At 39.0% G+C, this 71,509-nt stretch overlaps 5 protein-coding genes across 7 annotated transcripts; 2 read left to right on the top strand and 3 right to left on the bottom strand.

Annotated features, from left to right (window-relative positions):
• Positions 1–4,699: 4,699 nt before the first annotated feature.
• On the bottom strand, positions 4,700–5,884 carry LOC112177985. The gene has a single exon (XM_024316213.1). The coding sequence runs from the start codon at positions 5,882–5,884 to the stop codon at positions 4,700–4,702; it is 1,185 nt and encodes a 394-aa protein (XP_024171981.1).
• Positions 5,885–32,384: 26,500 nt separating this feature from the next.
• LOC112177984 lies at positions 32,385–34,461 on the top strand. The gene is made up of 5 exons (XM_024316212.1): positions 32,385–32,721; positions 32,816–32,890; positions 33,137–33,207; positions 33,930–34,019; positions 34,246–34,461. The coding sequence occupies exons 1-5, from the start codon at positions 32,385–32,387 to the stop codon at positions 34,459–34,461; spliced, it is 789 nt and encodes a 262-aa protein (XP_024171980.1).
• A 5,784-nt stretch (positions 34,462–40,245) lies between these two features.
• On the top strand, positions 40,246–46,284 carry LOC112179518 (purple acid phosphatase 23). Of its 3 annotated transcripts, XR_002927783.2 has the most exons (10): positions 40,247–40,749; positions 40,856–41,047; positions 42,022–42,358; positions 42,781–42,998; positions 43,219–43,409; positions 44,723–45,004; positions 45,197–45,322; positions 45,714–45,767; positions 45,873–45,996; positions 46,125–46,284. XR_002927783.2 is itself a non-coding variant. In XM_024317952.2 (9 exons), the coding sequence occupies exons 1-9, from the start codon at positions 40,425–40,427 to the stop codon at positions 45,930–45,932; spliced, it is 1,785 nt and encodes a 594-aa protein (XP_024173720.1). In that variant the 5' UTR covers positions 40,247–40,424; the 3' UTR covers positions 45,933–46,062. The 3 variants fall into 3 exon arrangements, 2 of the variants coding, with proteins under 2 accessions (XP_040365907.1, XP_024173720.1); XM_024317952.2 differs by lacking the exon at positions 46,125–46,284 and having other exon boundaries at positions 45,873–46,062; XM_040509973.1 differs by lacking the exons at positions 44,723–45,004; positions 45,197–45,322; positions 45,714–45,767; positions 45,873–45,996; positions 46,125–46,284 and adding an exon at positions 44,547–44,623 and having other exon boundaries at positions 40,246–40,749.
• A 588-nt stretch (positions 46,285–46,872) lies between these two features.
• LOC112179520 (60S ribosomal protein L6-1) lies at positions 46,873–48,508 on the bottom strand. Its single transcript, XM_024317953.2, has 4 exons — positions 48,179–48,508; positions 47,987–48,093; positions 47,636–47,817; positions 46,873–47,262 (listed from the first exon to the last, which is right to left on the bottom strand). The coding sequence occupies exons 1-4, from the start codon at positions 48,433–48,435 to the stop codon at positions 47,107–47,109; spliced, it is 702 nt and encodes a 233-aa protein (XP_024173721.1). The 5' UTR covers positions 48,436–48,508; the 3' UTR covers positions 46,873–47,106.
• Positions 48,509–66,568: 18,060 nt separating this feature from the next.
• LOC112180583 (eukaryotic translation initiation factor 3 subunit B) lies at positions 66,569–67,167 on the bottom strand. The gene is made up of 2 exons (XM_024319133.2): positions 67,041–67,167; positions 66,569–66,909 (listed from the first exon to the last, which is right to left on the bottom strand). Exons 1-2 carry the CDS (start codon positions 67,125–67,127, stop codon positions 66,748–66,750), a joined length of 249 nt encoding a protein of 82 aa, XP_024174901.1. The 5' UTR covers positions 67,128–67,167; the 3' UTR covers positions 66,569–66,747.
• Between the last annotated feature and the right edge of the window lie 4,342 nt (positions 67,168–71,509).

The raw sequence follows: 71,509 nt of genomic DNA, 5'->3' as shown, positions 1-71,509 counted from the left end.
GGTTATGGATATTGTTGAACAAACTTCAATTGTACGTTGAAACTACTAGTCCATTTGTTGTTAAGCAAGCCATTGTTCCAATAATACAGGAGGTAGAACAAAATATCTCAAGCCCAGTTGCAAGTTCAGTTTCAACAAATTCTCCGGGTAATGTTAATGTCTATATTTCCACTGGTAATAGCTTTGAGATTCTTTTTCAAAGGCAGCAAGGCAAGAGCATTATTGCAGATGAGCAAGAGGCAGTTGGAGAGCGCAATGACACTATAGTTGACACTAATAATATAAATTCTACTTTGATAGAATTGCTCATGATGCTATGTTCTGTTGGGGTGATTTGAAAAATGAAAAACCCCTTGGTCATCATACATATGCTCAGGCTGAGATAAGTCCGTTGTGTTCCAGAATTGATGAGGATGAAGCAACTCTAGAAGATGAGAATCTTCTTAAGTCTCTCTCAAACACTCAAAATAAAAAATTGAAGGCCAAGAGAGATTCACGAGAACAAGATCCTTATCCTATCCGTAATCAAACGCCCGTTGTGAGTCTTGATCTTTGATTCAATTAGCTCTGCTTAATCTTACTTATGTTTGGTTGCCTTTTGATTTAATTGTTTTTTATAAATAGTCTTGCCTTCATGTTCCCCACCTTATGTGTTATCTTTTTTATTTAATAAATTATTTTGATTGTCAAAAAAAAAAAAAAAAAGGTAAAATCATTACTAGTGAATACCATTAATTATTGGCCTATTTTTCCTCGTGACACAAACTAGTGCATGCAAATACCTATGGTAATTTATAAATACGTATGCATACGAAACTGTAATGGGGCAATTAGATCTCAACAAAAACTTAAGCTGGTATAGATCAAAGTGGTCAACGCTTGACGAGTTGACGTCGCAATTAGATTTCTTAAATGCAATCCGGAAGTGGGTATTGAGTAACTATACATAGGGATAGACTCAAATGTGTAGAGATCGATTTCAAAAAATTAATATTGGAAATGAACCCTTGTTTTTGGGTCAGAATCAATCCATGTGTGTCTCTCTTTTAGTTTATCCAAAGTATCATCCAAATTCGATTTATATCAACAATCGTATCTACAACTTGGGAGACAAAGAAGAGGGAGTACAATACTGCAGCTTTGAACTTTTACTAGAGCACATCCAAGAAGCAATCTGGATATAATGTTGTGAAAATTGTTTCGCTTTGATTCCTTCCTCCTGGTTCCTTTATATATGCGAGAATAATTTTAGGGTTTTGCTGTATTTTAATTTACTTGAATTGTGATTCTATTTCATCTATATGCACGTAACCTAGGGTCGTCGAAGATACCTAGCTTGATGTATGTCATACCCTTATTTTTTAATTTTTTAATTTTCAATAAATTAATGTAGTATATTGAACCGGTTAACAGGTTACCCACTTAAATGTTAACATGTGCCATTTTTAAAAATAAAATTTAGGGTACTATATTAACAACACATTCTTTCTTGATATGTAATATTATTTAGAAACAAGTAATAAATAATGTCAAAATAATAAATTACACCTAGTAGAACTAAAATTATGACTCTTGACCATACTTATTGTAGTTATTATAATTGAGTGGTCAGAGATGTACTGAGTACTTACATATATTTTGCTCTAATATTAAGTTTACCATGTTCACAACACAAATGTTGTCAGAATTGTAAAATGATTGATAATCTTGTAAATGATATAGTTTTTGAAATAGTTACTACAAATAGAATAAAAGTTACCACTTTTACATAAATTGTTGTGGTTTGTGATAACATGTGTAGTTATTGTAGTAATCATTTCATTAATGATAAAAACATAAAGATTTACCACTCTGACAACAAATTTGTTGTCACGCTTGCTAAATTGTCCACAAACTAGTACATTAGTTTAAGTGGAGTAATTACTACAAATTAATAGAACAAAAATGACCATTTTTGCATGTGGATTGTGGTAAAATGCATACTCATTAAAGTATTCATCTCATTAATGATAAAAACATAAAGATAAAGATTGGAACTTCTATATATTTTACTGTTGAGGATGTTGATCGAGATTCCATTTTTGTGTGAGATGATCAATATATTTCTCACGTACGTAGTGCTGCTCCATTGGTATCGAGCAATTTTTGCCAAGATTGATATCGAGTAGAGGCAGAATTGCAGAAAACTGCCCTTTCCCAGGCTTACCTCTATTCCTATCCCAAACTGCTCGTATGATATTTGTGAGGCAACCTGTAATAACGAGAATTTGGTGAAAATTTGAATGGCGTGTTGTTGCACTTACACATATCCAGAATAAGTACTGCTTGATGATTAGACTCGAGAGATCGAAATGAGAGGAAGGAAGTATTTATTGTTGGCAATAATTAAATATCTGGTTTGGTACTAGGCTAATTAACTGTATTCCACTACTCAGTTGCTCGTAGAGTTGTAGTTCTATTCCTCAAGTTTTCTCTTGTTTGCAGTAATATATCACCTACATAAAGAAGAATATGTTTTTACATTTCACCATCTGTATGCAATTTCAGTGAATCTGATTATGAAGGAAACTTCATGAATAACCACTGACCAGAGAAAGAAATAATTGTAAAATTTTGAAGATTTACATACTTTTTACCATGTACAAAATTAAATCTTAGTTACATACAAAAGTATATGTCATTTCCTTTCTGTGCAGCTGTGCTGATCTACCAAAAAATGAAAAGAAGTCGCCGGCCGGTAGCAAAAGTCAATTGGTATTATGATAAGATAAACAGGATAACTCGACCTTAATATGGAGCAAAAGGAATTTAGTTAAATTGACTTCAATCTTTTTCTTTTCTTCCATTTTTAGGTTTCTCTTGCGACAAGCATAATATGTACGTTTATATGTGAATGTTTTCATGTAAACCAAATACTACGTCGATCAACGTATATAAGACGGGAAGTAATAGTTTTTTAATGCATCCAATGATTAAATTGATAATGTATCCACAACCTAATGGAGATCGTTTTGGCATTATCTATATCATTTGTACTCCCTATGTGCTGGTTGAAATTCAATTTCAGTCTGTATTATCAATTTTTTTTTTTATCATGGTCTTGTTAAATCTTTTTTGGTCTTTGGTATTGCACACCAAATTTTATCTAAAACTTACACTTGAATTACACATGCGCAAATATACTGGAGTCGGGCAAATTGTTGGACTAGAAAATGGTGATGAAATAGTCGGTTTGCACAAAATGTGAGTTTCGTAGATATGAACACTGTTGTTTTTGGCTTAGTCATATCATTTTGGATATGATATATGTAATTTCATGGTACATATTGGAAGATAGCAAAATCCCTAGCAATTTGGTACTCACTAGAGCATCTCCAGTCCTTGTATTATCATTTTTAGATTTAGATTTCAACAACATTCTCAATTGAGACCAACTGCACACCGACACTATCGTATTCGGTTTAGTCGACGGTTTGGCTTGAGACCTTGAGTAGACTAAACGTACAACCGCAAAATAATTCATCTCTTCTCTCTCTCTCTCTTCCCAATATCTGGTAGCATTCTATCGTGAAATGAACAGTGAATAGCGATTATAGGATTACTGTCTATCTTTCCACGATTGGGCAATAGAACGCTAACTGAAAGATCGATCGGTTCCAACTTTGACGCTGGAAAATCGAACACCAACAAAATCGTTTCGGTTCGTGGTTGTACTAAAAATAATCGCCCCCAACTGAACCTATTCCAACCCTACTACAAAAGGAACATAGATTTTGGTGTTGATAAAAGCATCTCACATTCTAAAGGACGCAAATAATTAAAGAGAAGACTACATGCATGCTCTGCTATTCTAAGCTGTTTGCCCGTTCCAATGTCCTTCCAAAATAACACAACCCATCATTCTACCCTGCTCACCTTTCCTCACCATACCAATTATTCACTACCGGCTAGTGGCTCCCGGAATCAGCTACGGTTGCTCTAACAGTTTCTAAAGCAAAGCCACGCCCATCATCAGAATATTAGACAAACCCAGAAAGATTCAGAACCAACAACAAGTGGAATCCTCACTCAGCGATCATTGTTTCATTATTAAGCTCCAGACCTCATTCCTATAAAAAGAAATGACTTCTCCTATGACTAACCTCAGAATCAACAATAAAAAATTTGCTTTCAGAAAGCTTAAAGCAGCAAGTTTAGAACTTTTTGCTTCAATGACTAGAACAATTACCTAAACCCAATTCTCAGCAAGTAACAAAGAGTATAAAACTTACCCATCTGGCAATTTAATTATCACAAGGCACCAACACAATGAATTAATGATCAAACAAGTTACCCAGAGGGTGAAAGCATTTTCCAGTTCCACCAAGATTACAAAAAATGAAGAATCCCTCAAACACCAGAAACCTGCATTACACAGAAAAACAGAAACGCAAGAAAGAAAATTCCATGTAGAGGCAGAGATGAAGTAACAGAAACTGTTTAGCTTCATAGATGTGTGAAACTGGCAGAGGAGACCCAAATGGTGAAAAATCCATCTGAATCATGAAAGCATAAATGATCATAACGTCTACTGCATAGATGCATATACTTCAGATAAGTTCAAATAACAAAGACAAACTTGGGGCTACCATATTTATAACAATGTAATTTACTGCAGAATAACACACGAACAACATATGAAATCCGAGAGGCTTCAAGATCATACATCCTGCGCGTCCACTTTTCCATGGTATACATCCAACAATTGAGGTACTTGGTCAAGATAGCAAGTGACAAACTTATTTAAGAAGTAATTCTCTGGCTTCATAAAAACAGCAGTCAAACTCAACTTCTTCTCTTCTATCAATCCTTTCAACAACAAAGCTCTAACAACTGAACACCTTGGGATGATTCTCTTCTCCAAGCTGTACATAAAAACATAAGGAATCTTTGCAATTGTTTGTGACTGCCACCCCATCTTGTTCACTAAGAAATCCATTGTTCCCATTATTTTCTTCTCGGACTTGGTCATGCACAGTGGACACACCCTGAAGGCACACAGAATATCCTCATGAGACCAACCCCAGCTCCTATAGGCCGATTCACTTCTCTTCCATGTCTGCTTCCAATACATTGCATGCAAGGCTTGCACAAAGAACATCTTTTCAAGATCAAATCCAATTTCTTTGACCTCACTCACAAGTTCACTGAAAGCTTCAGGCTTTCTCATCACAATCTCAGCGTGATATGTCACCAAGGAAGCGATACACGAGTCGGGCATGCCCAATTCTTTGAGAAGCCCAATATTGGGTATCACATTCTTTGATAGGTTTGCCCCGAAAATCCATGAGTTGCGCTTCCAAATGTAGACGACCTTGGAATCAGAGAGCACCACGCTTTTGAGGAAGGTATAACAGGGTATAATGCTGTTTTCCAAGCTTGGGGTCAAAAGAATTGGTTTGTGGCTCAGCATTTTTGCAAGGTCGAGCCTTGAGATTCCTATGGAGCACAAAAACTCAAGCTTTGGCAAAAGGTTATTCTTCACATCGGCCACCAGAATAAGTGGGTATCTCCGCACAAGAGTTGAGATCTGGGTGTCTGAGAACTCATACTGTCTAAAAAGGGCTAAAACAGAGTCTGGTTTCACTAAAGATTGAAACTTTACCTTGTGGGACGCTACAACGGCGGCTTCTGGGGACAGCCTACATGAGTTAACCAGGTAAGAGACTGTAAAATCATCGGAGCTGCTGGTCAGTCTTTTTGTACAGAACCACTGATTTTGAAAATCAAAATGTGAAGCAGCTCCTGCAAATCCTTGGACTCGAAACCGGTTTCTGCACAAAAGACTAGAAAACATTGTGGATGCTGATCTGAGGCTCTTGCTGAAAACGTAGGAGAGAGCCATAACTGATTTCTAAGGGTGGAGAATAGGAGCCCAATTCTGCCGCACTAAGGTTGTGGTTCTCCGCACTGTTTATACACCGCCACGTTCTCTGTCCATTGCATTTGGGCCAAAAGTCTAATCTCTACCGTCCATTGCATCTGGGCCGCCGATTTGTATGTTACTGCGCCGTTGCCTTGCCGGTAGAAAGGGATGAGTTCTGTTGTGAATTTTAGCATTAATCAGGTCTTCCTGTTTTGAGTAGGAAAATTCAATTAATATGCATGTGCTTGGCACGTGAGTTTGTTAATTAGCAGCTAATTAAGTTAATTAGGGTTTCTTCTCACAAAAAAAAAAAAAAAAAAAAAAAAAAGGAAAGTCATTTAAGTTTAATCAATTAATCTAGAGCTCTTGACCATTTACTCAAATTGGGCCCAACAAATGCCCACTAACTCCACTAAAAAATTTGTGAGCCCACTTATTTATTTAAATGTAAAAAGACAAGTTTGCCCTATGAATAATTAAAATGTCAATGGAGATTTCGCCAAAATCCGGTCATTGACCGAAGGTTGTCGGAGGTCCCTCAAAAAGTCGTCGGATCTCTTACAAGTCACCAGAGACTTTTATTAGCCCCTAATAAAACCGAATAACTTTTATTGGGGGGGGGGGGGCAATAAAATCATACATTGGACTCTGATTACCGTTCACAGGTCATCAAAGATCTTCAAAGCGGTTGTTAGAAATTTTATAGGTCGTTGGAGATTTTATAGTTCACTGGAGAGGTCGCCATTGGGGGGCAATAAAGTCAGACGCTAGACTCCGATCACCGGTCACCGGTCGTCGGAGATCTTATAGGTCACTAGAGAGGTCACTGGAGACTTTTATTACCCCCAATTAAAACCCAATAATTTTTTATTGGGGGCAATAAATTAAAGTTTATTATGTATTATTGGGGGAGGGGGGGGGGGGGAGAATAAAACCGGACGTCAGACTTCAGTCACCGGTTCGGAGGTTGCTGAGACATTTTTACTCCCCAATAAAACTCAATAATTTTTATAAGGGGCAACACCATTTGAAATCAGAAATCAGAGCTCCACACTTCAAATGGAGTTCAAGGCTAGTATGGATGGAAAGAGCATCAGGAGAGCTTCAAAACACGGTAAATTTCAAGCCTAGCCGCCGCCGGAATCAGAAATTCCGATCAAAGCAGCGCCGCTGTGAAGTTCGGCCTTCGATCCGCCGCTTCTGGCCGGATTGGGTGGAAACCAGTCCGGTAGGGACGACGGCAAGGTAGAAGCGAGTCGGTCTGCGGTGGTGGTGTCGCCAGAAAACATCGAACGGCGGCAGAAAAGTCAGATCAGGTCAAGCGGGTCTGGGTCAGGTCTAGGGTTTTCTGGGGAGTGTTTCCGATTTTGGAAACTTTTCGAAATCTGATTTTTTTTTTAAGAATTTTCTATTTATAGGAATTTCCAAAAATAGTACAAAATTCCGCTGACTATAACTTCTTCATATGATCTCCGATTTTCACGTGCCATATGTCCACAAACTCCTATCGATGTGCTCTACGATTTTTTTGAAGGAAGTTTTCACAAAATCGTAACATATGAAAAGTCAACTTTTGAGCTCTCGAAATAAAGCGTTCCGAGCAAATAATCATCCGAAATAATTTCTATCTTACTATTAACATACGAACAAGGCACAAGAACAAGAATTTGTACCAACTAGGACTTTATTAACTTCCAGAAAATTACAAGAAATTAATAACGAAAATCCAGGTCATTAGAGCCAATTACAGTGATTCGAATGAAGGGAGGCAAACCTTGGACGTTCTTCCTAATTTCCTAGCTCCAACGTTTGGTCGAGATTTTGAAGCACGGCTAACCTCTAGGTGTAGGTGACTGGTTACTCATCTTTACTAGCTTTTGTCACTTGATGGTTCTTTGGTTTCATGGTCCTTGGTGTGGAACTTTCTGGAATGTTCCAGCTTTATAGTGTTTCTGGGAAGCATCTAGAATCTTCCAATCAGAGCTCCACACTTCAAATGGAGTTCAAGGCTAGTATGGATGGAAAGAGCATCAGGAGAGCTTCAAAGCAGCGCCGCTGTGAAATTCGGCCTTCGATCCGCCGCTTCTGGCCGGATTGGGTGGAAACCAATCCGGTAGGGATGATGGCGAGGTAGAAGCGAGTCAGTCTGCGGTGGTGGCGTCGCCATAAAACATTGAACGGTGGCAGAAAAGTCGGGTCGGGTCAAGTGGGTCTGGGTCAGGTCTAGGGTTTTCTGGGGAGTGTTTCCGATTTTGGAAACTTTTCGAAATCTGATTTTTTTTTTTTTGAATTTTCTATTTATAGGAATTTCCAAAAATAGTACAAAATTCCGCTGACTATAATTTCTTCATATGATCTCCGATTTTCACGTGCCATATGTCCACAAACTCCTATCGATGTGCTCTACGATTTTTTTGAAGGAAGTTTTCACAAAATTGTAACATATAAAAAGTCAACTTTTGAGCTCTCAAAATAAAGCGTTCCGAGCAAATAATCATCCGAAATAATTTCTATCTTACGATTAACATACGAACAAGGCACAAGAACAAGAATTTGTACCAACTAGGACTTTATTAACTTCCAGAAAATTACAAGAAATTAATAACGAAAATCCAGGTCATTAGAGCCAATTATAGTGATTCGAATGAAGGGAGGCAAACCTTGGACGTTCTTCCAAATTTCCCTGCTCCAACGTTTGGTCGAGATTTTGAAGCGCACGGCCAACCTCTAGGTGTAGGTGACTGGTTACTCATCTTCACTAGCTTTTGTCACTTGATGGTTCTTTGGTTTCATGGTCCTTGGTGTGGAACTTTCTGGAATGTTCCAGCTTTATAGTGTTTCTGGGAAGCTTCTAGAATCTTCCAATATTGTATTGTTCTCATTGTTCTTCCTAAAGACTTGGATTGGTTTGGTTCCCCAGCCTGTTGTATTACTTGTTATTTCATCTAATAAATTTTCAAGGTAGGACAAGGAGCTGGTCCTGACCTTGCTTTCTAGAGGAAAAAATAATAATTTATTTAATATTTAAATAATATTTTTTAAAAATACGTTGATAACTATTAAATATTACTGTATTACTATATATAAAACTTAAATTTTTTAATATTTTATGATATTAAAATTAAAACTTTGTATTTTTAAAATTCGATTATTGTATAATAATTATTGCTAAAATGAACTAGAAATATATGCTAATGGAGATTTGGGGCTGGTATGTTGACTTAATCCCCAATGGGTACGGGTACGGGGAATACCCAATTAATGTCTACTAACCGGGATTGGGGTGGAGACGGGGCTAGAGAATGACTTCGGAGACGATGATGGTATTTTGATCCCTAGCCCCTATCCTCCCCTTTGCCATCCCTAACCTTTGATATAAACTTGGAAGTTATGATTAACCAAAGAGACTCTCAACCAAATTGATAACTTGCAGAACCACAAGAAAAAGATAGAAAAAAAATTGTATACTTATGAACAACATCAACTCATTGAATACGAATTTAAATTTAAGAATCACAACATGACACCTGGTTACAACCTTGAAGTACTCCATATATGATAGGCCCCGATTTTCAAGCACAATTTAAACAATCACAATACTTCGGGCGTGAGATTTTTTTTTTCTTTTAAAACAAGTAAACAAGGATCCTCTGTACGCTCAATGTCAATAGAGACTCATTATTTAAAGTCACATATTTCATTGCACCAAGTTTAAAAATTAAGTTGAAATAACAATTCAATAAGTAAACTCACACACAAAACTCACTACGTACACAGCGGAAGACTAACAAGTACATAATGCAATCACTACACCAATTTTTCAATCAGACGACAGTTTTTCACTGTCGTCTGATTATATACTTTGCTGTTGTCTATCTCAATGCCGTCTGATACATGGATCAGACAATACCAAAAAACTGTCGTCTGATAAAGTTTACTACAACAGCGACTACTACCCAGTCTGTTGTTTGAATGCCAAGAAAAACAACAGCGGCTTATATACTTATTGTTGTCTGAATGCTGTGCCAGACAACAGGGGCTTATATGCTTGTTATTGTCTGAAGGCTTAATCAGACAACAGCGGCTTATATACTTACTATTGTCTGAAGGCTGTGCCAGACAACAGGGGCTTATATGCTTGCTGTTGTCTGAAGGCTTGGTCAGACAATATGTACTTGCAAATCTCATTGTCTATCCATTATTGATACTATAGATTTCTTAAAAAAACTGTTGTTTGTTGTTTTGCTGGACAATGACTTTCTCGTTCTTTTAGTCTTTATAGTATTGTAATTAGATGGCTCATACAACAGTTTTTGTTAGGCATTTTGTGATGATCAATTATTGCACAATATTTTTTAGCTGGATTGAATGGTCTGATATACATTCAAAATGACATCACATCCAAAACACATTCATTTATGTAAAAATCCGATACATTCATCCATATATCCAACAAAGTCATTACATCAACAGAACTAGTTCTCTAACAACATTTACTGAAATGTTGAAAGTAACCAAGTCTTGAAGAACACTTTGTGGTGATAATGAGGATGCCAGCAGAAGCTGCATCAACAACAGCCTAAAGTTGTCCTAGAATAGAAATTTTCCTTGCTGAGATGCTGCATATAATTAACAGAGAACAAAGGCTCAGGACCTGCTTTGATTTACTTTAGCTTTTTCACTGAGCATGTCTACTATTGTAGGAGTAAGTGAATCCACAGGTGCTCTCCATAACCTACATCCATAATTAGAAGTAAATATATGCAACTGATGACCTGGAAGCTGGAAATTAAGAATCTTCACTTTCAGATTATATGCAAAATGACTTCAAAAATGGAAATACCTTCAGTTGCAGGCTGGCAGTATTGCATAACAACCAGAGATGCTTTGAGCCTTTGATCAAAAGAGGATCCAGAAGTTGGCACATAAAAGTGAAAAATAGAAATTCAATGCTAGTACCTCCATTGTTACTAGCAATTGATAGATATGGAAGGGAAATGATCTTACATGTCAGTAAGGGCAGTTCTTATCATTCAAGGTGTAACACTCTTTGGTCATGTGCTATATTTTGCCACAGAAACCAAGTGTTTTTGATGATTAATGTAATACTCCTGATATAATAGAGAAAGCCATAAGCTTTAAGGTTGTTAGTTCTCCATTTTTAGATTCAATACAAAAGTATGAAAGCAAAGCAAAACAAGTTAGTAAAAATACCTTCACTTTGAACACTGCCTCCTGGACTATCAGGACATCACACATCTAAAATAACCTTTCCACCTTTTCCAAATTGCAGGGCCGAAGGCTAAAGATCAATGGAACATAGAGATAAGCCACACCCTTTAATTAGTAATAACTATTAATTCTTCTATCATTTGCAACAAAGTTTTTTCTTTTCTTTTTTTGCAAAACCAATTTCAAGTATGATGTTATCAATTTTGACATGTCTCATAACTAGTTACTAAGATCAGGGTCCGACAGCAACAAGTATTATAGATGCTGCATGAAAATAACAGAAAATAACCAAGATACATTGGCCAAGTTTTCCCAAATGCCTAAGCCACGACCTTTAAAGATCATTAATTCTTCAAATCCATATACTATACAAAAGTAAACACACCTTTAATGGCAGCACTGCTTATAATTGTAAACTTGTAACGTCTAGGAAGCTGATATCACACTGGCAACAGAAACATAGACATAGTAACCATAACAGTTCAGGATTATAATTATCTTTCATTGTCTACAATTAATAATTGCATTAGATTCTTATTAATAAAGAAAAAAGCCTTTGCCACAATCAACTTTTAGTTAGTCAAAGCGTTAAGGAATTAATATTATATATGGTCTCATTCCAGCAACTAAGACAACATCATAAACCAAAATGGCATCAAAATAAGAATGTCAAATATCCAAGTGCAAGAGCCACTTTTGTACTAATCTAATTGCAAACTGAACTTGCTAAAATGCCATCCCATAAACAACTCCAGTACACCTAATAATTTCATGATCAGGATACTTTGCATTAATTAGTAGATCAAGTCCAACCATATCCAACACTCTGCACCCATGAAAGGCCATTTACTCCTCTTCATTTACAAGTAAACAATAATTTCAACAAATGTAATAGCACGATTCCAATCTATTCAGAGAAGTTATTTCATTTATGGAGTTTAAGCTATTTGAAAGCTTGAACTGTTGACTTCTATACTTATAAGCAGTTTCTGAAATAACCTAAGGAAGCAATCATTTTAGTTACTGGCAATTAAAGCATTCAATCAATAGAGGCATTCAATCAATACAACCAAGTAAACAATAATAGTGAAAGATACCTTGAGCTCAACGATTTCATTGTGAACTTCACTAAATGAAATAGTTCTGTAGATATATTTTCTGCTTCAATTTCCGATTTCAAACTGACCCCGTTTGCTTGTACACCATCCTCTGAAGTGGCACTTGTTGCTGCTGCAGCAGCAGCAGCTTCTTCAGCAGTTCTCAATTCTGAGAGAGGCCGACTTCCAGCTAACTCCTTAAAACCATTGGCATCAGGAATACAAACAAAACAGTTGCAAAACCTTAGAATGAAACAACACATTCAAAGAGTAATCACCTGTTTAAATATCGATCCAGTTGTTGGTACAGATTCTCTAATATTCGTGAGTAGATTACAACAAGCTGGCCCCATGCTTGCTGCATAAATTCATAATCAATGTACATGTCCCAAAAAGGAAAGGACAAGTAATCTGTTCCAACATACGCCAATCCTTGCTCAAAAAGTCTGAAAGCCATAAAAGAGAAAAATTGAAGGAAAAAAAAGAAAGATCAGATGGGTACAAGTATTAATACAGGTGAGATAACACATCCATGAAAGGGAGACACCACAGAACTGACTCTAACACCATATGACACTTCTAAACGCTGCATTTACCTTCCTAATATAAACCATACTATGTCCGTCAAATGGAGCAGTGCTAGAGGCCATCTAAGCCCTTAACTGGACGAGATCTTCCCAGCAGCAATTTGCATAATGATGCACTTCAAAGTGTTAAAGTTAAAATAGAGCCAGAATTCATTGACCTCTAAATTACTAAGACGTGTGTCTTCATGGTAAGGGAGATAGAATGGGTATAGTGAAGCCAAAATATAGAATTAGATCCTTAGGGAGGGGAGAAAAAGAACAAGACAAAACAAAAAGCTACACCCGAACAGTAGCCTCAAAACGTAGGGATTGCACATCAGAAAACATTTCTAAAGTGCATTCCCACCAAACCTTTCCGTCATATATGTGAGGAACCATTGTTGCAATCATACTGAAGTGAGGTTAGAAAACAAGGATACTAGTTCTTTGCAACAGAGAAAACTATGCAATCATAAACTCCCAAAATGACTAACAATAAGAATGCATAAGGAATAGTTATTACCTTCTGATAGTGTCTGGATCTCCAAAAGTAGTTGTGGCAAATGTGCAGTAATGCAACCAAATGTCAACTGAATAGGTATAAGCTTGAACTGCTCGTTCATAAACCTCCACAACTTTATCAATAACACCAAAACGTGCCTCATGATCTGCATACTTTTTCCAATACCCATAACACAAAGGAAACTCTGCTAGAAAAGCATCATAAACTTTTCGAATTTTTAAGATGTTATCCTGCATATAAATTAGGGAGATTAATTAGTTCCATAGGAAACAGCTACAGATAAAACATAGATAGAATTCATACACTAAGTGATTAACGAATGCATAAGCCTGAACAAAGCCTACAAAACCTATTATATGAAACTTTAGACACCACGGAAAATCAAACCAGTCAGAAACTAAATGTTCCTTTGAAGGAGAATTCTCACTGAAGGAACCAGGAACTATTTTCACATTGAAATGGATAACATAATCATATTCTTTTTTATAGGGAGACAATTTATGAAATGGAAGAGAACTCAGAACATTTAGAAAGCAACTAGATGGTATCTTTAACGCGACAATAAACTATTGAAGAACCAAAACACACAGACAAGGTTGACTTGTTCGAACAAGAATCTGAGTGCCAATTTCTCGTAATTATTTTCTATTCAAAAGAGCAGGACTATATTGTTGGATGAACCTCCTTTTCCGCTCCCTGCCAAGGACAATTACTATTACTAATTTGATGTTTGGATTGCAAAATCCATATAAAGTTAACCTCTTAGTTCTCTAGAGATTTATAGATATAATAGCATATAAAACTATAGAGGTGAGTGAGATATCACCTCAAACTCTAACTCTCCACACTGTTTCCCTGAAATTATAGAAACAAAATTTCAGTCTTGAGAAACAAAATGAGAATCCATATTCCAAATACTTGTATAAGTACAGACATGTATGCACACTAAATGTTCAATGTCCTCAAATGTACATAAATGCAGACAGATAGATATATGAACAACAAAACAGATCCCAAATCTCTAACTATCCAAAGCCGAAGTAGGCATTTAAAGATCCCAAATTTACAGCAGAAAGATCCAATTCAGATCGAAATTATGCTAGGTTTTGAAGCAGATCACATACATCCACAAAAGGCAGCAATGCAAAGAAGAAGAAAAAATACCTCAGAACTTGGACTGTGAATAATTTCAAAGACTCCAATCGATACAGTGATTTGTCATATGAAGTTAAAACGATCTGAGTGTCTGGGTGATTATCCTTCTTCAAATTCTTCAGAGTAAGATGAAGGACTCAAAATCGGTCAAACCGATGGGACAATTGGGAGATAAATCTATCAAATTTCAAAGAAGAGATTCTTCAGCTTTCAACTGGGGCTGCTCTCATCTATATCTCTCTCTTTCTATCTCTCATTACGCTCTCAACTACCAAAACTGAAACAGACGGATGGATGGGTGGTAAAACAGATTTTGGCCTCACCTGCAAAATGTTGATCTTTAAATTGAATGGCTATTCGATGCACAAAGCTCCACTCTTTCCAAAGTCAATGCGAAATACAATAGAGGGCGAAAGGGTGTCAGTATCTAGCCTTCTGATTTATACAGCCAGAAACGAAAGTAAGGAAAGGGTCTTTACCCAATTTCTCACAAAGAGAAGCAATATGGCAAATTTCAAGCTTCAAATATTGAGAGTTTCCTCCTAGTTGAAGACCCAGGCATGCCTCCATCTCCAAAACGTTTTCCGTCTTCGAGTCCATCTTCGTCTTCGATATAAAATTCTAGGTCTCCCAGTTAAAAACCCCCAAATTACAAAACCCACATCAGAAATCTAGGGTTTGGAGATTTGCTTACATCGGGAATAGAGATCTTCAACCAGTTCGGTGGGCTTTTGTATTGACCCTTTCATCTGAAACATAAACTGATGGGGGCGGCGGTGGCGAGAGAAAGCTAGGGTTTTGCAGAAGGGGGGGGAGAGAAAGAGTAAGAGAAATTTGGGTTTCGATTTCTCAATCATCGTCTATATGGCGCTATATGTTTTCTTCTTCCCACTTTCTCTTATTTTTGTAAAGGCGAAGGAGAAAGATGGGCGCTGTGAGAATAGAGAGGTAGTTTTGTTGAGTGGAAGAGAGAGAAAGCTGACAGGGAGAGTGGGACAGATAGATGGCTGCTCGGGGAGATGAAGAGTGATTTTGAGAGAGGGAAGCGCGAGCTCGGGTTTTGGTCGAACGGTGGGAAGTGAAAATTGAAAATTTGGCCTAGTGTTAAAGTCAATGAAGAAGGGCGCTAGCATATATATATTGAATCCTAAAACTCAGACAACATCAATTCAAGTACATCGTCTGATGGAGAATGGAACAACAGACAACTAAAAACTGTTGTGTGAATTAACAATCAGACGACATCTATTTCAGCCATTGTCTGAATTAACAATCAGACGACATCTATTTCAACCATTGTGTTAATAGTAATTGCACAACAGAGAAGTAATAACTGTTGTCTGATTAAAACAATCAGACAACATCTTTTCTCAACCATTGTGTTAATCAATCTTGGACAATACCAATGTAATAACTGTTGTCTGAATTGATTGATTCAAACAACATCAAAAAATAATCATTGTCTGAATTACAATTGCACAACAGCAATGTAACAACTGTTGTCTGATTCAAAAACTCAGACGACATAATATTTCTTGCTACGACAGTTAAAATGTTTGCTGTCGTCTGATATGTGTTGTCTGATTCCAAAATTGGTGTAGTGAATTAGGTTATTAAACCTACCACTGCGACAGCAAGGAAACTCTTAGCTTCAACCACGTTCACCCTAACCTGCAGGGTAAACCCTTACACCATTGAGTAGTGCACCGAGTTGCAACAACAAACCTGTTAATGTTTAAGATTGAGCGATAGCTTAATCTTTGTTAAAGCTAGTTCGATGGGCGGATCACTATTTGCAATATTCTCAGAGTTTCCGCTACCTGTCAAGTGAAATACAAAGCGGCGTGAGAGGGAGATCGGGCTGGGCGGTATTCTCTTCTCTGATGCCTAAGTTAGTCAATGTATTTATGTTGACAGAATAACAGTAGGTAAGTAGTAAATGCGTAATTAAGGAGGAGAGAGGAGAAAACCCTTTATAGGTGGGGAAGAGGCTGAGCTCTTCCATGTTTTCGATGTGGGACTGATGTACTTCAGCTCCCAGCTTCTGGAGCTTCTGATGCTAACTTGGCAGGGCGCGTGGCGGCGCGTCAACGGTGATCAGGGGGTGAGCCAGGGCTCAGGCAGTAGCCTGTTTGGCTGTGTTTCCGTAGGTCACACAGTTGGCCGTAGTTGGTACCGCTGGCTATATCATGAGCGAGGCTCATTATAGCTAATTATGCTTGCAAATGCTTATGTAAGTACAAGTCCACCAAGTCCCTAGTCAAGGAGGGCAATCTTGGTTGGGGAGTTGCCTAGCGGTTTGAAGCGTTACTTCTGCTAGACTTGCAAGAGCATAATTAGCATCAGTGCGTTGTCAACCCTAGACTTACTGAGCAAACACTTTGTACCCTTTCGGGTGGGCCCTTGCTAGGCCCCCCACGGAGTCCCCCACTCCCCTGCTAAGATAGACCTCCGTTTGGTCGGTATATTGTTTGTTGAGGGGAGCTACACTTAGCATAGGGCGTTGGGTAGGGAGCCCAAACTTTGGTACCCAAGTGGCGGGGGTCAACGTGCCTGATCAGGGGTGTCGTAGACTATTGACGTGTCCCCGTATCCCTGAGAGATGTAGCCTGACTGTAACGCCGCGTAGCGGTTGTCGTCAAGACGAGGCGTTGCCTCGGGAATCGCAGTTGGCGGAAGTCCCTTCACTGATAGTAAGCGGCAAGTAATGTCGCTGGGACCAACTTGGTGGTGGTCCAGTGAGTGGAGTTGCGCTCGGTTGCAAGATGAAAAGGGAGAAGTTCCTCTAGCAGAGTTGAGCTCAGCGGAGATTGCCTCGCTTGCAAGATGAAAAGGGAGAAGTTCCGCTAGCGGAGTTGAGCTTTGCGGAGACTACCTCACTTGCAATATGAAAAGGGAGAAGTTCCGCTAGCGGAGACTGCCTCACTTGCGAGATGAAATGGGAGAAGTTCCGCTAGCGGAGTTGCGCTTAGCGGAGACTGCCTCACTTGCAAGATGAAAAGGGAGAAGTTCCGCTAGAGGAGTTGCGCTTAACGGAGACTGCCTCACTTGCAAGATGAAAAGGGAGAAGTTCCGCTAGCGGAGACTGCCCAATGAGTTGTGACCTGCCTCTTTGATGGTTGCTTCGGCTGGACGCTTCGTCTGACGGCGTTCGACACGTGGCCGACATGTACTTGGTTAGCGTGTGGAATAACATCTCTGCAGCACGCCCGTCTCCTCGCCATTAATGCGAGTAATCATGGATTTTGTAACCGAGGCGACGCTTCGGTTAATCCTGAGAGTAAGTGAGATCGTGGGGCACGTGTACGGTGGTCTTGTGATGTCGTTTATAGGCGGACGGCTTAGACTGTTTTGACGTTGACATAAAAGATAGGGAAACATAGTGTTTTAACAGTTTGCACTTCAAACTGAAACCATCATCTTCAAGCTTTGCTCTAATGTCCGAGAAGAAAAGTCTGCAATTCTGTGACGGTATCGATCGTTGGAGAACGAAGATCTCCTGAATGGAAGGCGAGTATCTTCAAGCGCATTAGAGTTTCCGTCTTTGAGGTTGGTAATCTGAATCTCGTCCTTGTTTTATTGGGTTTTTTGTTTACTTCTGCCAGTTTCGCGTTTTGGTATTTTGAGTGATTTATGCCATTCCCCGATGTATGTAAGGGTCTAGAATTGTGTTTGGGGTGGGTTTTAGGTGTTTGACAGAAGTTTGAGGTTTCTTCTAGGTGGTCGGATCTGGGTTTCAGTGTGGGTGTGTTTTGTTCTTGTTTTGGCATTTTCTAGGTTTTCTGGGAATGGGCGTTCTTGACGTTGTTGGCTATAATCTGACATAGGGATAGCTTAGATCTTGTGTGAACTGACTGATTTTGGGTTTTAGGGTTTGTGATGGCTAGCGTCATAGAAATCTGGAGCAGGGAGGATTTCGGGTCTGGCGTGTCGCTCAGCTTGGCGGATAGGATATTTTTTGACTCGTTGCGTCCGTCTGCCCATGCAAGAACCTCACTGTCCGAACCGCTGGAGATCGAGCCACTACAAAACATACCTTGGGAAGTAGCAATGGGTCGTACCGGACTTCTGGAGAGTTCTAGGGCAGGGGAGGATATCGCAGTCCGGAATAGGCGTGAAGAGAGGTTAGGGAGTAACAGCGCCGCTAACGGCTCCACTGATGGGGGAGAGACTGGGGAGGCGATTGAGTCGACATGGGTTCTTCGCAACGGTACTCCAGTTGACGAGGCGGGATGACCGATGACTGTTGCCGTAGTGAACCGATTGAAGCGGGTGTTCCGGCTGCTAGGCGTAGTGAAGCTGTGTCTGCCGCTGAAGGATGAGAGAGCGTCGATGCTACTAGTGGGGCATGCCGCCATGCATAAGGCAATCTTCATCCAAGGAGTGACATTTCCACAACTGCCAATTCTCCAAATTTTGGTTTGCGAGTTTGGCTTCTCCTTTGGGCAGATTTGCCCTAATATATGGAGGTTGTTGATGGTGCTCAACTCGCTATGGCTCCTTTCCGATTGCGAGGGTCCAACCATGGCGGAGGTGCTGTACTTCTCCGAATTGGTATACGTGAAGCGCCAAGGTTGCAGTAGGCAGGTGAACTTGAGCCGTCGCCAGGGGGCACCCAAGTTAATCGAGAATTTAAAGGATTCCATGTCTCCTTGGCGGGGGACCTTCTGTGTTGCCACCGTGGGTTGGGAATATCAAGCGAGGTCGAACGAGGGGGAGCTGACCTTCCAGATTAAGTCGGAGTTCCAGCCTATCCGAGGTTGTCGCTAGCGTCTTCCGCTGATCCGAGTTGCTAGCTTTGCTTGTGACAGCTCCTATTTTGTTCTAACCATTTCTTCGTTTTTTTTTTTTTTGGTAGCAGGCATGCGTTATAACCTGACGTGCGAGGAAGAGTGCCGCGTGGCAAGTATTAGAGGCTGTTGGCAGAATCGCAACTTGCTTGACCTTCATCTTCTCACTGGTTGAGAGCTGTTGGTCAATCAACAATTGACGCTCACTCTTGGTACCTAACTTCCACTGATTTGTGCCTTAGCCTAGTTTGCATCAAGTTGACCCGTTGTTCTTACGCATATTCTCTGCCGGGTAACAAAGCGAGTCGTGACGCTTTTGCCAAAGCCATGGATCGTGCAGAGATCAACAACTTTTGGAGAGTATGTACGCTGTTTGGCTGGCGGCTCAGCAGACGACGGTTGATCCGCAAACATTGGAAGTAAGCTAGTCTAAAGCCCCAGTTTTGCTGCTGATGCCGCCCCACTCACATCTTGGCGTCGACGGTTCGTCCGTTGTTCAGGCGGGAGTTGGTGCCGCCCAATGGGTAGTCGGGGGGAGCAAGGCCCCTGCTGCGCCTGTGCAGCCGAGGGAGAGAGTGCCCGCCACCCTGCGTGGGCCCCAAAAGGAGAGGGTGGTGCCTTCCAAGGAATCAGTGACTATTGCGGGGCTGGAGCCACAGATGCAATTGAGGCATGTCGCCGCTGGTACCACTCGAGAGGTTCTTCAGAAGAAGCGGCGAGAAAACGACTATGATGAAGAAGAGGAGGAAGACGAGGCAGAGACCATCGGGGCCCGCCAGCAGAAGAGGGCAAAGCAGGCCCCGCCGATGGTGACTGTGGCTGCTACTGGGGAGGAACAGGCGAGCGGTCTGGACTCTTTTGGCTCGTATGCTGAATTCCTGACCGACCCTGAGCGGCTAGGATTTGGCAGGTTGGATGGGACCGTTCGCCCGACTGCAGTGCAACAGTCGCTGTTCAGCTCGGCGTTTGGCCATCTGTTTGTCGGGCTGCATGAGTTGTTCCTTACCGTGTCAAACCAGCCTCGGGTTGAGCGGCAGCTGAAGGAGGAAAGCAAAGGCCTCGAGAGGGACTTGCAAGAGGCCAAAGATAAGCTGGTGGACGTTGAGAGGCGCCTGACCAAGGCGGAGTGTGATGCGATGGATGCCCGCGGCAAGCTGAATGTCGCCGTTGAACGTGACCTAAAAAGGAACGATCATGTCTCCCTGCTAGAGCAAGACATAGTCCTGCTGAAGGATCAAGTGGCGGCTAAGGCTAAGAAAGTTGAGATCCTTCAAAGGGATTCTGCTGCTAAGTCCGTTGAGGTGAAGAGGCTGGAGGGCGAGGTTGCCCGTCTTGAAGCTGAGAGGAGATGCATAGGGGTCGCCACTGTGGAGGCATGCAAGTAATCTGCGGAGTACAAGCGAGCCATGATGGAGGCGGCAAAGGCTGGTGCTGCCGCCAACTTAGACATGGTGAAGCAGAAGGGCGCCATTGACTGGGTGAAAGCGTCCCAACCCGCCGGGTCATCTGGTCAGCGTGAGCCCGCGAGTAGTGCGGTTCCTACCCTAGTTGAGGGTGCCCGCTCAGGTAGCGGAGAGAGTGGTGAGCGTCTGGCGGACGATTATCAGCGGACTCCACCTCCCACTCAATCCAACATCTCCAGTGCTAATTTCATGGTCGCCAATACCCGAGTGGATGGCACCATGGCGACGCCGAGCCCTACCGCTCCTGGATCTGATCAGACGAGGCGCCTGGCTGGGCCACCCCTACCGTTGGAGGGTGAAGAGGTTGCCGCTACTCCCTAGAATTAGTGACGAATACTCCGTAGCTTTTGTAATGCCGCTGAGGCCTATTTATTTTTGTAATGTGACTACTTTTGGGTGGGGATTCCCGACCCTGAATATACGAAGTATTTTGCTTTTGAAATATTTGAAGTGTGGGATTCCTTTCGATGACTGTTGTTTGAATGTTGTTTTACCTCTAGATTTTTGACTTGCGCTTTTACTAATTAACGAAACATTAAAGGAATTAAAATTGTTCCAAGTGCATGATGTAGCGGATGTGGTCAGCCAAATATTGTTGGCGTTGCCAGTTAACTCTTGTGCTTGGACTTGGAGACAATGGTTTGAATAATTCCTCGTTTCATTGATAGCTAATAGGTCAGCGTTTACAAAAGGGGGGTTGTACCTGTTAGGTAGCTTCCCTTAGCTAAATGTTGAACAAAAATTTAGCTAGGTCAAGATGCTCTTGGGTAGCGGCATGACTATTTGTAATAATACCGAAGGTGCTCGGTGTTCCAAGGGTGGGTCGCTGTGACACCATCCTTGTCCATTAAGTAGAAGGTTCTGGGGCTAACGACTTCTAATATTTTGTACGGTCCTTCCCAAGTTGGGCGGAGTGCCATTGGCGGTGGAATGACTTCCTTCATTACCCGGTTCCTCAGTTGGAGGTTGCGGGCTTTGACTCTGGCGTTGTAGAAACGTGATACCCGTTGCTTCTTTTGCAAGTTGTGCAAATGGGCCTTGTGGCGTCCTTCTTCAAGGAGGTCCTTGTTGAGGTTGACGCCTTCGTTGTTGGTCTCAGAGCAGTAGCCCTCGACCCTAGCGGTAGGTTGGGTGACCTCAACTAGTAGGACGGCTATTATGCAGAATGGTTGGGTGACCTCAACTAGTAGTGCCGAACATCATGCAGAATGGTGTTTTACCGGTGGCGGAAGTGGGAGTAGTCCTGATGGCCCAAAGTACTTTCGGGAGTTTCTCTGCCCATAATCCCTTGGCGTCGTTGAGCTTCTTTTTTAGCAGCTTCTTGATTATCTTGTTTGCTGCTTCGACTTGGACGTTGGTTTGGGGGTGAGCGACATATTCAAAACTCAACTTGGTGCCCAGGTTGGCGGTAAAAGATATGAGTTCCTTGTTATTGAACTGTGTGCCATTGTCTGTGATGATTGTGTGGGGGACGCCGTAGCAGCAGTAGATGTTCTTCCAAAGGAAGTGGGTTACCGTGGCGATAGTTATGGCCGCTAGCGGCTCCTCCTCTATTCACTTACTATTGTAGTCGATGGCGATGATGATGTACTTGAATTGGCCCTTAGCGGTTGGGAGTTTTCCAAGCAAGTCCAGGCCCCACATGGAGTGGATCCATGGGCCAATTATGATCAACAGGGGCTCCGCCGGGGCATGGGGAAGGTCAGCGTATTGTTGACACTTGTGGCAAGACCTGGAGACCTTCTTGGCGTCATTGCCGAGCGTGGGCCAAAAGTAACCTTGTCACATTGTACGATTGGCCAAAGACCTGGCGCTCCAGTGGTTTCCACATTCCCCAGCGTGTATCATTGCCAGAACTGCCTTTCCCTCTTCTGGGGTCAGATACCGGAGGTTGGGATGGGTGAACCCCTGGCAGTAAAGCTTGCCATTCTGGATGTTATAGCTGGTTGCTCTCCGCTTAAGCTGCCTTGCTTCGACCTTGTAGGTGGGTAGTGTTCCATTGCGCCTGTACGCTATGATTTCATCCATCTAGTTGGGATTGACCTCAATGTTGAAGATTTACGCCAGGGTTTTGGTGATGCTTGGCTTGTCAAGGCGCTCCACCCTTGGTTCCGCTGGACTTTGGTGTGGTTGAGCGGTTGCTAGTCTTGCCAGTGAATCAGCCTTGGCATTCTTTTCCCTGGGAATCTGCTTGATGGTGTGAAATTTGAATTTTTTGAGTAGTGTCTTGACGTACACCAAGTATGCTGCTAACTACTGGTCTTTGGCCTGGAAGCTGTTGTTGACCTGGTTAACGACTAGTTGAGAGTCGCTGAATATGTTGACACTGTCAGCTCCTGAGTCGATGGCGAGGAGAAACCGACAATGAGAGCTTCATACTCCGCCATGTTGTTTGAGGCTTTGAAATTGAATTTTAACGCGTATTCCCTGTTTAGTCCTCCTGGTCCGGTCAAGATGACTCCTGCGCCGCAGGCGGAGCCGCCTACGTGGAGGTTCTAGTCTGACTGCTGCTGGGGGGCTGGTTCCCCAGCGGTTACCATTTCTGTGTTGGCCTCTTGTACCCCTAGGTTGGGTTCATCCTGAAGCTCGGTGAGTTCAACGATGAAATCTGCCACTGCTTGGCCTTTCATGGCTGTCCTTGGCTTGTAGTCAATGTCGAACTCACTGAGCTCAATGACCCACTTGCTGAGGCTCCTGGAGTGCTCGGGATTCTACATTATTTGCCTCAGCGGTTGGTTTGTTAGGACATGAATTGTGTGTGCCTAAAAGTATTGGCGGAGGTGCCTAGTGGCAACAATGAGTGCGAGAGAGAGCCTCTCCAAAGGGGGATATCTCGTCTCCGCCCCATTCATGCCCCTGCCGGCGTAGAATACCGGAGTTCCTCTGGCCCTCTTGTAGCACGATGGCGCAGCTTACCACTGATAGGGATACCGCTAGGTAGATGTATAGTGTCTCACCCTGTACAGGAATGGAAAGAATTGGGACTGCTGCTAAGTATTCCTTCAAGCTCTGGAATGCCACATCACACTCTGCGGTCCAGTCAATTACTTTCTTGTGTGTGTTTTTCAGCACTTTGAAAAATGGGAGACATCTGTCGGTAAGTCTGGAGATGAACCGAGATAGGGCGGTTAGCTTTCCCTAGAGGCTCTAAATGTGTACCTTCCACTCCGGGGCCTTCATGTTGAGGATGGCTTGCACCTTGTTAGGATTGGCCTCTATGCCCCATTCGCTGACTATGTAGCCCAAAAATTTGCTGGCGGTGACGCCAAACAAACATTTTTCTGGGTTAAGGCGCATACCATAAGCCAAGAGAATGGCAAATATGATTCTAAGGTTTGCCACGTGTCCGCTGGCCTTCATGCTTTTTACCAACATGTCATTCACATAGACCTCTATTACCTTGCCGACGTGCTCAGTAAACATGGCATTCATCAACCGCTCATAGGTTGCACCGGTGTTCTTCAAACCAAAGGGCATGACATTGTAACAATATAGGCCCTTGTCGGTGGTGAAGGCGGTGCGCTCTTGGTCCCCAGGGTGCATCTTGATCTGATTATAGCCGGTGAAGGCGTCCATCATGCTAAGTAGCTCGTGTACAGCGGTTACATCGACCAACTGATCTATGCGGGGTAGCGGGAACCTGTCCTTGGGGCATGCCTTGTTGAGGCCCTTGAAGTCGACACACATCCACCACTTTCCACTAGGTTTCTTGACCATGACCAGGTTGGAAATCCACTGAGGGCAATTGACTTGGCCGATGAACCCGATGTGCTGGAGTTTGGCGACTTCCTCTCCTATTGCCTGATACCTCTCTTCATCAAAAGCCCTTCGCCGCTGCTTGACAGGATAGAAGGATGGTTTGATGCTCAACTTGTGTGTGATGATCTCAAGGGAGATCCCTGGCATGTCAGCGTAGGACCACGCAAAGACGGCATCATTGTCACGTAGAAACTCGGTGAGTTTAGCCGCTACCTCTGGGGCGCCGATGTGGACTGACCGCTCAGGGTGTTCGTCGGAGATGCTGACAACCCTCCAGGATGTTTCTAGGTTGACAGGTTCCTTTTTGACTTATTTAGGGTCTTCAAAGATATTGGCCGCTGGTATATGGTTTCCTACTGTTAGGATCTCATGGCGGCATGCTGATTGTGCGACCGTTATTGAGTAACATTCTCGTGCCAGCTGTTGGCTTCCTTTCACACATCCTGTCCAATTGGGTGTGGGGAACTTCATGAGAAGCATGTATCCGGCTATGATGCACTTGAGCTTGTTAAGCGCCGGTCGACCGATGATGGCATTATATGAACTGAAGCAATCGACCATGATGAACTCCTTATGTATCTCCACCGTACATGGACTAGCGCCAATAACTAGTTGCATGTAGTCATAACCCAAACGTTGTGTGACATCACCAGAGAAGCTGAGCAGTGGCTCGTGGTCCTGGAGCAATTTTCTGTTCCGCTGGAGTTGGTTGTAGTAGCCATTGAAGATGACATTGATAGCAGATCCACTGTCGACAAGGACTCTTCCCACTAACCATTTGTTGAGTATGGTGTCAATCAAGAATGAACCGTCGTGGGGCAGATGTACTCTGCGCTCTTCCTCCTCCGAGAAGGTGATGGGTTCCCAGCCAGATCTTGGAAGTTTAGCAGATCTCTCATAGCGGATGTTGCAAACTTCCTTGGGGTGGTTAGCGCGTGCATAGCGCTTTCTTGCCCTATGAGACATGTTGGTGATTGGAGCACTACCATCGATGGTGTTGATGCTGCCCATGGGCTCAATGTTGGCGACCACTGGTGGCTTTTGGCGTACCTTGAATTGCTCTATCTTGCCATTACGGTACAAAGTCTCAATAGTTGTTTTGAGAGCATTGCAATTGTTGGTGTTGTGACCAATGTTCTCGTGGTATTTGCACCACTTGCCGGTGTTCCATGGTTTTCCTACTCTTGGATACTTTCTTGGGGGTGCTGGAGGAATCTGGTCCTTGCACTGGTCGTATATCTCCTCATATGAGGCTATGAGGACTGTAAACACCGTGTATAGCTGAGAGGACTCCGTCGGTTTGTTACGGTTATCCCCATGGGATGAGCAGTTGTCCGGCCCTTGTTGTAATGTTGGTCCTTCTGCCGCTTGCTCTGGTAGTTACCCTGTTGCCACTCTATCTTTTTATCAGTTGGCGGCGTAACAGAGGTTTTGTTAGCGGTTTCCTGCTGGCTAGAGAAGGGCTGAGCGGACTTTTCCAGTGTTCGCGGCGATGGTGGGGTTTCTCCATATGTGATGAATTCTGTCTGTGCATGGATGACTGCCTCACCCATGACGTAGTCATACGTGGCATTTGGGTGATTGTAATTGAGGTGGTAGAGAAATGGCCCCTTGAAAAGTCCTTGCTTGAAGGCTGCCAACGCCATTGTTTTGTCAAGATCGCGGCACTGAGACGCTGCTACCCTCCACCTGGTGACAAATGCCTTCAATGCCTCCTCGGCGCCCTGTTTGACGTTGAACAACTGACTTGTGTTGTGATGTCCGGCGGCTAGGAGGATAAACCGAGAGAAGAAAGCATTTGATAGTGCCTGGAATGAGTCGATGGATCCAGGTGGGCACTCAAAGAACCAACTCATATCCTCACTATCCAATATTTCGCTGAATAAGTGGCAGAGGGTGGCGTCATCAAATCCCTTGTTGTTAGTGACCTTCTTGAAGGTGTCCATGTGAACGAAAGGGTCGGTCATGCCGTTGTAATGTGACATCTTTGGTGTCTTTACATATGCTGGTCTGACGACTTGCAAGATCCTGGCAGTGAATGGTCCTGGTCTAGACCCAAAGAGCGGATTTGGGATTAGCGCTGGGGCGCCTGCCTCTGCTCGGATTAGCATTTGCTCTAATTGCTACATTCTCTCTAGGATTAAGGCAGTTGTGTCGCCAACAAGCCCTACCTGGAGATTCCACTGAACCAGCTCCCGCCTGGGGACAGGTGGATTACCCTCGGTCCTGGCCCTAGCTACCGAGCGGTTAGTGTGCTGCTGTGACTCCGCTTCCTGTTCCATCATTGGGCAGGGCAGGGGAGGTGGGCCCATTCCCAATAGTTCTGGTGGGTTCGGCGGTACCTGCATTTGTATGATTGGTACGGTTACTCTGGGTCTCCGCGATTGCTCACTCTGCGCTGGGTTAGAGTTTGCCTCCAGCGCCCTTTTCAACTAGTCGAATTTTGACATCAGCGTGGCCACTTGCTTTTGGGGCTCGGCCTTCTCTCTACGCTCTTGTTCGCACTCTCTATTCACCTTGTGGAGGTCCGCCAATGCCAGCTCATACATAGCAGATCCCGGCCTGGTGGGCGACTACTGCCTGGTTGTGCCTCCGCTACAGTCTAGGTTAGCGGGACCTGGGATGAACCCTGGGGTTCCACGCTAGGGTTGACCGGAGTGTTGAATAGTGCTCGGTTAACGTTAACCGCTGGGTTAGTGGGATGGGGGTTGGCAGATTGATCTGCTTGCTCCTTCGCGTTTCCCCCACTACCGTTAGTCATGGTGGTTGTGGTGGGATGGCCTTTTGTTCAAGGGTTCCCAAAGACGGCGCCAATGTTAATGTTTATGATTGAGCGGTAGCTTAATCTTTGTTAACGCTAGTCCGATAGGCGGACCGCTACTTGTAATGTTCTTAGAGCTTCCGCTACCTGTCAAGTGAAATACAAAGCGGCGTCAGAGGGAGACCGCGCTGGGCGGTCTTCTCTTCTCCGATGCCTAAGTTAGTCAATGTATTTATGTTGACAGAATAACAGTAGGTAAGTAGTAAATGCGTAATTAATGAAGAGAGAGGAGAGAACCTTTTATAGGTGGGGAAGAGGCTGAGCTCTTCCATGTTTTCGATGTGGGACTGATGTACTTCAGTTCATAGCTTCTGGAGCTTCTGATGCTAACTTGGCGCGGCGCGTGGCGGCACGTCAGCGATGATCTGGGGGTGAGCCGGGGCTTAGGTGGTAGCCTGTTTGGCTGTGTTTCCGTAGTTCACACAGTTGGCGATAGTTGGTATCGCTGGCTGTATCATGAGCGCTACTTATTATAGCTAATTATGCTTGCAAATGCTTATGTAAGTACAAAACCCGGTAAGCTTTTGAAGCTCGTGTGGATAAACTAAAACAGCCAAAATAGAAACGCATGCTTAAGTCGTCTCAACCTAAACAATCACCATGGATATATCCCAACAATAACCATCAATTTCACATCCTTCAATATCATGCTTAAGTAAGTCAACTTGTGACTAAAATCCACATGCTCTAACTCTCAACTCAGCCCAAAACCTCGGAACTTCAACTAATACAATTCCGACTCAAGTGTCGTTTTAAAACATTTTAAGATGCAACAACAGACCACAAAATCATTCTTCATTTGTCTCAACAGAAGTAATTGTCGCATCAGTGACATTTCAAATCATTTTTAATCTCAATGATAAAACCACGTAATCACACTCATTTCCTCTCAACAGGAAGCATTTATCACCACTGTGACATTATAAATTCATTTCACAACTCACCATAATCTCGCAAAGAATTATAAATATCAAACCACAACCGCACTCGCAATTTACATTAAGTAAAACTAGTAATCCCTACATAGAAAATTAGTTTAGGAGATCACGTAGAATCACACAATCCAAAATCATAGTAATCCCTGCATAAAGTTTAGTTCAGGAGATTACGTTATAATCATACCAAAACAACTCATGCAAACAAAACAAGAAACCATCATTTCAACTCAAGGAAAACAACTCACACCTCTTTTTCTTTCAAAATTCAACAAAGGAAAACAACTCACTCCTTGATTCCGTTCAAAGCTCAACAATTCAAGTATGAAATCAAGTCCCCCATGGATCACAAAAGAAAGAATACTCTCAAGACTCTCTTTTGAAAACACGTATTCATGAGTCGCAAGTAACCTCAGACCATTGCTCCCATGAGATACCATGACAGATATACTAGAGCTCTAACTTATCGTAACCATTCACCCGGCCAAAGGAATGGTTCCCAATGTAATGACATAGATTTTCGTATTAATTTCTTGTTTAGTACGTGAAATTAATAAATGTCGCAGTTGGTACAAATTATGGTTTTGATGCCTTGTTCTTATGCTTAATCGAGAATTAGAAATTATTTCGGACAATTATTTGCTCGAAATGCTTCGATTCAAAGGTAGACTTTTTATATGTTAGAATTATGTGAAAACTTCCTTCACAAAAGTTGTAGAGCGCGTCAATACGAGTTCATGCATATGCGGAACGCGAAAATCGGAGTTAGTATGAAGAAGTAATGGCTTTCGGAAAAAGTTTCCATTTTTGTATAAAGGACTAAATTTTCTGAAATTTGTTAAAAAGGGCAGATTTCCAAATTTGGGAACCCGCCCCTTTCTCTCTCCTCGACCAGAAATCACCTTTTTTCGTCTCCCGATGATATCTCCATTGTCCAACTGCCGTTGGACTCGCCACCACTTGTAATAGCTTCAGCTTTTCCTCCTCCGTCGATCTGGGGTAGCATCTCGGCCTATCTCCGCCGCTACACGGCGCAGCAAGCAAGGTCCGATCCAAGCTCAGTTTCAATCAAAGCCAATTTCTTCGCCGTCCGGCCACCCCAAGCTTCGCCACCAGTCATTTTGGAACCCTCTGAAGATGCTGATCATGCTCACCAAGCGGAATTAACATAATCAAAGTGTGGAAGGAGAACCAAGGCAAATCGGAAAACTGGGCAAATTTTCCGATCTACCCACTGTTGAGGTAATTTTCGACTATTCCGATTTGATTTAGACTTGGTGCTAATTGTGAAAGTTGTTGTACATGTTGAGATGAAGATTTTGTCATAGGTTCCACCACCCAACTAGAAGATTGGCGGCGATTCCAACCATGTCAAGGACAGTTTCAGGTTCTATATACGATCTACTCGTCCATATGAGTTTTTCGATATACAACACGTAAGTTTTAGAGATTGCATGATTAAGTTAGGGTTTTTACAGTCTCGATCGTTTCGGTTTTTTATCCGTGAGGATCAGGCCGTCTGATCGACTTATGGTTTTGATTGCATTAATTGTAGAACCAAAGACGCTGGATGGTCTCAGATGAGGATCAGACCGTTGGATCGTCGTATAATTTTGAGAAGATAATCCTTAATGCGATTCGTGAAGATCTGACTGTTGGATTGTTGTATAATTATATTTGGTGATTTATGTGCTAAGTTGAGACCGTATATGATTAGGTGCTTGACTGAATTGTATTGGGCGAACATTTTGTGATTATGTGATCTTGGCTGTTAGAGAAGACGTAGCTGGAATTAGAGGTGAGTAAATCTCACATGGTTCATTTATGAACCGAGTTACTTTATCGTTCAGTTTAATCACTAAATTGTGAAACTGTTTTCTGGAAATAAAGATTTGTTTTAAATTATATGAATCTGATCGACTATAATTCATAGGTAAGTAAAATGAAATTTTAAGTATAAAAATGATTTTTCTCTAGTTTTGCGATTGTGGACTATAGTTGGTATTAGTGGCATTGCTGAGTGGATGACTACGTGTGTGTGTGTGTGTGTATTTACGTGGAATATATACCTTGATGGCATGGCATTTTGTTATGTGTAATAAATTGTGAATTTGTTCGGATTACTGTTGTGAGCATTTACTCTTTGCGGGAATACAATATATCATATATGTAATTGTTGATTTTATTGTATTGAAAGAGTATTTGAGTTTTGGGGTAACATTTTGAGTTGTGTGGGACTTTTTAAATGTTTTCAGATCTACGGATCTGGTGTCACAATAGTGACAAGGAAAATATATTGGGAACCACGCCTTTGGCCGGGTGAGTGGTTATGATCAATTAGAGCTATAGTCTGTTCGCCATTGTATGTCATGGGGGGTAACACGTGGTTACCTGGGACTCATGAATACACGTTTTTAAAACAAAGTTTCAAGTGGTTTCTTTCTTTTATTGTCCATAAGGGACTTGATTTTCACATTATGGTGTGAGTTGAAATAATATGATTTTATCACTTTAGTGATGTATGAGTCATTTTGGAGTTGAATGGTGGTTTCTCGGTTTTAGCGTGAGTTGTTTGATTTTCCTATTTATTTTCCTTTTTCATTCTATTGTTGATTTTTAAGTAATCTCCTGAACTAAACTATATGCAGGAATTACTATGATTTCTTTTGTTTGATTTTAATGTGATCTCCAGAATTAAACCATATACAGGGATTACTATGATTTCTATTTTGGATTGTGTGCTTTTCGGTGATTTCCTAAACTAATTTTCTATGCAGGAATTACCGGTTTTCATTTAGAATAATTTGGTTTTCACAGTGGTGACTATTGTTTTCTTTAAAAAGAAAAGGATTTTGATGTTGGAATTAATTTTTGAGTTGATTTGTTATCTTTGAGTCGGAAAGGTGTTTTGTGGTTATTTAGGTTTATTCACACGAGCTTGCAAAAGCTTACCGGGTTTGTTGTTTCAACCTGGTGTACTATTCCTTGGTATATGGGTTATTGTGCAGGTCAGAGTAACAGTCGTGGAAGCTGAGGTATTGTTGTTGTCCTAGCTTGGACGTAGAAGTGTACTTTTAGTTTGAGTCTTCCGCTGAGTAGTAAGTGTAGTGAGTGTGTTTACTTATTGAATTGTTGTTCAGTTTAATTTATAAACTCCCTGTAATGTAATATGTGACTCTAAAGAACAAGTTTGTATTGACATTGTGAGCTCAGTTTGTTTTGTTGCTTAGTTTAAATGGAAAACTTTCTAAGTGTTTGCTTGTGCTCGTTAAGTTATCGCGTTTCAAATTCAAATTTCTTTATTCGAAATTCGGGGTATGACAATTTGGTATCAAAGCGTAAGGTACATATTTGGTGATAGTCAGTACTACTCGAGTGATGGCCCGTCTGCAGCAGATCCCTATCATATACTCTTCGGTATTGATAAAGTCATTAGGTATGTGAGAGTGTTAAGTGTCATCTAGAATGTTAAGTCATCAGAGCACATGTCGGCTCTGTAGGTGAAGTGTAAGAGCTTTGAATAGCTTCTTGAGTTGTAGTATTTTGAGGAATGGGCACCTCTAGATTGAACTCTTGTTAGACTTAGGGGATTGTGTTTATAGAACTGTATCCTCCTTGTGTTAATATTTTGGTTAATACGGTTCTTGTATATGACTTATTCATGTGTTTAGGTTTTATACAAGTGTTAACCATGTGTTGTTATGGCCCTTAGGTGATGGATCCTCAGAGAGGCAGGGCCAGGGGTAGAGGTACGGTTACCTCTCAGGAGGAGTTCTATCTTGAGAATGAGGTGGTGCAACCTATTCTACCTGTTGTTGAGACAGTTGATGCTACTCATCTAACTAGGCTGACTAGGGAGGTCATTAGACTGGGGGCAGTGGCATTTCAGGGTGGTACAGATTACTTGTGTTTGGACCCAAAATGAGCTCATTTTGGGTCCAAACAACTTGTTGGCTGATTAGTGGATCGAGAACATGGAGACCTACTATGATATGGTGATCTGTACCAACATGGAGAAGAAGATTACAGCTACGTTCCTCTTCTAGGGGTGAGGCAGGACGGTGATGGGATTTTGTGTTGAGGACTAGGAATATATCTCACCATAACTTAGGAGGGTTTTGTGGAACTCTTCCGGGACATGTACCTTCCCGCTTCAGGGAGGGAGAAATTGGGGACTGAATTCATTTCTCTAGCTCAGGGGACTATGAGTGTCAAGGACTATGAGACCCGGTTCTCACAGTTGTATCAGTTTGTTAGGCCGATTGATTCAGTGTCTTTGGCTCGAAAGTTCCAACGGGGACTAAACCTGGTGATTAGAGATATGGTGGCTCCTTTTCAGTTGCCTACTGTGGCACTTATCTTTGCTAGTGCTTTGGCATTTGAACATGAACTTCTGACTCCTCGAGGGGAGATGACCACTATGGGGGATTCCCAAGGAAAGGGAAAGATAGTTGCAAAGAATAGTAGTGCTTTAGGTACTCAAGGCAGGTCCTGGAAAAGGCAGAGGACTTATCAGCAGCTCCAGCTAGAGTTGCAGCTGAACCTATTAAGGTTGTATCTATTAGGCAGGATATGCCATTGACATGTTACAACTGCGGAGTTGCGGGCCATCCAGCCAGTGTGTGCTCGAAGCTAAAGAGCAGAGTATGCTATAGATGTCGCCAGATAGGGTATTTAGCCAGAGAGTGTACCCAACCTCAGGATAGTGGACATGGGACCCAGTAGAGATAGCTGCCTCCGGGGAAGAACTAGAGTGTTTGTTATTAGATTGCAGAGTTCAGGTGTGGAAGATACCTTATCACCCTTAATTTCGTGTTAATGTAATGTATGATACTAGTGTATCTCTTTCTGTTATGTTTATGTTGTGTTGAGTTTTGTTAATGTCTATAGTTAGACTCTTGCGTGTGACTTCTGTTGTAGAGTGTGGTTATGTGTGCTGGTTGCGTGATGCATACTTTAATGTGTGGCAGTGGAGATTTTCTACCACTTTGATTGTGTATACAATGTCATGTGTTGATTTTTTGTTGATTGGTCGTGGCTTGACCTTAGCGTGATTTTGTGTTCTGAGGTGGTAGAACACTTATTAAATTGTGATGCATAGAAAACTTGTTGTGACTTTGTGAAATGATGACGATAAAAGATTGTTGTATTATTGATTTGAGTTGAAAGGCAAGTTTCATTTCCAAATTCTCGTAGTGCTAGTGTTACATTATCTATGTTGTGTTAAAGATACTGTTGTGATAACATGATTATGGACTCTTGAGTAGTCTGCGTTTGGTGCAATAGTTACAGATTCGTGGTTGTGTTGTGTACGGGGAAGGAATTTAGGTGATGGTGGTGTTGCGACCAAGTGGTGTGGTGAGGACGACCAGTGTTGTGATACTAAATAGGGTACCTATATCATTGTGGATCTAGACAAGTTTTGATTTCGAAGTTTTGTGTCGGTCCTAGTATGCCATAAGGATCACATAAGGTGCGGGAGCAGTATTTTATCTGCAGATTGTGTGACGGACTGAACCAGTGAATCAAGTGATGGAGGTCAGGTTGAGGACTTGTGTTTTTAACCTTAAGGTGAATTTAAGACCGAGTTCTGTTAGACCTGTTGCGATAGTGATATGAGGTGGAGATTCGGTGTTTAGGTTTACTTTCTCTCCTAGACAATCTATTGTGCGGAACGTTTCAGGTGCCTTTAATGGAGAAGGAAGTAAATGATGGAGCCAGTGTGCTTGATCGCGGTACAGTTGAAGTGGAAGTTGGTGCGACCATTGTGTTGGTCGGTTTGTATTCCAGACTGGACTACAATACAACATTGAGCGAAGGTTTTTGACTTGTGTATAAGTTGGCAGGGTCGTCTTGATGAGAGTAATGTTATGCGAGGGCTAGAGTCGGATTTGAGGATGTGTTATCTGTCCATAGACAATCGATATTTTGTTATCGATGTTTGAGGTCAGATACTGCTATAAGGAGCAGGATGTTCCTAAGACTGCTTTTGGGACCAGGTATGGACATTTTTCATTTTTGTCATGCCTTTTGGTCTAACCAATGCACCTGCTACATTTATGAAATTGATGAACCATATGTTCAATCCCTACTTGGATCAGTTTGTAGTAGTATTTGTGGATGATATCCTGATTTACTCCAAGTCTTTGGAGGATCATGATAAGCATCTTAGGACTGTGCTACAAGTTCTGAGAAAGGGAAAGTTTTATGCTTAGTTTGAGAAGTGTGAGTTAATCTGCCACTTTACACAAATCCAAGCCCAGCCTTGGTGTTGGGCGGCCTTGGTGACAGCCCAAGGCCACAACAGAAATGGGGCACCAATTATTAAAGCCCAATGTACATATTAGTGTATATATTTGTAAATATGAGGTCATTTTTAGAATGATAAAGAGAAAAAAAACTGATCTGAAAAACTTTCAAAATCAAGGAAGTTATATTTAATAATAATTAAAGTAGGGGTCTCTCTCTTAAGCAATTTTTCTCTTTTTCTGCAACATGACCAACATCTTTCTCTCTTCTTCTATAAAACAAGAAGCCAATTTCTCTTTTTTCAACATCTCAAACCATCTTCTCTCACAAGCTCATCTAGTCATTGCCGCATATTTCTTCCCTATGGTTCTCTTCTGTGTTTTTTTTTTATTTTCTTTTTTGTTTCATCTCTAGAAATTAGGGTTTTTTAAATAATAATAAAAATGTATATCTTCTACTTTTCTAGACTCCAATAGAGAATGAGAAAGAGATTATGCATTTTTTTTTTATGAGTTTGGTTAACCCTCAGTACTAATGCACGTTTTGTTTATGATTTTACTGAATTTTGCAATAGGGGTTTTTATTGGTTGTTAGAATTTTGAAGAAAAGTTTGACATTTTCATTGAAAGATTTTTTTTTTAATTTTTTAATTTCATTTCAATTAAAAAAGAAGTGTCATTTCTTTTGTGTAGTTATGTTGATCTTCAAAAAATTTTGAAATTAGAATTTATATAGACTTTATTGCGCTGTTGACAAATTTTGAAAAAAAAAAAGACCTATATTCAAGTTTATTAATATACAAATATGAGGCCTAAGAATAATTCTCGCTCATGGCCTTGAAAGACTCAGTACTGGCCCCGCACAAATCAATGTAGCGATAAGAATGGGAAGTCAAGGCTATTAGATACAATGGGAAAAGAGCAATAAGGAAAACAAATCTTTTAGGAATTCCAAGCTGGTGTTTACCAAATCACCACAAGGAGCATAATGACCATCATATTGTTCTAAAGCACAGAGAGATTGAACGGACACAAATGCTACAAAAGTGATGGAGCTCATGAAATGGATAATATAAGTTGTCCCATGCAAGCAAGGTGGCCCCTATTGTCCAATTTTGCTTCTAGTATGGTGTTGCTTTGTTTTCAAGGAATTCTTATTACAGCAAGTAAAACCACTTATGGAAACTTGAAAAGAAGAAGAAATATATACAATTCTAGATTTATTTTAATCCCATTTTATCTGATTTATCTACAGATTTTTTTTGTTTTGTCAAGTCTGATTTATCTACAGATTGAAGAACATCACGTACTATCCAAGAATCACGCTAGCTTTAAGTTGTTCGTTTATTCAATCCAAGAACAACACATACAAAGTCAAGTTTAAACCTAATTAAATACACCAGATCCATAAGAGATTAGTCATTATATATAACTTGTTCTTTTAATTTTGTCAAAATGATGCACACCTAGAACTAAACCCTAGATATAATTGCATATCTGCATAGCTAAGAGAACTATTTGTGAACTAATCAGAGGAACAAGCAAGAGAAAACCATGGGACTTTTCTACTTGACTTTTATATACAATACAGTACATAGCGCATTCAACTGTACATCCGTTTAAAATGGTCTATTTACCAAAATGTTAAAGAAAAGTGTTGAGACCAATTGGCCCAATTCCAATATCCTATAAACAAGACGTTTGAGTCATTCTTGTGTACATGGCAATTTTGTGAATCAGTGTCGCCCTAAATGGGAGGAGTAATAAGAGAGGTCGAGAGCTGTGATGACCTGCAATTTTGTTATTTAATTCTTGAAATTAATAATGGACCAGTTGTACTAATTTTGAGTGTTATGCTTTATTTGTATGTTGTTTGTGAAGTGGAATGATCTTTGAACGAATATTATTTCGAAATGCATAGTTATAGGGGATGCAAAAGGTTGACTTTTTATACATTGGGTTTCTCCAAAAAATTTCTTCACAAAAATCGTAGAGCGCGTTGATACGAGTTCGTGTATATGTGGAACCGAAAATCGGAGTTCGTATGTGCAAGTTATGGCCATTGGAAGTTTAAGATATTTTTGGAAACCACTATAAATAGAAATTCCATTTTCGGAAATTTACTATTTTCATTTTTGGAAGCTTCCATTTCTAGAAAGCCAGAAACCTCCGTTCTCTCTCCTAAAACGCGACCGACCCGACCCGTATCCGGGTTTTCGACCCAATCGGAATCCCATTTTTGGGCAATCTCTACCAGTGATACCTACCCAGATTGTTTCGCCTCTTCCTTCCGGTCCTACCCGCGGTAGTCTCTACCTGCGATTCTCACCCAAGGTAGCACAGCAAGGCAGTGAAGGGAAGTGTAGTCGGACCCGACTGGTTCTCTTAACTCATTCGGCGATGGCAGAGCTTCAAACCAAGCTTGTTAAGCCCGCAGCAGCCCTCCTCGTTCTATCCTTAGTGGTGGTTTCGAGCGATTCTCAATGTGGAGTTGCAACTTGAGGTGAACAGTATTTTTCTAGCTTGTGGCGGCGATCTAGACCGAGTTGGCTTGAACCTCATGTATTAAAGTTGCTCTAGTTGGTATTCTTGACATTTTGGACGGTTGGATTGTTGTGGTTTTGAGTTTGGCCGGTGGCGGCTTTTGGCGGCGGTTTTCAGCTATGTCAGGGACAGTTTCTGGTTTTATATATCATCTATTCGTCGATACGAACTTTTTGATATATAATATGTAATTTTTGGAGATCGTATGAAATTGTTAGGGTTTTTACCTTTTTCGATTGTCTCGGTTTTGGATTCATGAGGATCCGACCATTCGATCGACTTGTAGGTTTGGCATATCGATCGTAGGAGTGTTCCAAAGACTTTGGGTGGTCTCGAATGAGGTTTCACCTCGTTTAGCGTTACTTTCGAGTTGTAGTTTGATTGGGGGATTCTAACTTTAATCACTGTGTGATTCGTGTACTGAATCGAGGTTTTATTTTCCTTAGGTGCTTGACAGAGTGTGTTCTGTAAATTATCTAGTTGTGCATGTGAAGACGCAGTAGGAATATCGAGGTAAGTAATCTCACAATGTTCATTTACGAACGTAGTTACCTTTATTGTTTTGAGAGTTATTTAGTTAATTGCAAACTATAGTTGGTATTAGTGGCATTCCTGAGCGAATGACTAAGTGTCTATATATATATATATATATTTATATATATTTACATGAAATATATATATTCTTGTGAGTGTGATGTGTGATGAAACAATATGTATGATTGTGTTCATATTATTGTTTGAAGGCGACTTTTCAGGAAACAATATTGTGGAAAAAGATGTTTTCTATTGTTTGAAAAATGTGGAGTTTGATGTGACATTTTTGAGTCAAGTGTGACTCATTTTAAATGTATTGGTCATTGTACCACGATTCACAGATGGTGATCAGGGAAGGGGAAATCTTTTAGGAGATTTATGCAATATTTTTAGGTCGGGTGCGACTTATTTAAATGTTTGGTTCGAAGACTAGATGGATCTGAAAATCATATGTCACAGATGGTGACTAAGGCAAGAAATCGGGAACCACGCCTTTGGCAGGGCGAGTGGTTACGATCAGTTAGAGCTCTATTCTGTCTGTCATTATAGCTTATGGGGGTAATGGTCAAGGTTGCTGGAGACTCATAAGTGTGTAGTTTAAAGGAAAGTATCGAGAGTATTCTTTCTTTTATTGTCCATGTGGGACTTGAATGTTCATATTGATTTGTTGAGTTATCAATTAATATGTTTTTGTCACGGCGGTGACTTATGTTGTCATTTCGGTGGAAAGGACATGGAATGTTGGAAGGAATCATGGCGGTGTTGTTTCCTTAAGTTGAATGGTGTGAGTTGTTGATTGATGTTCTTAAGTTACTTATACAAGCTTTCATAAGCTTACCGGGTTTGTTGTGTGACAACCAGGTATACTATTCGATGGTGTAGGGGTTAATCTTGCAGGTCAGGCCGTCAGGGTAATCGTGGCTGAAATTGAGGTAGCTTGTTAGCAGCACTACGAGTAGGAAGCAAATTTTATAGGCTTTGCTATTGTTATGACTTCCGCTATGTAGTAAGCTCTGAGGAACACTTACGTTTTTTTTTTTGTGACAATTTAATTCGTAAACTTGTGTAATAAATGACTCTGGCCGAGCGAGTATATATTGACATTGTGGGTTCAGGGCATCAGTATGTACTTAAGTTAAAAGGAAAAAGTTTTCCAAGTATTTTGTATTGATGGCTGAACCATCGCACATGTATAATTATGATATTATATATTGATTTTTAATTGTATTTAAAAATCGGGGCGTGACAAGAGCGTCTTTAATTGGATCGCCTAGGGCCGGCCCTGAGGGCTGTTGCCTGAGGCAGCCACCTCAGGCCACCGGCTCTCGGGGCCTCCGGAATTTAGAGTTTCTGTATATAAGTTAAAGATAATATATATATATATATATATATATATATATATATATATTACTATTTGCTATAATAAGAACAAAGCCGCGCATTGCTCCTGCGGAAGGGAAGCTAGACTGTACCCTTGTCCACCAAGGTTCGAATCACGTTCTGCACTTCTCTCTTTAAATTTTTTTCAATCAATTAAGGGGCCAATCAATTCCCACTTCCCAGCCGCCCTTTCAGTTTTTTTTTTTTTCCTTTTTGTCTTTTTTCTTTTTCAATCAATTATGGGAAAGTAATTTTTCTTGGACCCGTTGGCCCAGCACCCCTTTTTTTTTTTTGCCTTTTCCTTTCCTTCTTCCATATGAATAACTATTTCTTTTCCTTCTCCTTATGGAAAACTAACCCAAATTAAAGCCTATATATTGATTGTGTATGCATAGAAAATTTCTCACATCAAACAAGATCGATTCTTTATTGTTAAGATGCCTCCCATTAGAAACCACAAGTCTGGAGCTCAGAAGAGAAAAGAAAAGGAACGACAAGAAAGATTGAATGGTTTATCTATGCTATCTATTGAAAAAAAATATGGGAGATAAACTTGATTATGACAACATTATTTGTACTTTCGCAACTAAAAATACGAGAAGAGCAAGGTTTAAGTGATGCTTTGTAAATTTAAAGGCGTGATGGCCTAGCCTCCCACTGGGTTCCAGCCATCAAAAAAAAAAATTATGTTTAACTAGTTTTGTAATTCATAATTTTATGCAAGGAATAAATATTCATATACTTTTGTATTGTTATTGATTTCATATTTACATTTATTCAAAATACATGATTTTATACTGTTATTTGGCGCCAAAAAAAAATATATATATATATATAGGAGGCCACATTTTAATTCTTCGCCTCAGGTCGTAAAAACCTCAGGACCGGCCCTGGGATCGCCACTTGTCTAACTAACCACTTTCATATTTTCATACCACCATCGGGATTAAGTTTACAAGAAGTTTTGGGTATCCTGGAGGACGAAACAAATGCAAAACCTGATGCAAGAAAAAACCACGAGGAGAAATTGATGCTATATTGACGTATAGGTACATTAAAGTTAGACCAATCCTATACAATAATATACTAATTCTCGATAATTGTAGACTAGTTCGAAATCATTTCAAATTAATCTATCAGTGCATGAAATCAGGCTACTTCTGTATCAAATTAGTCTAGTTAATGTATCTCATTTTTAGTGTACATCAAACGTCCCATAAAATATTTTTGGTTTGTAGAGAAGCAAACGGCAAACAGAGAGTGATGCAAGAAATAAAAACCAAGAGGTTGACATATGTATCCCGCTACGCACTTTGTATTTGTATGATTCTATATTATTCCATTTCTTAATTCCTTTTGATTCCTGAAACTGTACCTTTCTCTACATAGAAATCAAATCCAACGGCATATTCCTATAAATCCACTGCAGAGATGCCAAGATCTTATCACTGTCTCCGTTCTCAACCAAACCCATGATCAAAACTCAGTTCTCTCTCTACTCGAAGCAGAGAGATAGAGCCATGCACAAGTACTGTAAGCTATGGAGGATCACTTCACTGGTTTTGTTCATGGTAATAAATATGGTGGTGGGTAGTGATCAGGCTCATCACATACCCACAACTCTAGAAGGCCCATTTAAGCCTGCAACTCGGCGCTTCGACCCATCACTCCGAACAGGCAGCGATGACTTGCCCATGGACCATCCCAGGCTCAAAAGGAATGTCACCCTCAATTTCCCTGAACAAATATCTCTTGCAATATCTTCACCTACTGCAATGTGGGTTTCTTGGGTTACTGGTAATTACTTGTCTTTCCCTCTCTATTCTCAATGTTTTGATGTTAGTTTGCTGTGTTTGTCTGGTTCAAGGGAATTGCTGAATTGGGTTTGTTTTTGTTGGGGCAGGCGATGCCCAGATTGGGAAAAATGTGACACCACTTGATCCTTCAAAGGTTGGGAGTGAGGTGTGGTATGGCAAAAAGAGTGGCAAGTATGATAGTGTCAAGAGAGGGGTTGCTGTGGTTTACAGTCAATTGTACCCATTTCAAGGCCTCTTGAATTACACTTCTGGCATCATTCATCATGTCAGGATTGATGGTATGGAAACTTTCTGATTCTCGTTATCACTTGTTGATTGCTATTATGATAGTGTACAATTATCTTTTTCATCAGAGAATAGGAACCCATTATTGCTATTACAATTGTTCTCTGGAGGAACATGGTTCTTAGTTGAGTATTATTGGCCAAATGATGCTTAGCTGAACCGATTGGACAATGACTTTGTATGGGCTCAATAATGATTACAAAAGTAAAACCTGTGCTGGAGTTATTTTAAAATATTGAACACCGATGATTTGGGGAATCAAAATCTGTGGTCAAATGAAAACACCATGGCTACTTAGTGTTGTAGTTAGGAGATTTTAGAGGTGAAGTGATGATAAGGAGCCCTACTATTTTATTGAGATGGATTTGACTTCTTTTTCTTGATTCTGCCTGTGACTATCATACTTCAGAAATGAAAGATGTGGATTTCTAATCCCATAGAGGCAAAAGCTGTATCATAAATCATGACAACCTAGTCAAGTCTTGACAGAACTACCCTATCCTTCTATCACTTGCCATTTAGGTAACCTAGGACTCCTATTTACCATGTTCTGATTTGAAGAAGCTGTCATCCCATGAGTTTTTGCATATGTTGTATTATCTTTCTATACAACTCAAATACTCAATATCTGAAATTAATATATTCTTCCCTGATCAATTTGCTAGCTAAACCTCTCAATAGATAGAATGCATTAGATCTTTACTTTCTTAAAATAATATCACTATGAACAAGAGCAAGCCAAACGTACTAAGAGACAGGCTGGATGTTAATATGCTCTACCTATGCTAACCTAGAAATGCTAATTTTAAAAGAAACTATTAAAGAAGTATTAATTTGTTCAAAGGTCAAACTGGATATCTTCTCAGAGGATGGCCATTTGATTACATAATTGAACACTTGGAAGAAAATAAAGTAGGAGTACACTATTAGTTCCTCTAAGATTGAACAGCTCGCTTCTTTGTTGTAGGTCTTAAACCAGGAACAAAATATTATTACAAGTGTGGGGATAGCTCTATCCCTGCCATGAGTGAAGAGCAGGCCTTTGAAACTTTACCATTGCCTAGGCCAAACACATATCCTCGTCGAATAGCTGTTATTGGAGATTTAGGTCTCACAAGCAATACCACTGCAACTGTTGACCATTTGATTCAGAATGATCCTTCAATGATTGTAATGGTTGGAGACTTAAGTTATGCAAATCAGTACCTTACAACTGGTGGTAAAGGAGCTTCATGCTTTTCATGTGCATTCCCAGATGCACCTATCAGAGAAACATACCAACCCCGCTGGGATGGGTGGGGAAGGTAAAATTTCTGACAGTTCTGTTTAGGAATGAAAATGTTTCTGTTCTCTTATCTCAATACAGATGATCATCCACTTCCACTTACTAAATTCTGTTTTGTTCCATCATAAGTCCATATAGCTATGCTTCTAAGATTATCTGTTGCAGAAATCTTCCTATAACATGGTAACATGACATAGGATAAAAGTAATTGATTCCCAAAGGAACGAGGTATTAAGGGTATAGTCACTGTTTCATTTTATTAGATGATGTACTTATTGTTTGAATGTCTTTGCATCCCATTTGTCTCAATGAACTAGTATGTTTATTGTTTAGTTTTGTTAGAGACATTTTGGTTAGCCTGAACTGTTTGTGATGCTGATATATCTTCAATAATTGATTTAGTTTGGTTTTGTTTTTAATATGGTTGAAATGGCTGTTCAGATTCATGCAGCCATTAACCTCACGAGTTCCAATGATGGTTATTGAGGGAAACCATGAGATTGAACCCCAAGTTGCTGGAATCACTTTCTCATCCTATTTGGCAAGGTTTGCAGTTCCATCCAAGGAATCTGGCTCTAAAACCAACTTCTACTACTCTTTTGATGCTGGAGGAGTGCATTTCATCATGTTGGGAGCATATGTTGATTACAATGCAACAGGTAATTGATGCCCTCTTCCTTTTTCTTATAATTTTTTTTTATAATGACTATAAACAACAAAAGATGATATTAAATGTTCTGATGTGGTGCCAAATGCTGTATTATGCTATTTTTATTTTTTTTGCTTTTTTTTTGACAGTGCAAGCACTTCTGCAACTGGACACTTTTTGACATTTTTTGTTCTTTTAGTTTCACATTCTCACATCAATGTTCCTTCCAGGTTCACAGTATGCTTGGCTTAAAGATGATCTAAACCGAGTAGACCGGTCGGTGACCCCATGGCTGGTAGCTGCATGGCATTCACCTTGGTATAATAGCTACTCTTCTCATTATCAGGAATTCGAGTGCATGAGACAGGAAATGGAAGAACTTCTTTATCAATATGGTGTTGATATTGTTTTCTCCGGTCATGTAAGTTTGAGCTGATTCTTTTTGTAGAAATTAGTTAGTGATATACTTACTGTTGGGATTTTCCTTTTGATTGTCTTTGACATATCTTGTCTCCAAATTATTCTCCAGAATTTAGTAAGTTATCACCAATTTCACTGATAATGTTCCTTCTCTCCCCAGAATTGAAAGAACCTGAACATGTGAGCATTGCTATGTGATAATCTGCTTTTGCTGGAGATGGACTATAACTTTAATGTGTTTGCATTTTGATTGAAAAACGAGCAAAGATTATGTATATTTCAGTTCTAATGTCCTCTGTCCTGAAGTTGGTTCTATGGTTATGAGTCACATATGATTTTTGAAACAAATTGCTCCTGAACAAAAGTAACATAGACTATGATCTAGGATCTAATCCATTATAGTTGTTAAACTTAAACTCCGCTCTTACAGTCGAAACCTCTTTCATTGCATGAGTTTCAAGGCATTAAATACTTGTATAGGGTTTTATAATGCCAGTGAATATATCTTACTATCAGATGCTTCCAATGTTTTGTAAATTAGTTTATCCAATAGAACTATAAATTATAGTTCCTTTTGGCTATTCTCCACCAACAGTGTAATTTTAATTAACAAATTAGTTCCTGCACCATTTTGATTACTTTTGAAGTCCAGGTACCATTTTGTCCAAGTAACTTTAAGTTCTGGTACTATTGGTGATACAAACCCTTAATTTTATAGTTCCTTTTGGCTATTTTCCACCAGCAGTGTAATTTTAATGAAAAAAAATTAGGACTTGATGATCAGTCATACTTATACTAAAGAAAGAATAATCTGCATTTTATATTATGCTGATACAGGTTCTTCGATCACCACAAGATTGGGTTGGTAATTTCTTCTATATCATATTTTTATACTTACAGGAAGAGAAGAAAAGAAATTAAATTGCTGGAGTGAAAGATTTTAACTTTTGAAATTAAATCTGAAGTTCAAATGTTAATCATGGTTCTCACTCTCATCCATAAGCGACAATAAGATATATGAGATGTCAGTCCTTTGCATAATAGCTTTAACCTGTACCTTATAATTTCTTAATTTATATTGTCTGATTGTCTGTTTAATCATTTGAAGTGATAGTCTCTTATCCATCTTTTTGTGAAGCTAATTGGGTGGTATAAAATAGTAGTCTTGTAAGGTGAATTTTGTGGTTAGACACAAAAATGCATGGTAGGCAATCCAAAGAGACATACAGCGTAACTGGAAGATACCTTATGAAATGTTTATGGTTAAAGAAGGTTTCTTCTCTGCTGTTGAACTGATGAGTATCTACTTTGCAGGTGCATGCTTATGAGCGGATGAATAGAGTATATAACTATACGTTAGATCCATGTGGACCTGTTTATATAACAGTTGGAGATGGTGGCAATATTGAGAAAGTTGATGTTGATTTTGCTGATGACCCTGGAAAGTGTCCTTCAGCTGGAGACAACATACCTGAATTTGGAGGGGTATGTCATCTGAACTTTTCTTCTGGGCCTGCTAAAGGGAAGTTTTGTTGGAATGAACAGCCAGAGTGGAGTGCTTTTAGAGAAAGCAGCTTTGGTCATGGAATACTTGAGGTACGGTTAACCTTAGTTTGTAATATTCACAACTTCAAGGTTTATGAATAGGTTTTGTATGTCATGATTTCATTTTGTAGTATTCGAGTATATCGAATTTGCTGAAGAGTTGTAAATGAGGAAACAAGAAATACACTTGCATTACCTAAGAGTGATCTCTCTCTTCATTATCCATTTCATATCTAAATGCAGGTTTTGAATTCTACATATGCTCTATGGACTTGGCACAGGAATCAAGATATTTATAAGGAGGAAGATAGCCACAGCGATCAAATCTACATTGTTCGACAACCTGAATTGTGCACTCCAGATTTAAATGTGATTTCTTAGTTCTAACAGCCAACCTTTTTAAGCTCTGAACATATTTCATATTTGATGTAACATCATCTAATGTATATACAAAAATTTGGCTAAGATTCTTCCAGCTGAAAAAGAGAATTAGTTAATAGTGTTGAATTGGGTTAGCATTTCTCACGTGTATAGATCATGTGAACTTCTTGTATCATGACTCAATTTCCTGGTAGTAACCTTATTGGATGGTGGCTTGATCTCTGTGTGCAAAGCAAAAATTGTGCAAATTGTTAATTCGTGTTGCCATGATAAGACAAGAATATTGGTATCTCACACTTCAATTTTGGCTTTCAAATCTGTTTTTAAAGCATTATTCCTACTCTTATGCTCACTGTTATTATCTTTCTCAAACTGCCAGCCGTCAGTGGTGCAGTCACTGCCCTCAATCTCTGCTCCTGCATCCCACTCTCTGGTAATGCTCCCTTCTCGTTCATTCATATGATATGAAAGACAACGTCTTTTTCTTATTTATTATTTTTAATTTTAAAGATCCTTAATTCAAACTTTGATCTTCTAGGTGCTTGCTCTCTCCCTGCCACTCTTGGGGATATTCTCAGTCTTCTCCTATTCCAAGTAGTCTCTTCTGCTCTGCAACTGTGCCTCTGTGCTTCTTCAGCTCACCTGTGAAATATTAATACTATGTACTTATCTCATCAATTGCATGAACATATATACACACTAAATTGGAAACTTTTTACCTAGCTTAACTTGGCAATAGCTGCTTTAACCCTGTCATATTACATCCCTAATGCTAGGTTTCTCATGACAGGTGCAGAAGCTTATTTGATTTTCGTCCAACTTACGGGTTATTTACTCCAAAGATTTAATCATGTTATGTTTGTGTATCCATTGTTTTGATCGATATGTAGAAACATAATATGATATTAAGTTTCATTGTTGGGTTTTTGATATAATTAATGTGATCCGTATGTAGTATACGTTGCACTCTGGGAACGATGAACACCAGGATGGCTGTCAAAATTTGGTTTTTCTTTTGATAAGAACATTGATATTATTGTTAGTATAGCGTAATACTCATTAAGACAGGAAGTTTGACAGCAGGTTTCAGCCTCTTCCAAACAGAAATGAAAAATCCTCTAATGCCTATTTTGCAAATGATTCGCACAGCCTGATTGATCGGGCAACAATAGGACTGGTTTAGCTTCTGCATTTGGCAGATCTGTTCTAGACGATGCAAGACCATGTTCCTCAATGCATTGTTCAGTTGTAGTCCCCCCGTTTATTCCAGGTTACCCCCCAGCATTAGACATCACCACGTCAGAATGTCTGTTTAGGGCCTGTTAAAGTATCTAAAGTTTACAGATCCCACGCCTGTTCACAGATCCCACACCTGCGTAAAGCTGAAGCTTACCAAGGTTCTAACATTAGGGAGGAAATCAAATCCAGGCTTGTCCGAACTTTTCTTTTCACAGATGGATTTTTTTTCATATCCTTCTAGAAATGGACCTATTTGGACAGACAAAAACTAAACCATCCTCAAGTAGGTAAAACGGAAATGAAAATAACGTACTCATATGTAGACTTTCGTGGTTCAAACAAAGGTAGGAAAATTATCCTGACAATGACTAGAAAATCAAAATGAAACTCATTCTATCCCTTGCATGGGAACGCCGATAAGTACAAAATCTCGGATCTGAATGATCTGAATGTAAACAGCTCTTGCAATGATAGTGAAAAAACAAATAAGTGCAGGAGCAGCAAGTATCCTAAGCAAGAAAAGAGGCGATTGTCTAAAAGACAAGCTCATGAGGCTTCATGCCAGACCTAAGAGAGAATCTGGCAGCCAAGTATGTCTTCAAGTCTGGGACAGCCTCAATAGACTTTATCAAAGAAGCATCCACACTCTTTTGATCATCTTTCCTTTCTTCTGGGAGCTTGTTCTTGTCCTGCAGTTTGTTGCAGAGAAAATGTTAGTTGGAAAAAAAAAATCTGACTTAAATTGGTAAAGTAATGAACATTATTCCTAAACTTTATTCAACTGTATAAAATTGAAAACCAAATGAAACTAGTGATGAAAACTAATCAAGTATCAACAAGAACACAATTACAAGGAAACCTAAAAGTTACGGTACATCTGTACAAACAGATACAGTTGGAACTTGAAGCCATGATAGTTGCAAAAAAAGCCTATTTACAGAACTAAAAGACAATGATGACACCTAAATTTTACAGTTTTAAGTCCATGTAAAAAGTAACAATAATACAGGAGAACCATAACCTTTGTCAGGAAATTATAAATGATGAGTTGATAAGACTAACCTCTTTCTCTGCCTCAAAAAACTCTCCCTCACCCTTCTTCTTCTTCTTTTCCACTGCCTTTGCGAAATACTTGTCATCAAACTTATCCACATTAACCCCAGAAATGTTGACCTTGGTGGAAGTGCCGATCACATAGGACTGATTCACACGTCTCAAAGGAACACCATTAATCTTAAATGGCCCTGCAATGACACTCAAGTTAGAAATACACATGAATAGGTTCATTTTCAAGGTGCAGACGGGAGACAACTTAAAACAATCAGAAACCCATTGGCTAAACCAACTCCAAACCTCTGCCTAAGACAATAACCTTAAAAATTTACAACAACATATATTTTGATAGAAGCTTACCAGTAACAAGAAGCAAGCCAGATGAAAGTTGCTTAAGGAAAACAACTCTCTTTCCCTTAAACCTTCCGGCCAATATAATCAACACAGTCCCGGGTGTAATACTCGCCCTGCATACAAAATTGAAACCCAAATCAGAGAATTGAAAACACTATCAAACACACCAAATCAGAGAGTTGAAACGTAAAGTAGTACCTGAGCTTGGTAGGCTTAGGCTTGTGCTTGTTGACGAGGGGCTTCTTGACATCTTCGGCAGGGTAGAACTTGGGGGGCTTCACCGATGGAGCCTCAGCTGCCGGCTTGGCGTCGTGGCGTGGGAAGACGCCGCCGTTTTTGGCCTTGATGGCCCAAAGACCTCGCTTGTGGTACATCTTGGACCTCGAGTACTTACCCACACCGCGGATCAGATCTGGGTTTCGGGTCTTTCTGGCAACTCTCGCTTTTGCTGCCATGGCGACTCTGAAACCCCGAAACGGCTTGCTGTGGAGAGGAAGAGGTTAAACCCTAGAGACGCTTTTGTTAAGAGTTTCTTATGTGGGCCGGTTGGTCATTTTTTACTTTTTGGAAGGAAAAAAAAATAGCAAATTACCACTACCTACACTTTTTTTCTTTCATAAGTTACCATCAGCAGATCTGTTTTTTTAAAGAGGAAATGATCATTTCCTTAATACCCAATTAATTTTTTTTTATTCTTTTTATTTATTTTTGGGACTTTTTTGCCCTCTCCTTCTTTCTCACTTAGAGAGAGAAGTCATCATCCACCTTGCTGGGCTTCGGTGACCAATGACTGGCCGCGGTCTCCGGCGACCGGTGACAGGAATCCTGCAACCGATGACCGGAATCTGGAATTTGGCTACCGGACTGGTGACCGGGTTCCAGCGTCTGAATTTATTACCCCTTAATAATACCCAGTAACTATATTATTGCTGACAGGACCCGCCCCGGATTTCACCCCGAAATCCGGAGTGGCCCTGCGGGGCCCACCTTAGTGATAACTCTACCGAGAACTGGTCGAGTCACCCCTAAAGTGGACTACCCAAAACAGTAACCCACAATAGATCAGAGCCAAACAAAGAAGTGCGGAAGCTATTCGTCAACTATGCCTCGAACCACGTACGCACGACCTCAACTAATAACGCCTGCAAACTGGGCATTAGAAACCGAAAGGCCCAGGGGAAAGTAGATGAAAAACGTTAGCGTGAGTGGACAAAAATAAACAAATTAATAAGAAAAAGATTTCATACTTTCCCACATTTATTTCTTTAAAAACTCCCGATGCATGCAATAATTAAGAAAAGACCGACTAGCCCCGCTAGTCAAGAACAACAACAAAAGAACATGGGGAAAATGGGTTCACCATACGGGAATGGAGCCCCTCAGGCTCAACCTACCCTCGACTGCCACTCACACATAGATTGTGCGAGGAGGAGAACTAATAACCTCAACTTCCATTCACACATAGATTGTGTGAGGAGGAGAATATCACCTCGACTACCACCCACGTGAGGAGGAGAAAGCTACCTCACTGCCACTCACAAACACAAAGTAAGTGAGGAGGAGACCTATTCACATGACCCGCGTATGGTGAGGAAGAAGATCGTAGAAAGCCAATAAATCTGTATAGTTTCCCCACATATCTCACGAAATAAGAATCCAAGTGTATAAAGACGTGACCCCGCACGCCAAGATCATCTCAAGTTCTAAAATAAGTAGGGTATAAAGAAGTATAAAGTTTTGTTTCCTCGAATTCTTATTTCGTAAATCTCTTAAAACGCTCCAAGAGCTGAATATAAATATAAAATCAATAGTATAAATTTCCGAATCCGCATAAAACAAAATCCTCAAATCGAGCATAACGAATCTTAATTCAAAAGTTCAAACCAATAAAACATTCAATAATCCAAACCAAAATAAAATGCTCGATAAATAAGTAGATAAATCAATAACTTAAAACTTGCGGAATTTAATTTGCATGCATCAATTAAAATCAAAGGTCCACTCACAGTACTATTGGGCGACCACGCAAACGAGTTCCTTCATCGAGCAATAGCTCGGTACGTCGTCCTGTACACAATTATGTTTCCGTAAACGGCAATCCGATAAAATAAATACGAACCTAAACGAAACTCGACAATCCCTATCTCCATTACTTCTCAAATTCCACCCAAATCTCTTCCACAACACTACTTCCTCAATTTATATATTCCACAATGAAAACGAGGGAAATCCGACGGCCGGATTTCCCACAATTCCAACACAAAACTCCAAACTTCGGAAATTCACAAACAATTCCAAACTCCTCCAAAATTCACCAAACTTCACATACAAGCTCTACAACAATATACAATTTAATGGGCTAAAAACTGAAATTAAAACACTGCCATATAAGCCTCCACGCGCCACCAACAGTGGCAGCGCGTGGGCCCCACGCGCCGGCGGCCACCACCTCCGATGGCCACCAAACTCCGGCACTAGCATCAACACAACAAGCCCAACCAACTTCCAAACTACAACATCATCCAATTTTACCTCGAAGTGGCCGAATCAAGCCGGTGAAGGAAAGCCCCGAAGCTCCAAGAACCCTAGAAATGAAAAATTGTCAATTCGACTTCTACAATACAAATTGGAATGAACCACCTTAGGGGAAATGATCACCATCAAAAACCGAACCTTCGATGCTAACCTGGTGGCCGGAGGTGGCCGGAAATCGGCGAAACCCCAAAACTGCAACCGGAGCAACCCATGCTTCGATCCGAGCTTTTCCAGCCAAATCGTCGAAAACTAAGGGCACCAGCGTGACCAGGGGGAGGAGGCGACCCTGTGGTGGCCGGATTTCTGCCGGGTGATGGCCGGACGGCGGCCAATCGAAGGGAAGAAGAAGAATCCGAAAGGGAAAGAAGAGAGGTCGGGGGAGAGGAGAGAGAAGGTAGATTTCCGGAAATGGAAATCTACCACAGTAACTTTCTATATATATATATATATATATAAAGTTACCATGAACAGTAACATTCACATTTTCGCTTATAACTTTCGTATACGAGCTCCGATTTTTAAGTACCACATATGCACGCGCTCGGTTTAACGTCCCCTACAACTTTCATGAATAACATTTTCTCAAATTTTGACCCGAACAAAAAGTCAACTTTTAGGGCCACTAAAAGTACTAAACCGAAAGTAAAAGTGAAAGTAAAGGCCGTTTACCGTCCAAATGACTAGTAAACCGGTAAATTCAGGTTCGGGACGTTACAATTGCCCCCCCAGCAATCATATTATTGCTTCCCAGTACCCATATTATTGCCCCCCAGTAATCATATTATTGCCCCCAGTAATCATATTATTGCCTCCCAATACTCATATTATTGCCTCCAATAATCATATTATTGCCCTCCAGTGAATTGTATAAACTCCCGAAACTAAAATGAATACACTACAGGCAAAAATGATCAATTTATATGCATATTATTGCCCCCAATACTCATATTATTGGCTCTCAATAATCATATTATTGCCCCGCAATAGACATGTATAACTACTCAATAAAACTTTTTTTTCATTCTTCTTTCTTCTTTCCTTATAAGCCTTCTGCCAAATTTACCAAAAATAAAAATAAAAAATCAGAACCATGAGACTGGGCGAGGTCGAGCTCCATAATCGCATCCAAACGGAGGAGCGTGGAGCTGACGCGCGATTGGGCGAGGTCGAGCTCGTGGGCCTTGGCGCTGACGTGGTCGGCGAGGTCGCGGATCTTGGCCCTGACGTGGTCAGCAAGGTCGCAGGTGGAGGAGACGTTGGAGAGGACGTGGTCGGCGTTGGACTTGACGATGTCGAGAACCTGGGAGGATTTATGGAGATTGGAGAGGTCGCGGATCTTGAAGCTAACGTGGTCGGCGAGGTCGCAGGTGGATGAGACGTTGGAGAGGACGTGGTCGGCGTCGGACTTGACGATGTCGAGGACCTGGGAGGATTTATGGAGATTAGAGAGGTGCTTGTTGAGGTCGGAGCGCTGGGAGAGAGGAGGTGGTCAAGGTTGAGATCCAGGGCGAGCCATGGACTGCGGCGGAGGAGGAGAGTCGTCGCTGACTGGGACGGTGAGGAGGACCAGCGCCGGTGGAGAGTATGCAGGGCTCCGGCGACGGGCACGGGAAGCAGAGGAGAGAAAGAGAGAGAGTATGAGGGCAATACTGTCAAAGACTATTGGATTGGGTAAATGGGGTTAAAAAACTCTTAGTGGAGTAAGTGGGTAATTTTTAGGCTAAAATTGGATAAGTGGTCACGGCCACTTTTTAAATTCTCATGAGCTAGTGTGTAGGGCCCATGCGCAAGGTATTATACCTTGCTGTCAGATTCCTTTCCTTTTTAAATTATTTCTATTGGCAAGTAAATTACGAATCTGCCCTTGTGGGTTTGATAATGTGAATTAACACTGCTGAATGTCAGTAGCATTATGAAAAAAATAATATTTTTAAATTTCGTCTTTGTTTTCTTAGAAACAACACATTTATTTAATAATTCCAAAAACTATTTATACATATTACAATATGAAACTTGAACACTATATCATTTATCTCTGGCTTTGCTGCTTTCACATACAAGTTGCTTTGAATTTCACCTCTTCTCATGGTGAAGAAGTTTCTCCAGCCAGATTTCTTGGAATACTGACCCTTAGTAGTATATTGACCTCAGTAGTATATTGACCCCCAGTAGTATACTAGCCCCAGTAGTATACTGACCCTCAGTAGTGTACTAATCCCCAGTAGTATACTGACCCCCAATAGTATACTAGCCTGGCCTTCTTACATTTGCTCACTTCAGCATTGCTTTCATTAGCTCCATCCTGCAAGTCAACCGACAACATAGAGGATAAGGGATGACAAAGTGTGCCCCAAATGCTTTGGCGATTACAACAAGAAACCTCAAACAATTAAACAGCACAAATAAATTTAACAATACCAAATGTTAAGATGAATTCCTTGTAGAACTATTAAAACAAACCCAAAAATACAGCCCTAGCCTTTTCTATAGGAAAAAAATATTATTGAGAAAAATAATGCAGCAAGAAAGCTAGGCCTAAAAAAAGGAGCAAAAAACAAGAGACAAAAACAACAATTACACTAAGAGACTAGACAGTTGCATTTCTCGAATTAATAGCAATAAAAAAGATAGCAAAAGTCCATAACAAGCTTTTCTTCTCCTCTGCTTAGTTCTAGCTTCCGAAAACAGAATATGCAGAAAAAATTAGTCAAAGAACCCCCAAGTCTTGGCATTGTTCTCTCTCCCTCGCTATCACACATGCAAACCTAATCAATCCCTAAGCCATGACTCCCCAACGCAACAAACTCCACAAATTACAAAAGAAAACAATTCTAGGGCACACAAATGCCAACACCTAAAGCTCAGATCCAACCAAAACAAACCAGATTCTCTCCTAATTGAAAATATACCTCTTCTTCAAAGTCGTTGTTGTTCTCGGTCAGCACGGCCTCGTCATCAGATCGGCCGGAGTTGTCCTCAACGGTGTCTTCGTCGGTGGAGCGAGCGACGGCCTCAAGCTCTTCCTCGTCCTTTTCATTGTTGATCGGCTCCGCCGGATCCTAGATCTATTCCTTCGCCGCCAGATCCTCGATTCGTTGCTTCGCCGCTGGAGCCTCAATTCGTTGCTTCATCGTCGGAACCTCCCTTTGTTGCTTCGCTGCTAAAATGGAGGTTTTGATTTTTGGGAGAAATGGAGGTTTTGATTTTGGGGAGAAATGGATTTGAGAGAGAGAGCTGATGTATCGAGATATGGTGAGTGGCAATATTCATAATTCCATGAAATTTAACTATCCTTTATGTCTTTAGTACAAATGGACAATTACTATAGCTAGCTGTAAATGACCGCAAGGAAACCGTGTCTTTGGCCCCTGCGCATGGGAAGGAAATGTAGCAAATTGTAGTTAGTGGTAATTACCTCAAAAAAAAAAAGGAAATTAGTCTTGGTGTCAACTTTAATTATCCCCTTCAGTCACTCACAGCACGTTTAGGTTATGTTTGTTTCACAGAACTATTATGGCCCACCTTAATTTCTATAACAGTCCAAGACTCCTCTAACCTGGCTTATGCTATAGTAATACTAGACCCATATTTGGTATTACGTAGGACTAAAGAGCAGAATAATCACAATAGTGATATCCCATGTTTGATAGTGTACTGGACTAAATTAATTTTGAATACCACAATATTTTTGAGCAAAATATTATCAATTAATCAGAGATAATATTTTAATGTACTAAAAGATCATTTTCATTGACTATTTTAATATACATTGATAGTTTGGTGACTGAACTTTACAAAATACAAAACTAACAGCAAAATGTTCCTATCTCCAAAAGGCAAGGCTCATGTTCTTCCTCTTCCCTTTGAACTTAAATGGTGAGACCTCAGTTTCTTTTTTTACGCTTCGGTTACAGTATGGCATTCCCATTAGAGCCACAAGTGTCTGAGCTTATTTTATCTGTTTTAACTGTTGTTTTGATGCAGACATCCATTCCCCTGCCCTTACCAAGATCAAACTTCATCCATAATTTCCATTTGGCCAATCAAGGAATGCATACATCACCTGCAAAAATCAACAGTTCCCGCATGAGATTTCATGCAATTGGAATTATTAGATGACATATACATTATCAACTGATCTGATCAAGCACGCAAATAAAGATTGAAAGAAAAAGAAGATTTATCATATCCATTATTGCTCTCATTCTTTCTAACAACCATACAAATAATCATATCCATATTGGGTAAGATTGAAAACACATATATGCAGTAACCAACACATATAAGCAAACATCTCATAACCAAGATCACACAGAAACATTAAATACATTTAAGTGTTTGTTCATTAGTTCCAGTATAAAACATAAACAAGGTATATATTACCAATTTGGAACAGCGATGGAAGATGATGAGGATGAAAACTTCAGTAGTATTCATATATGCATAGATATGACCATTGAGTTAAATTAATTAATTGCCAACTTCATCGATACTAGAAACCTACTGCAGCTTTTATTGGAGGCCCTGGTGCTATTATAAATTACGACTACAACTTTTATTGGAGGCAAAGTTAATGAAATCATTCTTGCAGTACATAAGGGCTGTTTTGTTCTCTTCGATCTAGAGCTCGCTACACTGCAAAGACAACTGATATATATGTTTCGAGGCTCGTTGAAGACATGATGAGCAAGAAGATGTATCTGGAGAAAGGGTTATTAGCATATTTATGTAGTGACTACTGACTACAATTAAATGCAACCCACACCATCTGACCCTTATACACGTAGCATTCATATATAGCAAGACAGTATAATACCAAGTATCAAATTGAAACTTCAGTTATCCTATCAGAACTAGAAATTGTTATAAGCATAAGGCCATTAGTTTTTGCTATCTAGAGAATGGGATCAGAGGTTCAGTAAATTAAAGTGTTTCCAGAAATGAGAGCTCTATCAATAAGAAATTGGCAACATAACAAACTTCCTAAGCAACAATACAACCAAAGAATTATTCAAGGAGGACTCTGAATAGTAATTAGTATATAGCAATAAGTTGAAAATATATAGCAATTCTAACTCAATGACATACCGCAATTCTAACATCCAAATCAATGAACAACAAAAAGAGAGAAGCACAAACGTGTTTATAAGGGAAAAAAAAACCATCATGAAATTGATCAAAATTCTTAGCAGATCAAGCTACCCAGACACCAAATCCTTAATCAATCCGTAAAATAATCACAACCCATACACAAATTACAATAGATAATCAATCCATAGTCTTTAATAAAACAAATTACGGTGGATAGAGAAAGAAGAGAGAGAGAGCAATGATCAACGCAGAGAGAGAACATGAGAAAGGAGAGAAATTGAACCTGAACAAGAGCAATCGAAGGAGACTAAAGCTTGAAAAAAATGAGTGAGAGACGAGGCTGAAGCAAAGAACGATGGAGAAGAGATTTGGCATTGTATAAGACCTGTTTCGAGAGTCCGATGAATTTCGGCGTCTCTGTGTAAGAAGGTGTGGAGGTGGTTGGTGAAAGCATATCAATCGCAGTTGGAGAATTAAGATGGAAGAAAAGATGATTGTTGGTGAAAGCATATCAATCGCAAATGGAGACCTTTTGAAATATAAAAAGATTAATCCTCTTTTGCCTGATTGTAAGGAAAACGTTTGTGAGTTGGGTTTGTAGTTGATGGATATAATAAAAGAAGGGTACAATTAGGGCTGTCAATGGGTCGTGTCGGGTTGGGTTCGTGTCGGGTCAAGGTATTTGTCGTGTCACAAGATACAAACCCAAACCCAACCCATTTAATAATCGTGTCAAAAATTTAAACTCAAACCCAACCTATTTATTAAACGGGTTACCCATTTCCAACCCGCTTAACCCATTTAATAAATAGGTTATGTCGTGTTTGATAAAATGGCCCATTTAAGGGTTAACAATGCAACCCATTTAACTAAAAAAATGCATAAATTGATTAAATTCACTAAAAACTCCACAAGACGAAGAATATGAATAATTATATATTATTCATAAATAATTAAATTCAATAATTATAAACTAAAATATTTCAAATTGTCTAATCATATGATCAAATACTCCTAACGTCTAAAATTTCAGGATGAAGTATAGCATAATCGGGTTATACGGGTTCACTTCGTGTTGGCGGGTTGACCCATGGCTGACCCGCTTTTTAATCGTGCGGGTTCAACCCGCTTTATTTCGTGCGGGTTTCGAGTCGTGTTATCGAGTCGTATCAGAATTGACAGCCCTAGGTACAATTGGAAAAATATACGATAATTTTTTTGTGTCAGGTGTAGTTAGATATTTACTGGGTTCAAATAGCAACACTCTATTCCCAAACTTTATACAACTTCTCAATAGCAAAATTGAAAATACGGGAGTATCATGTCTATAAAATTGAAAACCAAATGAAATTGGCGATGGAAACTAATTACATAAATGAAATGTCAATAGCACAAGGACAGAATTACAACGAAATAACTCAAAAATTATGGAACTACAAATTTACTATTTGAATCTAATGCCATGATATATGTTACTATTAAATACCGAAAATTTTTGGTTGGTAATTGGTAGCTCAACTTTGAAACCGAAAGCATTGTTTTTGAAGTCGGTAAAGCCTATAACCAATTCGAACCAATCGAGTGACAACCATAATATTTAATCATATCTACCAAATTCGATATTTCAGTATTTCTTTGTAATATAAATTAGAATGAACAATACTATATAAGTTGTCGAAAACTTTGTATTCATCTGCTTATTTGATTATATAGCTCTAGTATGTATATCTATGACATTATGTTTTAGTCATTGTTAGGTCCATAATTACCTAATAACTATGCCCCTCACTTTGAGCATTTGTTTGATCCTTTTATGTTATATATGTGTGTGTGTGTGTGTGTGTATTATGTTTTCATTATCATGCTAAAAAAAGATAGAGAAGCTTGGAAAGACCCTAAAAAGTCAACTTTAGCACCTTTTCATAATCCGCACTATGCCAATAATAGCTTCAGACGATAGATGATATCTGTCGTCTGATATGCAAATTATCTGTAGTGTATCCAGCTGTCATCTTTTATGGCATCAGACGACATATATCCTCCGTCGTCTGTCCTCACTCAGACTACAAAAGTTTCGCAAGGATCTGTCGTCTGAACAACCCAACTTTGAAGGATTTGGAACTTTCTGTAGTTACTAATCACATACAACGACACATTAATGTTGTTGAAATGAGGTACAAACTACAGTTTTAATAAAACCTCTGTCGTCTGAAAACAAATAAGAAAACATCTATATGTTGTCTGAAGTTACCAAAATAAAGACTTATTTGACAATCTATTATCTGAATGCATTTTTAACGACATTTAATTGTTGTTGGCAAATCACTTATAATTGGGTAAATTATGCTTATATGTCGTCTAAATAGTTGTAAGACTTTATTTTATGTCTTCTGTCTTGTATTCCAACCACAGTTTTAAGTTTTTATGTTGTCTGATAGAAAATAAAACTATATGTAATCATATAGTTATGTAGTTTGATTGAGTTCAGAAACTCACTCTTCTGTTGTTTGAAGCACATTTGAAATATAGATAACTTGTTACTTCTGTTGTTTGATATAACAAGAAACAACATATTTTGGTACGATTTAGTTGTTCATTTTCATGTTGAGACAACATATGTTGTAATCTTGTGTTGGTTGTTAACCATATGGACATCATTCATTTTGGAACAATTAATACAATAGGCTTGCTATATCATCAAAGTCAAAAGGCTTGAAGCCAATTCAGAACATAATTTAAGAAAACACCAAGCAAAACTAGACTACTTCTAACCCAAAAATAAATAATCATAAAGTAATATTACTCCAAAGCAATCTAGCTACCATATATATATATATATATATATATATATATATATATGGAATTGACATGGCGATCTGCAAGCTCTCCTCTCCCAGTAAAATCGAACGAAAGAGTCAAAGCAATCTGCATCACACATCAAAAGGGAGACATAAGTAGTGAACTGAAATGTGAAGGCATGAACAACTTAGCTTTGGGAATTTATTAAAGTTCATTTGTACAGCCATGAACTTGAACTTTTGAAGACTCATAGTAAACATGTTAAGGTAGAACATACTGAATTTTCATGGAATTCGGATTTAGGAAAGCAAGGAAAAAGATGAACACAATCTAACTGAACTGCAAGAGTCAAATACAAAAAAAAAAAAAAAAAATCTCAACAGCATAGTCAGCTTAGAAAATTCACCAAAAATTCATTGCAAGTCCAATTGACATGAAATCAGTTTTGAAACAACCATTTGAAATGCGTAATTCAATATACATAAAAATCAGAAGTTAAATGTTTCAAATAAGAGTTCAAATCTCAACACAAAATCAAAGGATACATTCAAAATGCTGGAACTTTCCCAAATGCAGACCAAATTTGGAAGAATCACCGAAAATTCACTTTGCTTCTGAATAAGATGAAACTTTCCAGATCCTTTGTTAACTAACAGAACAGACATATGTCACAACAGTTCCTCTTCTCCTTTCTCGGTTTCTCACAGCCACAATTCTCTCTCTTTCCCTCTCCCTTGTTTCTTAAAAATTTCTTCTCCTTCTCCCCCTGTCTTCTGTTCTTTCTAAATTCCCCTCCTCTTCTTTACTCTCTCCCCTATCTCCTCCTCTTCTTTACTCTCTCCCCTATCTCCTCCTCGTTTCCCTGTCCCCTTTTCTTCTTCTTTGTTAACAAAACAAAACAAAATCAAAATGTCCCAAATTCGAGTAAACATCAACTTTTGAAATAATTTCAAAGCTCAAGTTGAGAGTCCAACTTCCAGGGAAGAAAAAGAACCTGGATTGCAATTAACCAAAACAACAGCTACGGTTCCACTACATGCCAACCATTAATAGAGCAAAATATGCTTTCAAGGAAAAAATGAAATAGAACAACCTTAACCAACCAATTGCTGAAAACTGATCTACAAAGATCTATACCCAAACTCAAGTACTCAACATATTCAGACCAGTATAAAGAAAAAATAATAATAATAAAGGAAAAGTTTATCAAACTCGAGTAAGATAAACAAGAAATAACTACAGCTATCTCATTCTTGAAAACTAAACCGTAAACAAAAACAACGAGTGAAAAGAAACAATTACCAATCCAAAAGTACAATATGGAATTCTAGTTTCAGTTAAGATTAAAGAAAAATAACAACTATTGCTTTGATACTCACTCTCTTACCTTTGTGAAGAGATCCTTCGGCAATTGGTAGAGTAGGTGGCCATCAAAAGACCAAATGTTAAAACTCAGCTTCTCATGTGATAGAAGCACAAAATGTGACGTTTTTAATATATATTTTTCCTCATTTGGCTAAGTTATTCTCTTAAAATTAATAATTATAATATTGTTTATGTTTTTAGCTACTTCATGGTCGAAAATGGTGAAAAGAGGTAAAAAAGAGCATAAATGAGTGTAAATGAAGGATGAGTTATTTTAGAAACTTTCCTCTTTCATTTTAGGAAATATTTCCTTCTTTTTTTTTTGGGAACTTTCTTGTTTTAAACTTTCCAACTTCTGATTTTCTTGTTTTAAAAAGAGTCCATCCCATTAAAAACTCTTGAGTGATGAATCAAGAAAAATTGAAGGATTAATCAGGAAGAATTTGAGGAGATAAATGATAGGAGCATTTTAATGCGATGTATTAATAGTTATTTCCTCATATTTTACTTAGTTATTTCCTTTATTTAATCATTTTTAATTTAGTTTTTATTTTCTAGGTACATTGGAATAAATGGAGAAGAAATGAGCTGAAATGAAGAAATGGAGTTTTCCTAGTCCGACTAGGAATCCTAGTCAACGCAGGAATCCTGATGAGGCTAGGAAACCTGAAGGCATTAGGAGACAATATGATGACGTGGGAGATATTTTGGGAGATTAAATCTGATTTTTGCATGGAAAATTAAGGAGATTATATGGAGAATATCAAGGGAGAATTTTAAGGAAGAAAAGATTCAAAACAAGTCCAGATTCGTTCCTCAATTCCCTCAAGATATGTTGGCTGAAATTAGAGAATAAAATCTGTATTTTGTCATGAAAATCAAGAGAAAATCAAGGGGAGGACATTAAGGATAAAGCCATGGAGAGATTTAAGGGAGAAAAGGTCCAAAATGAGTCCGGATACATTTTCTAGGTTCATGCCTAGATATTTGGCCGAAAATGGTGAATAAAATCAAATTAAATCTTGGGAAAATCAGCAATAATATATTTGGAAAGATTATGGATTTATTTTGGAGCTTTTTGATTGGTTGAGTGACATGGCAGAGCTGACGTGGCATTAATTCATTGGTTGGAGCTGTGTGGTGCAACCAGAAAATCCCTTAGAAATTAAATTCATGAAGCCTTGCCTTCCCCTATATAAACCACCACAACACAACACTTCTTCATTCAGAAAATTCTCTCCATAACGTCAAGCTTTCTCTCCATCCTCTAGTTTCAAGTCTCTGCGTCTTCAAGCAAAGAGAAGAAGAGAAGAAGAAGCCATGAAGCCTCCTAGCCGCCATCATCCACCTTGTGTCGTGAAGCTTTGAAGCCTTACTTTCAAGATCCAAGACCAACGTCTCAAGCTTTCCACCATTCATCCTTCATGGTGTAATTCTATCTTATTCCTTGTAACCTTTTTGGTTTTCTTTGTTTTGATTTTGTATGAACTTGATTTCTAGTTGACATAAATGTTAAGGGCAAAGTTTAAACCCTATTTTTATGTTTTGAAATAAAGTTGTGATTTTTATATGTTGATTTAAATGTTGTTTATGTGAGATTGCTTGATTGATTTTGGATTATAGAAAACTTTTTCATGTTTATGTTCTTTGGTGGCCAACTTAGGATATATGCATGTAATTGGAGCTAATTTAAGTAGTAAAGGCTTTGGACAAAAGTCGAAATCAATTAAGGAGGATTGCAAATAGGTGAACTTATTCATAACTAGGTTGTGCACTTTGGTTGACATCCTTTCTTTGTTCTTAATGCATTGAATGTGTTCTTGATCAGCTAGCTTTCTAGACTATGATTGCATGTTCAATAGGATTGATTTAGGTGCTTTCACTTAGATTAATTATTCAAGGAAAGTAAAAAATGGGAAATCGTTTGCTTTCTAACGTTTCACATGGTCAACTTCTTTCTCATGACATAGAAAATCAACTATAGGAATTGTGATTGGATTTCATTCATATGATTGTGGTTTTGATCTTTGTTCCTTGCGTTCCACCCTTGTATATATGTTTTTAACTTTCTTTTATTTTATTTATTTTAATTTTCAATTTATTAATCCTAAACCCCCTTCTTTATGTTTGCTTGTATATATTTCTATTCTTTGTTTTATTTTTTGTAAATAATACTTTATACTTATTTTAATTCTTTAGTTGTTTTTGCAATGACAGGTGTACCCTCAATCCCCGGAATAGAACGATCCCTACTTACTTATACTACTAATGATATTTTTAGGGTTAAATTGCGCGCTTACTTTTAGCGTATCAATAAAATGGATTGTTTTTAATCAATATTTATTCCTAATTATCTTATTTCTTATTGATTATAAACTCTAATTAAATTCTAATTTTTCTTGATTGTAGGAGTTTATTGTGTGCACAATTCTTGGAAGAAATTAGTGCAATTCAAAGGAGAGGAATAAGGGATGTATCTAGTCACTATTCAAGGCATATACAATGAGCCATTAAGGAGAAAAGAGATCAGAAAAATATATCAAGACTTTGTCATGAGAAAATCAAGCAAATTTGGAGGAGAAATCACCTCAAGATGTTTGGCCATGCAATCATCACAAGAGATGAGAATTCCACTATAAATAGCAGTCATTCTCTACTCCAAAATCATCACTTCTTCATGCAAAATTCAGTTCATCATTAGCTTAGCTCTCTTCTCTCCAATACCCTCTCCAAATATTCAGAAAAAGCCTCTTGTCGTGAAGAGCTTTAGGACTTTTCCAAGGTTGTTCGTGTTCTTGAAGGCCAAGCCTTGTGTTCTCCAAGCTTCCTTGAAGATCAAAAAGTGTAATTCATGACCCTTATTTCTATTTTCATACTCTTTAGTATTGAATTTCAGATTTTGATTATGAACTTTATCATTGGAATTGGATTTTTGTTGAGAATGAGTTTATGTTAGTAATTTTCAGATTTGTTTTTTTATGTTCTTGATTTGTTTATGATATCTATAATCTGATTTTGTGCCATCCTTTATATCTTTAAGCATATGATTTTGGTTGAATAATAATGTTAATCTGCAGGTTAATAAAGCCAAATTTGTGTTTTGATTCACCTAATCGTTTTGGGGCATAAATTGAAGTGGTAAAGGCTATGTACAATGGTCGAGATTATATGCTACATGTTTGTGCGTTTGTAACTTCTTATGGATGCATACATGTTTGGATTCAGAATTCTAACTGCACTTAATGATTCATATTTAATGTTGACGGATGCTCTTCAGTATTAACATGATGTTTTATATGAAATATTTTAAGTTATGGACTTTTCCTAACTTAGGAGATTAAAGAAGAATTAAAGTGGTACTCGATCTCTTCAGACTTGTATTTCGAATTTATTTCTGATATTTAGTGTTGGCACGATTTTAGGTTGTTTAGGTTGAAATAATTCATTGCATGTTGATATGGTTTGGAAATTCTGATTTGAGTGTGAAGAAGTCGATCACATGTATATATTTATCTTTTTGTTTTATTTTGTAGGAACTTAGAAACCAAAAGTTGAATCCCCCCTTTTGATGGTTGTTTCTTGTGTAAATTTGTAGATAAATACTTGTTTTATTAATTACTAATTTAAATTGACCTTTTTGTTTAGGTGTACCCTACAATCCCCGGACTGAACGATCCTTGCTTATCCCTATACTAACAACTACATTTTGCAGGGTTAAATTGTGAGGCTATTTTTGCCGCATCAATTTTTGGCGCCGTTGCCGGGGATTGTTAAAATCTCTAACTCTTAAAGTGTCATTAGTGTTGTTGTTTATATAGAATTCATGCTAAATTTTTGCACTACATTTTTGGAATGGTGACAAATTGCGATTTCTGCTAGGCCAAGCTATAATTGTGACTTAGTTTAAGTTTTATGAGTGTTACCAAATTAAGCATGTCTTTTATAATTGTTGTGCAATTTGTAGAAGGTTTTTTTTTAAGCTTGTTGTAAATTGTATGTGTTTCACTTAGATTAATTTACTTAGGTTGTTTTGAATTTCGTTAAATACTTAATTGTTGTAAGTGTGTAAAAAAAAAAAAAAAAATTAACTCAAAAAAATGAAAAAATTTGTTGTGACACATGGTTAAGGTATAAACATGACCTTGTCGAGGGTAGCTGTTCTATAGTCCCATTGCACAACGAGGTCCTCTGTTCCAGTACCTAAGTATGTAATTCTAAATGTAAAAGTAACTTAGAAGGTTTAGGTTGTGTCTTTCCTTTAGCCCCAGCACATGTGAACAAGGAGAAGAGTCCAGGCTGAAGAACTATAAATATTAAGCGCTGCATGGGAGGCAACCCATTTCAACCGAAGCTGTGGAGGAGCCATCAACGAGAGTTTGACATTTCTATCCCTTAACTTGTTTAGGTTGAATTGTACTTGTTTCTTTTATTTTCATTTTTGCTCCTTTGTTTTCGTATTTATTTTCATAAATTCCATTCCTACATGCTTAATTGTTCCATTGCATGCTTATGATTGATTACGTTGAGGACAATGCAATATTTAAGTGTGGGGGAAGGGATTTATACTTTTTTCTTGAGTCATATATATTGAAAATACAAAAAATCAAAATGTTAAAAATTTAAAAAAAAAATTTGTTGCTTTTATTTATTGAGTCAAAATGATTTTTGGGTGAAAAACTTTCTTCATCGTAGGCGCATCTGATGGAATGTGATGTCTAAGGTCTAGTTTGGATCCGAGAAGTGTTGACAAAGGGTCTCGTCCCCTGTCAATCAAGTGAGCTGAGCTTCGCCAAAATCAGTCCCCTTTTCACCTGGTCATGTTCCAAAGGAGTTACCGAAAGGAGAAAGGAAATAACCCTAGTCCAAAACCTTTTTGGCGTCAGTCTTAGTCTTTTGTTTTAACTTTGAGTCTTAGGATGCCCTTAACTGTCTAGGATGATTCAATATCTCTGAAATTATGGCTAAAAGAGGATTGCAATATTGAGATGATTTTAAATGATATTCTTTGGTTAATTGAGATATATGAAAAGCATGTGCATGTGTAGTGGATATGGATTTCATAACCTTGGTACAGTTTATGAGCATGTTAGAATGAGTTTTGATTCATAAAAGCCCATGTGAGATATTTGAGCCATATCCCTTTTTCTTGGAGTGATAAATGAAATATATTCTTATTTTCTTGGTGATGTTTGGATGATCTCATTATTCTTCATTTGATTGATTGCTTGCCATAGATTAAGTTTGATAGACTAGAGAATGCTAAAATTCACTCTTGTGCTTGTTGAGACTTTTATCAATACATGTCCCTGATTCTGGAAAGGATAAAGGCACTCTAGGAATTATCACCACCATAGCCAAATTAACCTGTGTCCATATTTGTGCCCGTCGTGGGACTCCCTTAGATAAACCGCTTTGAGCCTACATTAAGCCTTTTCCTTCATCACCCTTAAAATCCCTAACCCTTAACCTTAGTATAGTTACAATCCTACCCTTTATTCTAAGAACTTAGTGGAGCTATCTTTTGAGACTTACTACATGGATTTGGTGGCAAAGATTAAGATTGAGAAGAGGTGAAAGTTCAAGTGTGGGGGTAGACTTGTCCATAAGAAAAAAATGTATGTGAAAGCCGTGAAAAAGAAAATGAAAAAGAAAAAAATGTGTACGGCTAGAAAAGAAAAAGAAAAATATGTCTTTGGATTTTAGTTCCCCATACTTGGTCAGTTTGGAGTTTGCTTTGAATTGAAGGCCCACTATTGAAAGATTTGGTCTTTGTCCAGTTCACGAGGGTTCAAAGGAAGTTTAGGCCCAACATGAAAACACTAGGCCCTTTTATTTTGCCTCTATGGGTGTGACGTTTGCTTTGGTGGATTTCTAGAAGTCTCTCTACATCAACATGAGCTCTACTAGGTTTTTAGGATACTTTGACATTCCTTAACCTTTGTTTCTTAAAACCTTGAACCTTAGCCCCATTTCAACCCTTTAAAGACCTTTTTGATCCTTAAGATGGGACAGCCTTTGATCTATGGAGATGAGTTATAAGAGTTGAATCTATGGCTTGGGTCCATTTGTGCAAGTAGTTGATATATTTCATGGGATCTTTTGGAAAAAAATATTATATTCACAAAGTGTTTTTCGTTTCTTATATATGTGAGCTATTTGATTGCCTCAAAATATTTTCTCTCACATATAATTGAGTGATTATAAGCTTTTAAGCATTGTCCTGTTCTGAGAGAAGAAAGAGTGGATATACCTTGTGAGGATATGAATCATACTTGTCCGAAACATGTTGAGCTCCACCCATCACCATTGTTACAACCAAGTCCTACTTATTTATATGTGGATTATATGCTTCAATTAACTCTTGAATATCTAAATATTGATTCTTGATTAAGTGCTAATTTTGATGCCATAAGAGTAAGGATTTATGAGACAAATGTTAAGGGCAACTTAGTCTCTGTGTGTCACTTGTGTAGAATCTAGTAGTGAATTGTTTGTTTTGGTTGAGTGTTTTGTTTTGATTTTGCTAAGGGACTAGCAAAAGCTAAGTGTGGGCGACAAGTCCCAGGAGTAGAAGTAGCAACATATCTAAGAATGATAACCAAGATTAGACGACTTTAAAAAAGCTAAAATATAGAATCAACATGGATAATCTCTCTTACCTCCCGGTTGGGTTCCACTCGAGAGCCGTTGCTATATGTTTAGATATAGCAACTGTCCGAAGCTCATCCACATTGAAAAATTCCAAATTCCATTGGAACCATTCAACCTTGCAAGTATTAAAAGAGATAGTTTGTCCCCTTGCTTCTGAGAATCGTGAGCAATGAAACACAGCCTGTGCTGGCAGCATCCCACATGGAGTAGAAACTAATATCTTCATTACTCTGAATAATAGCAAACCTATGGCCCTTGAGTTCCCAAGCAAAAGCAGTGACCTTGTCCTTATTATACAGGAGCTCCAAAATTTTATTATCGATGCCTCAATCTTTAATTTGGAAAAGCTCAACGAAATTGTTTGTATTGCTGTCAGCTTTCATAGCAAGATACTCCCCATTGCTTTGCCAGTACATCTTGCACTTACTAACACTAGAAAGCTTCTTCTCAATCAACGGCTCTTTACAGGGTATTTGAACAAGTTTCACCTATTTGTCATAAATGTGAAGCATTAGTTCATCCAAGCAACATTGAAATAGGAAAAGAAACAAGGCTGAAGAAAGAAATCAAATCTAATCTAGGAAATCAGCCAGTGAGGTAAAAAAAAATTAATACTGACCAAAGCAGGTATGGCACCACCAGCATCAATCGATTCTGATACAAAGAGAGCAAGAATCGCATCAGTTGGTGACCAACTGAAGTCCATGACATTCCCTACCGTCAATACAGCTGTAAATGTATTTATCTCATAAATAGAGATAATATTCTTGCTGATCAGGGCAAAAATACTTGTCATCTCTTCCACCGGATCTGAGATACTTCAAGGATCTGTTTACATAGAAGGAATTGGAGTAAAATATAGACTTGCCTTCATATTATCAACAGTTTTCTCTGCTAACTTCTGGGCAAAATGAAATGCATATACATTGTCATATGCTACGTCAAATACTTCTTTAATAGAAGGATCAAGCTGAAATGAGGAAATGATTAGTTTCACCAAATTACAAATATACAATTATATTGGTCGTATTATATAGGCAATCTTGAAAGCAATGACAGCTAAAAGGAAAGAACACTTATAGTTGAAGGGAACCAATCAGCTGGATTTGCGGCTACTAGCGCTTGCTCTCTTCTCTGCATTTGCCAACTCCCCATTAAGCTTTCCAAATACGTAGTGTGGTTGACATTCCACGGCCTAGAACTTAATAACACATTGCATTAATATTTCCATTACAGTCAGGCTCTCTGCAACTAAAAATGACATGTAAAAAGTAAAACACTAACTCTTCTATTCCACAACTGCTCAAATCTCTTAAATATCAACTTGGCAATTACAGATAATACTAAATTTCAACTCAAATAAAATCAAACTATGAACCCCATAAATCTTTTTTTCTTCTTTCTCTTTTTATCTAAACAACATCCATTCAACTTTGTAAAACATAAAATGCCCAGATCCTTCAAAAGGCAAACTTTCTGCAAAATCTACCAAACAAATACCACAATTCATTGCACGAAATCAAATTCAGCAGCAACAGAGCGCACTTTCTATCTTTCTATACAGAGAACTTTAAACATATCGTTCTCATTGATTAACAACTAATAAGAACTAAGAACTAAATTAAGTAACAATCAAGTTGAACAATCAATAGGGAACTGCCTAATATCAAAAACTACATTTGATAAAATCAGTAAGTGATGAAACATGTCTTATCGAATAGCGAGGTGAGTGAAAATGCAGCACCAAGTCAAAACTTGCAACTAAAGACGTCAATAAAGATCAGTTATTAATCATCCATTCATCCCTGTCATGTTATTTACAAGCTCATATCAGTAGGCTCAGTAGCTAATTGCTTAATTCCAAAGAGAACTAATTACAAGGCGTTGAATATGAGATATAGCAACACATTCAATTTTTGAATAACACTATTTGAGAGAAAGGGTCTTACGAGGAGAGACAAGGACACAGAATCACAGATGAGATATGTCGAACTAACAACTCAGATGAAGAAGTCTATATATATTTTGATACCTTTAAAATTTGCCACCACCAATTGCATATCAAACAAACAAACAATAATAAACAAATTAACACCCTTATCACCGTAAGCATGAACAATGAAGCAAAAAGCAAACCCATATTCTCAATTTCCACAACGGAAGATCAAACAAACCAAATCCAAAAACCCAATGTCACCAAAAAGCAAAACAACTAAAAACCCCCAATTTCCATCCAAAGACTGCAACTTCAAACAAAATCCACAATAATCGAACCCATAAGAACTCAAATAGAGACAATACTCAGCTCCAAATGCAATTAAAAACAAAGAACCTATCATATCAGAGAACCCATCAAGACTTGATGAAATTAAAAACAAAGAAGAACTTACAAGGCAAGAGAGAGAAAAAGATAAGTTGGAGATGGTTCTCAAGACTTGCAGAGTGCGACCGACCGAGCAATAACCCGAACTTGTATACTCAAGAGGTTCTTGGAGATGGTTCCTGCGTTACATGAAAGCTCTGTCAGTCATGCGTTTGTCAAAAAACATAAAGAATCAAAGTGTTGGCAGAAGCCAACATAACAAGTTGAAAGGCTTGGAAGATTAAAGAAATAAATTTGGCGTTGGCTTTCTAGTCTTAATCAAACCTTATCAAGGTGAACAAGACAACTTACCGAGACGGGTTTCAGAAAACTTGTATACCCGAAGCTAATTTGCCGAAATCGCTTACCCAAACTTCTATACCCAAAACTTCCATACCCAAACTTGCTTTGCCAGAATCGCAGGAGGATGAGAGTGTGTGTGAGCTTGAGAGGGTGAAAGGGATTGAGGGTGGATTGAGGTTCATGAGAGTGTGAGAGCGTGCGAGGGAGAGATTGACTGAGAGTGAGAGGCGGCAATTGTGTTTTTAGATCTAGGGTTGTTTTTTTTTTTTTTTTTTCAGCTAAGGGAAAGGTACGTGCTAGCAAAACGAGTGGGCTAGAAAGCCCGAGTTTTTCTTTTTTAGCTAAGGGAGGGAATACTATAGATTAATTAGGGTTTGTTTCTAGTTTACTCAGACGACATATGAATGTTGTTCTAATTTTCCACTTGTCTCCCGTTTACTCAGACGACATATGAATGTTGTCCTAATTTTCCACTTTTTCATTCGAATTTATCAGTTCTTTCAGACGACAGATTTCTGTTGTCTTAATTTTCTAACTTATAAAAAAGATGAAAAAACTGAAATAGTATGGATTCTCATGCTATTCAGACAACAGAATTAATTTATATGTCATCTAAAGAAGTTTAAAAGATTCAGACAACAGAAAACAAAAATTCTGTCGTCTGAAATGTGTCGTCTGAAGGCATTATTGGTATAGTGCCGGCTAGGAGAAATCGAGATAGGCAAGGAAGAAAGAGCGGAAGCCTGAACAAATGAACTCCAAATAAACTGAATTTTTACAGAGACATTGTAGACATCCTGATTATAATTTCTTATGGAGAGTACAAAAGCTAGTTCTAAAACCAAAGAGTCTATACATCTTTGATCAATCACAACTTTCGTTTTTTCATATATTAAATTCTTTGTTCTTCATAGTTTCTAGGAGTTTTGTGGATTTGTATGGCAATTTGGGTTTGAAAGAACCGAAATTTCCATACTTTGAAACATCTTTCACTAGTTTTGCATTAAGGGGGCTAGATAGAGGTCTTGAGGTTTCGGTTTGGTATCAAAACTACCCCAACCCAGTGGTTAACCAACCACTTTCTCCACTCTTCCTCTCTTTTACTTGATGTTTATTATATTTATGGCTTTAATGTATGTAACTATGAGTTGTGAGTAGAAAAAATTTGGGGCTAGGGCTTTGTGTATGAACAATGTGATTTGATATAGTTTTGAGCATGCTTTTGAATTTCTATGTTGCTAGTTTAATTTTCCCTTCATTATGTCATTAAAAGTCAATGATCTATGTGGATGAATGTTGGAACCTCATGAAATTATTGCTAGGAGTCATGAACTTAGTATACTAAAAGCATGTGCAACATAGAAATGGTGATTAGACGATAACCAAGTGAATTGCTTGATTTCCTTACAAATGAATCTTAATACATGTATGTGTGAACTTTGGTAAACCGATAACCAAGGAACCTAGGTTTCATTTATGTGGATTTTACCTTTAGTCGATAACCAAGGGATGAGTAAAAATAATAGGCATGTGGAATGACAGGTAGTTTAACACATGTAAAAGCATAATGTTTCTCGGCATCTACTTGTTGGAGCCGGGGGATTTGATCAAAAGCTTGTCCAATTTGCATTTTGTCACAAGGGAGGCTAGGTGCGATGCTTTGGCACCCTTTTTATCTCATTTGATCAAAACTCTATGCCTGTTAGTTTAGTTTAGTTTACTTTTTGGCACTTTAGTTTAAGTTAGTTGTTAATTATTAACTCAAATTCGAACCACTAATATTCTCATTAATATCATCATTTTTGTGATGTTGGCTTCCAAATGGTCAAAACCATTAATTTGTAAAAAGGTAGACTTCTATGTGTTTTTTAGGTTTTGTTTTTGCAGTAATCTAGCTTAGTGGAGTTTCGTTTACTAAAACTTAACCTCAACTAAGTTACTTAAAATACATGTACGATTAATCTAGTCTTAGTAATAATGCTAATACTATCATGAAAATAATTATGTTTTTATTTTTTAATATGCATGTATGTGTATTGAAAATTAGAATATATTTAGCTAATATTTAAATATATTCGATTTCGGTTTATCTGTCGATTACCAAAAAGTTGGTTTACCAAACTTAAAATATCAGTTGGTATTCGATCGGTTCAATAGTTACCAAATCAAATGGCAACCCAAATATTAATGTGAATTTTGTGGTAACATTTTTTAGATTTCTTCATCATTATCGACATTTAAACACGTGTTGTTCCCTTACATGCTTTGTTCTTAACATCGCTGCATATAGTCATGTTTTGTTTCTAATTGACCAATCCAGAACGACCAAAATTGAGGTATATTTATCCATCAATATAGCCATTAACATGTTAGAGACAAAGTTGAACTCAGCCTCTTGGATACGTCTAATTCAATATCTGAAT

Source organism: Rosa chinensis, chromosome 7 (assembly GCF_002994745.2).
Source record: "Rosa chinensis cultivar Old Blush chromosome 7, RchiOBHm-V2, whole genome shotgun sequence".
Classification (NCBI taxonomy): domain Eukaryota; kingdom Viridiplantae; phylum Streptophyta; class Magnoliopsida; order Rosales; family Rosaceae; genus Rosa; species Rosa chinensis.
Note: the sequence above shows the minus strand (reverse complement) of the source record. Positions and strands in the feature narration are given on the sequence as shown.

Coding starts and splice junctions, on each gene's coding strand:
- LOC112179518 (XM_024317952.2), top strand. CDS start 40,425: ATGATCAAAACTCAGTTCTCTCTCTACTCGAAGCAGAGAGATAGAGCC. Junction 42,359..42,780: donor CGCTGGGATGGGTGGGGAAG/GTAAAATTTCTG, acceptor ATGGCTGTTCAG/ATTCATGCAGCCATTAACCT. Junction 43,410..44,722: donor ATATTGTTTTCTCCGGTCAT/GTAAGTTTGAGC, acceptor TCTACTTTGCAG/GTGCATGCTTATGAGCGGAT.
- LOC112177984 (XM_024316212.1), top strand. CDS start 32,385: ATGTACCTTCCCGCTTCAGGGAGGGAGAAATTGGGGACTGAATTCATT. Junction 32,722..32,815: donor AAAGAATAGTAGTGCTTTAG/GTACTCAAGGCA, acceptor TCTATTAGGCAG/GATATGCCATTGACATGTTA. Junction 32,891..33,136: donor GCTCGAAGCTAAAGAGCAGA/GTATGCTATAGA, acceptor TAATGTCTATAG/TTAGACTCTTGCGTGTGACT.
- LOC112180583 (XM_024319133.2), bottom strand. CDS start 67,127: ATGGACTTCAGTTGGTCACCAACTGATGCGATTCTTGCTCTCTTTGTA. Junction 66,910..67,040: donor GTGGTGCCATACCTGCTTTG/GTCAGTATTAAT, acceptor TATGACAAATAG/GTGAAACTTGTTCAAATACC.
- LOC112179520 (XM_024317953.2), bottom strand. CDS start 48,435: ATGGCAGCAAAAGCGAGAGTTGCCAGAAAGACCCGAAACCCAGATCTG. Junction 48,094..48,178: donor CCTAAGCCTACCAAGCTCAG/GTACTACTTTAC, acceptor TTTTGTATGCAG/GGCGAGTATTACACCCGGGA. Junction 47,263..47,635: donor TTTTTGAGGCAGAGAAAGAG/GTTAGTCTTATC, acceptor AACAAACTGCAG/GACAAGAACAAGCTCCCAGA.
- LOC112177985 (XM_024316213.1), bottom strand. CDS start 5,884: ATGGCTCTCTCCTACGTTTTCAGCAAGAGCCTCAGATCAGCATCCACA.